This window comes from Rhipicephalus sanguineus, chromosome 6 (assembly GCF_013339695.2).
Source record: "Rhipicephalus sanguineus isolate Rsan-2018 chromosome 6, BIME_Rsan_1.4, whole genome shotgun sequence".
Lineage (NCBI taxonomy): Eukaryota > Metazoa > Arthropoda > Arachnida > Ixodida > Ixodidae > Rhipicephalus > Rhipicephalus sanguineus.
Genome location: NC_051181.1, coordinates 173,126,325 through 173,198,413, shown reverse-complemented (window position 1 = coordinate 173,198,413; position 72,089 = coordinate 173,126,325). Strand labels below are relative to the sequence as shown.

General features: G+C 46.2%; 1 long non-coding RNA gene across 1 annotated transcript; it reads right to left on the bottom strand.

Annotated features, from left to right (window-relative positions):
• Positions 1–59,429: 59,429 nt before the first annotated feature.
• On the bottom strand, positions 59,430–63,909 carry LOC125759063 (uncharacterized). Its single transcript, XR_007416671.1, has 2 exons — positions 63,828–63,909; positions 59,430–59,483 (listed from the first exon to the last, which is right to left on the bottom strand). It is a non-coding gene; the product is annotated as an uncharacterized LOC125759063 (long non-coding RNA).
• Positions 63,910–72,089: the final 8,180 nt, after the last annotated feature.

The following is a 72,089-nucleotide window of genomic DNA, read 5'->3' as shown; positions in this document are numbered from 1 at the left end:
AGGGGGAAAACAAGAGCTCTATCGAGTTGTGTTTCATATATCAAGTTTTAATTCAGAGAACATTGTCAGGATGCATGCAGCTCTCTGGCGCAGCGTTGGCTCATTGATGCGCGTTACAATCGGAATACGCCCATCAACACTTACGCTCCTTCCAAACAGTTGGAAGCAAAATCAGTCATTACCTAAAGAGCAATCTAAGCACAAAGAGAAATGGTAACCTCAAGTCTTTTGATGATTTTCGCTTGTTCATTGAAGCAAGACGAAGATTAAATTCATGGTTTTCACTGTCTGGCAGAGTAACACAGGACTTTGCACGCCATGGCATATTTTTTATTATTTTTTCTGTGTCCTGATAAAGTTGCTTTCAAGTATATGTTATTGTCTTTTCGTCTTCCTTCACCATAGAAAAATATGTGACCATTTGATGTTCATTTTATAAGAAGAAACAATATCTATCAGCTCTTAATATGCATATGCCTGTTATTTCAGATTTTCAGCCTGGCTGACATATGCCAACCGGCCGGAGCTGCTTCAGCTTGCAAGAGAAAAAGTAAACAAGAGCTACAGGCTGTGCTCTAAGCATTTCACAAGGGACAGCTTCACCAGTGACACCTGCACAAGGCTGACACGTGAAGCTGTCCCTTCAGTGAAAGTGAAGGAGCCTCACCTGAAGGCTCTGGTGCACCCAGGTGAGAAAAATTCTTTCCCCAGTAGGCACTATTTAAGATTAATCATGCAATAACTCTTCTGGCTTTTTATTTCAGATTTTTACGATGAACAGGCGGCACATGGTAAGAATAACCTAGCAAACACAGGATAAAATGACGCAATTCCATTCACCAGAATGGTCTTGTAGCATAACCTGCAGAACAAAAAACTGGGATACTTTACTGTCAAATGGCCATGGTTTGATTGATATCAGACAGCAGTGAAGTTCAATTCAATAACCAAAATGTTGGCTTGATTGAAAAAATAATTTCCTGGGCACCCCATCCCCATGGCATTTTTAAAAATTTGGCAGTTTGCCTTCCTATGCCTAAGATTTCGTGTTTTAGTTACTAACACTTGCTCATTATTGAAATAAATGAGGGACAGACTGAAGAGATTCAAAACAGCATTTGCAGTTTGTTTATCTGGCAAATGTGTCTTTGTAACCGACTTATTTCTGAAAAACACACAGAAACTCTTTGATACCCAAATTTGGATATAAAATTTTCAGAGAAAACATTTCTGAACTAGCACTTTATTGTGTAAACAGCTGATGGTGCTGCTACGGAGAGCTTCACCTGTTGTTTATATTTATTTCACGCAGGCTCTGGTTCCACCACAGCACCAAAGCCCACCATGAGCACTGCAACAACGTTGCTTGGGCACGGGCATGGTAAGCGACATTTTGTGCTTACACGGAAAAGTGTTTCTGCTTATTCGCTGCAGCAAACACTTCACTTTTCTTCAGGATAACTAAGTGGCACTTCTGTTTTAGACTACTGCTTCATGCCACCTCAAAGTGGAGAGCCAGGGAACATTCTTTGTGAAGAACCTGCGCTCCAGGATGAAGGTAAGTGCACAAGAATGTGCTTTGCATCACCCTTTTCCCATTCTGTGCTTTTCTACAAAGGGTTTATCTCTGTAATTGTTAATGTAGTGGAGATTAAAAAACAGCACATTTATTATGCTCAGTGCCATGCCTTTAAAAGCTTGCAAATGTATTTACTCTACTAGCTGTTTTTTCACTGTAGGGTGACTAAGTTCGAGTACTTTAATTGCAGACAACCAGTATGCTGCAAGCAAGTTGCCGTCCCCTGCTGCTGAGACTGCCTCCCCTAGTGTGGAAGGTAGGTGTACCGAACAAGGATCTGTTTCACCTTTCTGCTTGGAATGAAAGGGTACAGAATATTTGGTTGGTGGTACCACTGTAACACTGCACGAATAGCTTGCAAAAAATAAAAAAACAGCAATACTATTTTGTATGCTACACCTGCACACTAGAGCACATTGTTCTCTGAAATTGGAACAGTATGTAGAAATGCCACAGGTGTTTTTCAATTACCAGTGCCATGAGAACAATTGCTGTGCGTAAACCTTAAATGCAGGAAATGTACTCTAGGGAAAAAATTTTTGTTACCTTGTGCTTATAGAGTAGTATTTAGCATGCTTCCCAGTAAGAATGTCTGATTGCACCGTTTACATGGTATGGATGAACTGATAGCATGCTGCGCAAACGCAAAATGAAGAAACAGGGAGATAGAGCAGCGAAAATGGCTTTTGGCATGTCGCAGTATGAATGTACTCTGTCATGTTTCCGTCCTTACTCCTCTACTGTTTGTGCAGCTCGTTACGAGTTCATAACAACCCAACCTCCATGCAAGAAAGCTTTGTTGCGTGGTTTAGATATCTTTTCTTTTTGTACATCAATGCATAGACTCAGTGCTTTCTGTGTTGAGCTCATTCCATGGTGATGAAAACACTGAGTAGTTTTTCTCAGGCACATGTTAAAATTGCTCCACAAGTCTGTTGCTCAGTATTCACACGTGCAATGCAAAGTGAGTTTATTATAATACCTGTTTGCAAGCCTTTTATAGCATATTTATTTATTTTTCAACAGCCGCTTCGCCAAGCACACCGACAAGAAGGCCCACACCACCGTCACAGGTTTCACCAAGTGATGGTAAGTGCAAGAGAGAGAGAGAGAGAATTATTGCAAAGTACACATCCTGCACCTGCTTAAAGGAGTATGGACCAGTAGCCTTGATGTTTTCCTGATAGATATGGACATCTAAGCCTGCGTAATGTTGTCACAACCTATAATGTTGGAAAAAACCATGCATATAGTTCAGGGCCTGCAACCAGTGTTTTAGTTCACACAATTACTTATACTTCAAATATAAGGTGGGTGCAGTTGGACCTACAAGGTCCGCACTGAAAATTGTGCTGTCCGATTTGTTGTGATGAGTGTAGCTCTGCGAGATAGGCCAGCAGAATATGATGCACAGGGTGTGCATTCATGTAAATGTGGCTTGGATAGCTATTTATGAGATGAATTATTCAAAATCCTCCACTTTCTAAATGTCATTGCCTCTGTTCAGCATTTCATGAAATGTTCATTTTTGCAATGCTTTCTGTGATATTTCTTTGGTCATGGATGATTCTTTGAGGATAAAATGATTCCCGTCTCAGTCGCAGAATATACATCGCTTCCAATGAAAAATGATATGGCAGCACATAGTGGTCCGTCAATTAGTGGCCCTGTGATTGTGCCCTGATAGCTTACTCATGATTTTTTTCTCTCTCTACAAGACTGATGAAAGCCTATACCTTTGCATTCTTCCATGTCATTTTTTTTACAGCTGAGCCTGGTCCGAGTGGCCTCCAGTTTTCTAAGGAGGGCAGCAGCGCGGAGCAGACTCAACAAACACCGAAAAGTGGGAAAAGAAAACGCAGCTCTGTGCACACCCCTCGCACGAAAAAGAAGTTGATAACACTTCACTCACGAAGTGAAAGGTACCGCAAGGCACTCGGTCGGATGAGAAAAAGGAACGAGGCGAGGCGAGTAACGCAGCAGGAGGCTTTAAACAAGCTTGAACCGGATTTGCCAAAGGACCTTTTTGAACTGCTTAAAGCACAAATCAGGCTTGGTACATTTCCAAAATCAAAAAAACATTGGTCCAAACGGATGAAACAATTCGCTCTCAATTTGTTCTTTAATTCTCCAAAGGCCTACCGCTTCCTCAGAGAAATGCTTCACTTGCCACATGTGCGAACACTCAGGCGCTGGCTGGCAGACATCCCAATGACACCTGGTATCATTCCAGGTGCCATGGATGCAATAGAATCAATCATTAAAGATTGGCCTCTGCAAGACAAAGCATGCTGTCTTTTATTTGATGAAATAGCCTTGAAAAGAAATTTGATGTATGATCAGTCAAAAGATATAGTAATTGGCTACACAGATGATGGAAACACAAGGTCTTCTCGTGTGGCAAATACAGCCCTTCTAATGGCTGTGTCTGGCATATCGAGAAGTTGGATGCAGCCAGTTGCCTATGCAGTGTCCCACAATGCAACGTCAGCTCTTGCAATGCACAAGCTGCTATTAGATGTAATTCAGCAGCTTGAAAAAAAAGGTCTTTTGGTAAAAGTGGTCATCTGTGATCAAGGGTCAAACAATGTCAGTCTGTCAAGAATGCTGATCCATTCTCTCCATGAACCATATTTTACTGTCAACAACCGCAAAGTATACTTCATGTTTGACACCCCACACCTGATAAAATGCACGCGGAATAATTTGAGAAAACACAAGCTCACAATTGGCTCCGAGGTTGTTGACTGGGCGTACATTGAAACCCTTTACAAAAAAACTCGTAACATAGATCAGGCCTCTAACACACCAACTGAACATCTAAAAACAAGATTGGCAAAGAAGCTCAAAGAGCAACATATCTACAGGACACCCTTTGCTGACATGAGAGTGAAGTATGCCACGCAAGTATTCAGTGAATCTGTTTCTGTGGCACTCCTCAATCTCATTGCCATTCAAGAGCTTCCTGTTGATGCTAAATTTACAGCTCAGTTCACAGAAAGAATGGATAAGCTTTTTGACAGCCTGAACAGTTCGACCCTGCAAAATCAGGACGACAAGTTGCGGTATGCAATGACTGATGGGTCAGAACACCATGCTTTCCTTGAGTCGTGCATCAGTTGGATTGCCCAATGGCACTTTGGTAGTCCTCGGGACAAGCAGCCGCACACTATTAAAGGTTGGCAGATTACAATCAAAGCCTTGTTGTTGCTGTGGACTGATTTAAAAGAGGGCTTTGATTTCACACATCTTTTCACACGTCGATTGCAGCAAGATCCCCTCGAAAACTTTTTTGGAATCATTCGTCAAAAACATGGCTGCAATGAGACACCAAATGTATACCAATTCGTGGCGGCTCTAAAACATATTTGGATTGGCAAGCTCTTCAAGCTTTCTCAAGGAAACTGTGAGGTGACAACAAATGCTTTCCTCACCAACTTGGAGAGTGCATCTGCATTGTTGTCACCTAGCAGCATACCAACCACAAGCCACAGCACGCAGCAGGCCTCTGATTCATCTGATCTGCAGGCATCTTCACAAGATGCCACCGACATGGTATATGAAAATGTTGTGTACCATGTTGCTGGTACTCTTGTGAAGAGCTTTCTTGAACTGAGGACTAGCGAGTGCACATGCGAGAGAACACTCCTTGAAGCGGATGGTGGCTCTCTCCATGGACGACACCAATTCTTTGCACTACTCAAGGAAAGTGGTGTACCCGAGCAACTCTTCGGTTCCATTGCAGCAACCTCTGAATCATGTCTGAATTATATAAAGGAATTAGATTCGGCCTTCAGACATGAAATCAACTATTGTGCACATTTTTCCAATGTGTGCAAAAATCTGGTGGAAAGGATGCCAATCCGGCAAGCTATTTTCTGTTCAGTTGGCTGCACTGAAAAATTTCTTAAAATATTCTGCCGCACAAGGCTACATTGGCACATTACATTTGTAAACAGGAACATGCAAGAAACAAAGTCAAGGCACAGTGCTGCTGCCAGGAAAAAACGTAAAGTAGCAGGCTAAATTATCCTGTGCCTTTCTAGAACATGATTATGTAAATTCGATTTATAGTGCAGCCTTCTGCACACATTTTCTATTCAATTTTTTTAGATGTGTTGCACTATTTCTTTTTATCTATACATGTACGTATTTTTATGTATATATGTACATTTATGTATATATTTTTATGTGTACTTATAATTCTGTTATGGTTGTATGTAATGCATTGTCTACTTTTGCTCCTGCTGCGTTACTTTTGTATTATACAAGTTTAACCGACTAACTTTGTATTTTTTGGAAGCCTTGTGTGCCCTTATCAGCATGAGTATTATGACCAGAGGTTCTGGATTGCTTTAGTATTGGGAAATGCCAACACTTCCCAAAAGGCACTGGAAAACCCTGCTCGTTCTGCTTTCTTTCTGTTTGCTTGACATGGTTTGGAACGCAATCAAACATCCAGCCTCCCAAAAAATGCCAAAATTTAGATAATACTGACTGGTATTACACTGAAGCAGTCTTTATAAACAGTAACATTGTGATTAATTCACAATAAACGTTGCAAAAATAGGTTGAATAATAAAAAATGTAGGGGTTTTATGTCCAAAAACTATGATACGAATATGAGGCATGCAGTAGTGGAGCACCCCAGATATTTTGAGCACCTGGGTTTTTTTTAACGTGCACCTAAATGTAAGCAGATGGTCCTCAAGCATATTGCCTCCATTAACATGCAGCCAGGATTCAATCCCACTACGTTCGGGCCAGCAGTTGAGCACCGTAACCACTAGACCACTGCCATGAAGGTTGAAGCATGCATGGACTCAGGTGCTCACAAAGTCCAAAAGATTTTCAGCACCCAGGGGCTCTATGTCACTTTTCAATTACAAACCTCTGGTCATGACTGTTGTGTCACTGCAAAGAACTGATGGTGTCAGCTATTCACAGGCATAAAAGATACATTGATGAAGTGCTCAGCTCTGTGAGGATTCCAGAGGGGTGTGTGCAGAAGCTGCGACTTGGTTGACATGCATGTTAGTTTGAAATAGAAGCATGCATCCATACTCACTGAAACTATTCACAACGTACTGTTTGTGTAGAGCAACTGTGTTTCTTGTTTAACTAAACTCTGCAAACTCTGACATTCGACTTCCTGAACCATCGAATGACAAGGGATGCAGTTCTAGTTGGTGACACGTTATGATGAAACTATGCAGCGTTCCCCATCTGCAATTTAAGTACTGCTCAGAAAATCTTCTGACACTGTGATGGATCCAACATGATACCTGGTAGAAAAATAAGAGGAAAGATGCGTTCAACTTTGCACCTCACTCTATTTATTTCTTTGATAAGATGCTTATATTCGTGTATATTTCATGTTACAGTGAGTATTTCGCACAACTTCGAACTTAACTAATGACCTGTGATCATTCCTATTGTGCGCCAGTCACAACCACAATGTTTCCACAAATTTCAAAGGTCACCTCTGCAACTGAGTCTAGACCACTCTTTGTTGCGTTTTTCTCCCTTTATAACTAGAAAATGAAAGCATCGCGTGTCCTGTTCACATCACGCGAGCTTGCCTGCAGCACATTTACCTGGAGGAAAACATGATCAGGGATAGCTGAGCCAAATAGTAGATTTGTCTCACTGCTTTTACAAAATAATATGCTGTAGCACTGCAGCATATTATACCATTGATCTACTTATGCTCCATGGGTTCGTCTACATGAGCCAAAGCCTATGACTGTTAGCTGCACTTTCTGTGTACATACATGCAAAAGTATGTATGTATGTGTTCAAAAGGCAATGCCACAACGCAGGGCAAAGAAAAAGAATAAGTACACGAAAAGGCGTTTTTCCTGTCCCGCTTGTCTTCTTCGGCTTGCGTTGCGTCATTATCTTTTGCACGGTATGAACCAACATTCCAACAACTTGTTTTGTTACGATATATTTCAATGCGCGGAAATGTCTCGCTTCATGCTGTTAATCTGTACAATTCGTACGTGTACACTTATTTATGCTGATGTAGCATTTCTTTGTATGCTTACCCTGCTTATGTGATTGTATTATGCATTTTCCTATCCTATTTATATTGTACGCGTGCTCGATGTACGCATTCCTGTATTCCGGTTTTACCACAGCAGTATTTCGAAGCTTTTTCGTTTTCTTTTGTTATTATTACCGATAGTATAGCCCAAATATTGCCTAAACGTGCAGCAATTTACGTTTCCTTCAATAAAATGTCATGTGAAGAAAGTTATATGCGCTTTTTGCTTCTCGAGCGAGTGCCGAAAGCGGCTGCTATGCAGCCGCGACGGCGCCGCTCGCCACCATTCGCCATGCTACCACAGAGGCTACAACGAAGCAGAAAAACAACTACACACATTACGTACGTACATCGGCAATAAAGACAGAAGACAGTGCAGCAGCAATTAGTGCGCAAACGCTCGAACCGACGTCGCGGCCGCGAAGCCGGCGGCACCACGAGCGAGGAAGCGACCGCGAACGGGGGCGGCCATATTGGATTTTTTTCCTTTCGGATTGGCTCGCCTCCAGCAGAAATCCAAAATCCAGTCAATCCCCGCCCAGCCCAGGAACCGCCACCGTCGCCGGAAGCGGAAAAACGTCCCCATTGGCCCTATGGGTATGTCACTCCACTGCGTATACGGCGGCGCCGCCAATCGAAACGCGCTTCAGGAGAGTCCCGTGACTCCAGTCGAATTGCGAACTCTCTTTCTCTGCCTGTACCTTCCAAAAGGGGTCAAATGGACACCCGAAGAGAGTCACGCGGCCGTGACCCTCTTTTGACTCTTTTTTTTTCTTAGAGTGTATACACGCCGTCCGCGTTCGAGGGAGAGGAGGGAGGGAGAGAGGGAGAGGAGAGGCTTGCTGCCGGCATTTGACGAGCCGAGCATGCGCAGTTGGGGTGTGGACGGCGCCGCCGACGCCGCAGGTGCGACTAAGAAATGCTCCGCATTTAAAAAACACGCTACCAGTTTCGTTTCCTGTGTTGAAGGCGTCGTCTACAGTATCCCTTTGTCTTCCGGAAAATGTTACGAGGGACAGACGGGGCGCTGTTTGAATGACCAGTTAGGAGAGCATCGAACAGCGGTTTCAACGCTTGCCGCGGGGGCCATTTGGCCGATCATTGTAAGCGGTGTGGGTGCGCTCCAGCATTCGGTGCAACTCGGGTGTTGGGAAGGGTTCATGAGCAGATACGACGTGAGATCTGTGAGGTCATATATATACACAAGGAGGCAGATAGGTGTGTAAGTGTGCCCTCAATTGCCCTAACGGAAAAGGAGATTGGCTTCCTGGAAGGGCGCATGCGCGACGCGTAGCTTGGCACGTGCAGCTTGCTGTGAAGGCAGAATGGTGATGTTTCTACCAGTTTAGATGTTTTTTACACTTTATTTGTCACGTGTCCAGAGTAAAATTTTCAGTTGAAGTCTAGCGGTTGTCCTGTCTGCTTCTTTCTCTGTCCTTGTTTTGTTCCGCTATATTATGTATTTAAGTCAAGACCAACTAGCCCAAATTTCAGCTTTAACTTGCACCCCATCGCGGAGGGTAGCGCAGTGTGCCCCGTTCTCCGCTCCGGCAACGAGATATATCTCCAACACTCGTCGGAATTCCTGGCGAGCGTGACCACCGGGCACGTTGGTTGTGTAGCAGCTTGCCTGAATGCGGAAAAGACGGTCACGGGAGAATGGCCGAAGCGTGTCGTGGGCGCAGCAGGAAGTATGTCGGGCACGCCTTCTCGCCGAGACCAACGCCTCCATCTTTCCAGTTTGCCCGCATTTCGCGTTGTCGCGCCCGGACCAAGCTATGCAGCTTCTCTTTCTGTATGAAATCGAGAGACAGCCTTCACTCCACATTGCTCGCGCTAGCTATATAGCCTGGCCAACAATTCGTCATTTTTTGTCGAGCCCACCGACAATCTTAATAAGAACTTGTTGTTGGGCGAGTTGTTGAGTACTTAACATCGTGGTTAAGCGCTAAAAAAGACAGACACATGTGAGAGCGCCTGAGCGCCTGGCCTGTCTCTCACATGTATCTGTCTTTTTAGCGCGACACCACGATGTTAAGTACCCGCCGACATTCCTTTAGCGAAAAATAAATGCAGCAATCAAGTCAGCTAGTAGTAGTAGTAAAACTTGTTGTTGGGCTAGTTGGTGCTTGTTACAAGAAAATTTGACGGCGCAAACCACCGAGAAGAAAAAGCGAAAGGAGACGCTCTTTCCTTTCGCCTTTTCTTCTCGGTGGTTTGCGCCGTCGTATTTTCTTGTAGTAAGTAACTTAAGTAGTAGTAATCGTGGCAGTGTTGCAGAGGGCACGTTGAAAAAGAGACGACACACGGCAATAAATTACAACAGGCGTATTTTTTCCGTTTTTTAACCTTGCTTGTACCCCACAACATCAAATGACACGTGTGCATTTCATTGAAAACCAGCGAAAGAGCTAAGTGGTTTTCTATCTGAACTAATTACCTAGGAAAAACATTATGTCGTCTCAAATACACAAGGGGACCACATATTCCTTGCGTTTGGTGCGTAGTACTTATCTGTTTCTTTGTTAAACTCTGAAGAAGCGCAAAGAACTCTTTTGCTTGTCTGTGAGAAGTAGCGCCGCAGTGGCTGCCGCCCAGTTTTACGCTGTACAGTGAAAGAAAAGATGGAAATTACGGTTTTCTTGGCTACAGCACGAACGAAACATATAAGCATTACGCATCAAATTCAAAGAATAAGCGGTCCAATATGAGATGATGAATGGATGGATGCTATGAGCGTCCCCTTTATAACAGGGTGGTGACAAGTGTGCCACCAGGCTCGACAAATAAAAAAAAACGTAAAGCGCTTCCCCTTGAATTATCGTAAAATACCTCCCTCCTTATTTCATGTTTGCCCCTTCGGTAGTTACTAAGAGTCGGTTTTTTCTCCATAGCTGCCGTCCAGTAAATCCTCTCCGCCTCTCTGACTTTTCCCTTAATGCTCTCTGTTGACATACTGCTTACAGTACCAGCCGTATATTTACTAGTGAGCCTCCTAGTTCTTTCTTTCCACTGTGTTTCCACGCTATTCCTATACGAATAACGGAACACCTTCTCTGCCCATCCACTCTCCTTCATATTCCTTAGCCTCTCTTCGAACCTTATTTTGCTCTGAGCTTCCCTCGCCTCATAACCTGCCCATCCCTATCACTCTTTACAGCCTCATTTGTCGTCTTCCCGTCAGCACCCCCACAGTCCTTTGATTTACATCCAATCCCGATTGCACCTCTGCCCTCATGCATACCACTTAGTTCCCAAAAGTAAGCCCCGGAACCATTACACCTTTCCACAGACCTCGAAGCACCTCGCGACTATTGTATCCCCACAACGCTCTGTGCTTCATTATTGCAGCATTACTCTTTCCTTTTGCTGCCGAGGCTTTTTCCTGTACCTCCATGTATCTATCACCCTCATTTACCCATATTCCGAGGTATTTGTATTCGCATATATCCGCCAGCCGCTGTATATTGTTACGGGGAGAATATATTGACAGTATATATACAGTATATGCAGTATGTATATATATATATATATATATATATATATATATATATATATATATATATATATATATATATATATATATATATATATATATATATATATATATATATATATATACAGTATGCAATATATATACAGTATTTACAGTACAGGCAGGCAAGATGGCGCCCAGCTTGCAGGGTCTGTCGACGTCGTCTTCCTTCTTGTATTCTTCGTCGTCCTTTTCGGCCCGTTACATTATCATCTCGACTAGCGTTGCGGAGTTGCCACTCTGGAATTGGAATGAATCCTGAATGATTCCACATTTTCGCGACCCTGGAATGCAATGGGAATGGAATGAACCACCTTTTGTACGGAATGGAATGCGAATGGAATTACGTCTTTTTCCGAAAATAGAGCACGTTTTCGTCTACGCGCTGTTTTTCAAACTTCAATCATTAGTAAGACAGAGTCTAGAATTGAACAACAAAGGCGTATTTTAAAAATGGCTTCGCTGATTACAAGCACTGTACACTTATAAGCAACGCGCCTACTTCAAACCGAGGCATAAGCTAGTGTACAAACAAATACATTATCCCAGCAGATAATGATGGGAGAAAGAAGTTATCCCTGCGAGTTGGCTCCCAATGATACCCCCACACGAAAGTGGCAAATACTCTATGCACAGCCTGATCTTTATCTCACGAGAAGTTTAGTACCTGACACACGTAAATAGCCTTTGCGACAAGGAAGCCATTGCATACCTGCGCACAGGCGAACACAAAGTTCTCCTCACCGCATCCATGGTTGCGAGGGGCACTTGACAAGCGTGAGTGCTGACGAGCAGTGCGGCCCAGTGTTCCGTATTCGATGCAAAGGCACAAGGTGCCCGAGCAGTGCACTGTTCCAACGAATACCAGCAGATCTAGAGGGTTTCGTTCCCCATTAACCAAATCTTTGTTTTCTCCATATTAGCGACCGCTCCAGATGCGTGGCAAAACTGCTTAGTCTTCTTGAACACTACTTTTGTCAGCTTAAAAATACGCTATGTCGTCATTTTAGCATTAACACATTTAAGCTTAAAGAATATTAAAACATCACCATTCGTTCAAACATGCTGACCATGCAAATACTATAGGTAATGGGTAGATTTAGGTGCACTAGGGTAGCTGTTAGGGCTCGTTGGTTTGGCATGACACAGGTTGAAAGCGCAAAAGGCGAAGACAGAGAAGCAGCGCTCGTGTGTGTCAAGCCTCTTCTCTGTCTTCGTCTTTTGCGCTTTCAACCTGTGTCCTGTGTCGTAGATTTAGGTGTACGTTAAAGAACCCCAGGTGGTCGAAATTTCCGGATCCTTCCACTACAGCGTCTCTCATAATCATATCGTGGTTTTGGGACGTCACACCCCAGATATAATTATTAATATAGGTAGCGGGAGAGGTGCCCCTATGGGAGTAGGGTGGTTGTACTGCACGAGATATGTCACCTAGCTACTATCCCTCGACCTTTGTAACGTGTTTTGCGTACTTTTGCAGTTCTTACTGCATCTGATGAATCAGCTTTGTGGGGCGTTCATTCTGAGCTCGATAAAACTGTCAACATGCATTTCCTACGTTGAGGAATTACTGGAGTGGAACTGAACTTCCTGGCCATACCCGGAGTGGGAATGGGCTAAGGTGTTTCATTCCGAGGAATTGAAAGGAATGGAATTGCGGCAAGTTCTAATTCCCCGGTATGGAATTGGAATGAAATGGAAGCGCCCATTCCGCAACACTGATCTCGACTGTCTGCAAATAAGACGATATCGTCCGCACAAAATACGCCTCGAAGCTTCTGCTCAATCATCACGCCGCCCTGTTTGAGTGACAAGTTAAAACCAATGTTGCTACCTTCTAGCACTTTTTCGATATTCACAATGTACAGCATCAATAACAGCGGGGACAAAGGACATCCTTGTCTCAGCCCCTTGCTAATATCAACATTCTCTCTGCTACATATTCTTTCCCATTCTATGCAAACTGTATTTGCTCGGTACTTCTCTCTCAAAAGCTGTATGCAGTCGTCGCCTATGCCCATTCTTTTCAATATATCTCACAAAATTTCCTCATTAACGTTGTCGTGCGCCCAAGTGATGTCTAGAAAAGCCAGGTACAAGGTCATATTTTCTATTTTAGATATTTCTATACACTGAATGAGAACAAACAGGTTATCGTCTAACCGCCTGTCGACTTGAAATTCATTCTGAAGTTCTCCCAAAATATCGTTATGTTCTGCCCATGTTTCTATTTTCAATTTTACCGTTTGCATCGCCAACCTGTATAGTACCGATGTAATGGTTAGTGGTCTATACGAACGAACCTTATCCTTTTCTCCCTTGCTTTTATAGATTAAGTTCATTTTACTTTTTCGCCAACTGTCCAGTATTTGCCTGTCCTGTAAGCATTTTTCTACGGCTTTCAGCAGTGCTTCTTTAGTGTTGTGTCCTAGTTCGTTAATGGAGCTGACGGGAACCCCATCTAAACCCGCGGCAATGCGCTTTGGAATTTTTCCGTCGGCCTTTTTTCAGTTGAAATTCTCAAGTACTAGCTCTTGCTCGGTTGCTCTCTCCGCTACACTTTTACTCACCGGGGAAATCCCCTGGACGCTCTTTTTAAACAAGTCGGCTGTTACCTTTCGAATGTAACCTGGCGCTTCGTACCCTTCCAATTGATTTCCTCCTTCATATACAATATCTTGTTGCATTGTGACAGACTTCCCACCTAGCGCCTTTATGTGGCTCCAAAATATCCTAGGCGCGGCTTCCTTTTTTTTTCGTGAATCTCTGTCACCCAGCGTTCACTTTCACCTTTAATTTTTGCCTCGACCAATTTCTGTACAATGTATTTTCATTAGGGGTGTGCGAATATTCGAAAGTTTCGAATATTCGTCGAATATTGCATTCGAAATATTCGTATTCGATTCGAAAATCGTGCATTCGAAAAGTTTCGAATATTCGATAACTTCGAATAATCGAAAAATTCGAATATGCGATTCGATTAGCATACATAAAATAACTCGTCTTCCACATTTCTGCTTCGTTCGTATAGCTAAAAACGTTGCCGAGAGGAGCGATAAACACCGTAAGTGCACGGAGGCACGATATCTGCCTGCGACGAGCGCCCCAATACGTATGATTTATTGCTGGTGCATCTCCGACGTGCAGCGCTGTTGGCGATCATGTAACCGTACATTTTCAATATTATGCGGCCGTAACGTGCCGCACTACCACTTGTTCACTATGCGGGACCACTTCTGAAGAAAACAGTGACCCATGTGACTGGTGGCGGACTGCAGGCACCTTCAGATACCCCAGTCTGGCACAGCTTTGCCCCATCTACCTCCCATACCAGCCACTTCTGTTCCAAGCGAGCGTGCCTTTTCAGTGGCAGGAGGGGGGGGGGGGTGTATCTGTTAGAAGGGAGCGCCTGCTGTCTGATCATGTGGAGCAACTCATATTTCTTCATGATAACATGTAGTCATTACTTTCATTGTGCCGTGATATTTGATTGTGTTGTGATGTGCATTGTGCTAGCCTGGACAATGTGTTCTGGAGATAGCAGTATATGAGAACGGAAATCTGGGCGAGTTTGTAAGAATTCATCGTAGAGCATGTAGCGCGAAAATTACGGGGACACAAGGGAGCAACATAGCGCTCGTCTCGTGTTTATGTTGCTTCCTTGTGTCCCCGTAATTTTCGCGCTACATGCTCTACGATGAATAGCAGTATATGTTGTGCTGCCAGTCAGGCTGTTAATGTTTTTTTTTTCAAATAGCTACATGTTAAATAAAATATTGTTACTGTGGAGGCATTTTTCCTTTGATATTCGATATTCGATTCGATATTGGAAGGTGGATATTCGTATTCGATTCGTATTCGAAAAATTTGATATTCGCACACCCCTAATTTTCATAAAACCCTGAAACTTCGCAAAGTTGCGACATACGTGCTTAAAAGCGCACCTCCTCTCTTTTCTCCCTCCTCCGCCCTCTCCGACACTCAGGCCGCGCCGGTATTGGCCAGATGCCGTCACGTGGGACCGCGCGCAGCGTTGGTTTGTTTACAGTCGCTCTCGACTGCCATCTTTGCTCGTGAAGCGTGAACTCGCTGGTGAACAGCGCATGTGTGTTATGGGTACGCACTTGTCATTCCGTGCGCGTTGTGCTGTGAAATACTGCTCGCACAAGACCGACGTCGCTGTTGGCTGCCATGAGCGGCTGCTGCGCCTTCTGATGTCAGAACAAGTCTATCCAAGGCAAAAAGCTCCTCATGATACCGTCCGGTAAGCGCAACGAGTTGCGACGAAAGACTTGGTTGCACACAATCGGAAGGGAAAGCTTCAGGCCGACATTTCGACTTGACTGTGTGAGATAAGTTACGAGTCTCTCGTACTGTAAGTATGCGTCGAGGTTCGCGTAGTTCGATGCCCGCTCTAACGCCGTAGTAGAGCGGGCATCGCACTGCAGGACGTCGCCATCTCTCACGCACCTTTTATTACTGCTTCTGCGGGGTCTTTACTTTGTTCTTGTTTCTTTGTCAACAATACGTGGTTACGTTTTCTGCTTGACATGATGCGCCGACTGGTTCGAGCTCGCGGTATTGGTTTGTGCGCAGCTAACATCATGCACGCGAACTGACCATCAACAATGTCATTGCGAAACTTCAGAGATTCGGCGCAGCTCTTTTGAATAAACAAAGCTTGAGTGCGGAAACTCACATTAAGATTTATACTTTCCGTTTGTTTTTGTTGGTGTTTGTTTAATTAAGAGGAAATAGCTTTCTCTGCCTCGTTGACCGATCAGCCGGTAGACTTGCGTTGCGAAGGTAGCTATGCAAAGAATGCGTTCCCAACCGAGTCGTAGGCAGCGTTCATCGTTTACGAACCTCACGTATACGTGCCATTTCGCACCTAGGTTTACGTGCTATTTCGTGTGAACGTTTATATCCGTGAGTAGATGTCTCGTGAAGGAAACGTTTACAGTGACACGCTAGTTTTTACATTCGCTTTCTCGTTCATTCAGGGATATAGTTCGTATGTCAGGTACATCTACAAGGCGCACTTGTGCAATACGGTTGGTGCGTTTAATCCCTTAACGAAACAACCAACGCCGTCCAGATATATCAAAGATAATTGATGTGCGCCTTTTGGCGCAATATTATTGCTAAAGCTTTAGAAGCCTCATCAAACGCTAAAACTGACCGTCGGCGACGTCGGCGGTGTCAACACTAGTGATCCGAAATATCATCCCGCGAAGACGTCACACAATGACGTCATCACGACGCCACAGATCGCCAAAACGTGACGTCATGGTGACGTCACATAACGTGACTTCACACGATGACATCAGATTGCATTGTCGCTTTGCATTGCCTCCGTCATCATTGGTCCAATCAGGGAGGCAATGCAAAACCACGTGAGGTGCACAAAGCTTTCGGAGGGATGCAGGTTAGGAAAGATACGTGAACTGATGAAAAACAAGAAGATGGCTTTCGCCTTTGAGTCGTCTTAGGCGAATGGGGACCCTGTGAGTTTTGCCTAAGCGCCTGGTGTCCAGGACTAGTTGATCTCGCACGCAGTGTCTTCAGGGACTGCAGTGCGTCTCGTGAGTTGAACTTTACCAATGAAAAAACTAACTTAATAATGAAAAAACTACTAAATTTACCAATAAAAGGCAAGCACATGCTCTCTGCACGTATTGTATACCCTATGCGGCACTACACAGAGCTTTCATGGGCCACCGTTACGCTCGTTCAGATAATTTTAGAATAAGTTATCAAACAGCAAAAGGGGCAGTTAACAAATGTACATAAGCCACCGGAGAAAAATTTTGTGCTCTAGAAGAAGATACACAAATTCTCCCTTGGTGCTCTTTTATGCAATTTTCGTTTCATTGCTGTGATTTTCCTGAATTCTACTTGCGAAAAGGAGTGGGCGGTGCTATATAAAAGCGCTAACATCTCCTAAACAAAGATTAATTAAAATAAAAATGTATTAAGAGATAGACGACTGGTGCGAATTCTTACAGCGCGCTGCCTGGCAAGCAAGAGCTATCACCGCGAAAGGCGGTCTGCTAGGCAGGAGCAAGATAGCTGGCGCCGCTTTCGAAAAGAGTTCGAAGGAAAGGAGACCGAGGATAAACGAGAGCGGTGGAGGTGGTGTCGCTACTTTACGAAGTGTCAGAGGTTTTAGATTTTCATAAAATCAATGGAACGGGAAAAGTACCGCGACCATCCGGCCCTCCGCCATATTTGGTCCAGTGCGGCTGAAGCTGCGGCGGCGTGGTGTAATCTTAGGCGGATTAACGCAAGCTTTACGCATTGCGTGCGCCTTTGCAGCCCCGAATGAAGCATACCGTTGTTCTCTAACTGATTACAAAAGAAATAGCGGCAGTTTTCACCTGCCTACACGCGCACGCGCGCGTACTAAGCGATAAAGAAATGCGAAATGCGCGGCATTCACGCGCTCGGCTGCCGGCATTTATTAAATGCGAAGCATTTCTTAGCCAACATCTGCGACTTTAAACGTATCTATCTATCTGTCTATCTATCTATCTAGCTATCTATCTATCTATCTATCTATCTATCTATCTATCTATCTATCTATCCGCCTACGACTTCGTGCTCTCCTACCCGTTTTGTTAATGGGACGCATACCAATATTAGTAGTACTGTCTGGGGTTTAACGTCCCAAAACCACGATATGATTATGAGAGACGCCGTGATGGAGGGCACCGGGAATTTCGACCACCTGGAGTTCTTTAACGTGCACCCAAATCTAAGTACACGCGCCTCAAACATTTCCACCTCCACTGAAAATGCAGCCGCCGCGGCCGGGATTCGATCCCGTGACCTTCCGGTCAGCAGTCGAGCGCCATAACCACTAGATCACCGTCGCGGGGAATGTATACCAATATTGATATGGCATAACATGTATGTATGACGAATGTAAATGACAGTTCATAACATGAAAATCATAACATGCATGTCATGAAGCGCATGGCTTACATGCGACTGTCTTGGTGCTTTTGCCTTCGCTTCGTTAACTTTATATATACCGCAAATGGTATGTCTTGACAAGAGTGTATGACGAACATAAGTGAAGGGACTTTACGCGCAAATCATGTCACGCATGTCATGTACAACATGATTTACACGACATGGTCTCGGGGCGCTCGCTGCCGTTTAACTGAATAGATATATACCAAAATTGCTCTGACGAGACATTGCTGTATCATGAACATAAATGACAGGTGGAAACATGAAAATCATGACTTGCATGTGATGTACGGCATGACTCACCTGCCACGTTTATGGTTTACTCGCGGCCGGTTCGCTAGCTTTATATACACCAAAATTTGTATTTTGTAGCGTGAATGTATTACGAACGTGAATGACAGGTGGTAACATGAACATTATGACATGCATGTCATGTACGACATGACTTACATGCCACGCTCATGGTGCGCTCGCGGCCGGTTCGCTAGCTTGATATACACGCGTCAAATACGTTCGCCATACAGTCACGCGACACAATACAAATTTTGGTGATATCAAGCTAGCGAACCCGCCGCGAGTACATCATGAGCGTGGCAAATAAGTCATGCCGTACATGACATGTAAGTCATGATTTTCATGTTACCATCTGTCATTAACGTTCGTCATAGAGAAATGTCTCGCCATACAAGGCGGTGATGCGGGCTAGTTGGTTTGAATCACTAGTAAACATATTTGTAGCGCAAAAAAACCAGACGTAGACACAAGTAAGGAACACATACACAGGACGGGCGCTAGACATCAACTGATTTATTACTACAGACAACATAAAAAGCCAAAAAACCGTCGGACATGAGCGCATGCGCACCATCACACTCCGAGGTGCTTCCTTATACCTGCGTCACCACGTTTTACCACCTTACATGCGCAAGATTTCCTTTCAGATAGTCAAGCTCTTTACGAGACAAGGCTATCGACGCAACACTGACACATTTTCTTTCATTCTCACTTATAGCAACCGCTTCTATAATTTCTCGCGTTGCCTGGTCCTTGCCTTTCTTAAGCACACGTGTAGTGGTGAGTTCTGGAGCACAGCCACACCGGCGGCAATGGTCCGCCAAATGTGCCCCCGCTGCCTGCGCATCAACTGCCGCACGGTGCTCTCGCAATCTGTCATTAAGACAGCGCCCGGTTTGTCCTATGCAGCATCTGCCACAAGTAAGGGGTATCTTGTACACCACACCCGTCTCGCAAGGTACAAACGGTGTCGCGTGCTTTTTGGAGCACGCACTTTTTTCTTTGCGACCATCATAGGTCGGCAAAAAATGTCGAGCTCACTCAGACTCACTCATGAAATATATTTTGCCCTTAGAGCTCACTCGGACTCAGACTCACAAAAATTTTCCTCAGCCGGACTCACTCGGACTCAGACTCACTGAAGTTTTTCTCAGCCTGACTCACTCGGACTCAAACTCACCAAATTATTACTCACTCGAACTCACTCAAACTCAGACTCACGGCTCTATCTGAGTCTGAGTGAGTCTGAGTGAGTCGACTCATGAGTCCGTCAGCGTATAATTGGCTTTGTTTACCATGGTATGAATGCTCTTTCGCACCAATATCTCGCATAATTGGTGCTCTACATGGCGCCTTTTGGTCACGTACCTTCAAATATGGGTTATCAGTGGTCGCAATCCAGTAAGGATATTTTTATTGAAAGGGATGACTCACATGAAATATTTTTATCAAGAACTTCCTGTGAAAAGTATCCGGGAGCAGGTCTTGGCACCCCCGCTCCCCTCCTTTGTAATTCACGCCTCTGATCCATAAATATTGATCTGGCGTATGAACTCTAGTTCTTGGAAGTATGTGTGAGTCGACGCGAGTATAAACGTGAGCCGACATAAGGCTGATAGTAAAGCTTAAGTGGTGTAGATTGAACGATAGGTCGGCAAAAAGGTGTGGAGCTCACTCAGACTCACTCAAGAAATATATTTTGCGCTTAGAGCTCACTCGGACTCAGACTCACCAAAGTTTTCCTCAACCGGACTCACTCGGCCTCCGACTCACTAAAATTTTTCTCAAACGGACTCACTCGGACTCAAGCTCACCAAAATATTACTGACCCGGACTCACTCAAACTCAGACTCATGGCTCGATCTGAGTCTGAGTGAGCCTGAGTGAGCCGACTCATGAGTGAGTTTGCCGACCTATGGCGACCATTCACCACAGGGCACATACGGGCCAGCTTCTCTGGAGCAGAGAAAACCACCGACACACCGCATTTTGCTGCCACCTTCTTTAGCCGATGGGAGAAGCGGTGAATGTATGGCAAGGCTACAGGCCACGCACTTGGCTTGCCAGAGGGCCTGGATCGAGCCCGCCCTTCAGTCTTCGCCTCATTTAGGAGGACTTCTGCCACAGAACTGATGACTTCCTTGGAAAAACCCGCCCTCTCGAGGCGTTCTACTTGGCGCTGCAAACTTTGACCAACAAGGTGGTCACATGACTTTGCGAGGGCCGCCCTAAGGCAGCTGACAGCAATTCCCCTTTTTATTAGTTTCGAATGTGCCGAATCATACCTGAGCATTTCCTTTTTTGAACGTGGTTTGTAGCTCCAGCACACGTGCTTCTCAAGCATCTCAAAACACACATCGAGGAATTGTATACTCCCCCCTTCCGGCATTTCATGCGTAAACTTGAGGCCTTTTGCACATGCACTAAACAGATTTAGAATACTTTGGACAGATTTTTCTCGTGCAATAGGTTCTACCCCCCTTATCACCACCAGGTAATCGTCAACATATCTAAAAATTACTGCTCTGGGAGCCTGGTCAATGTGCGCAGCAATGCGTCTGTCACAATCGGCTAAAAACAAAGTACTTAAACTCGGAGCTATGCCAGGGGAGTGAAACTTCCTATACCCTCCATGGAACGCGATATTCGCTCGCAGCGCCGGACGAACGCCTGGTGTTTGGGGGCGGTACGAAAACATGGCGGCGCATTGCAGACACGCACTGGGGGACGCCATCTTGATGAGGACTGAGGATCCGAGTGGCGAGGGGGGGGATTTAGCGCCAAATTCAATTGGGATGCACCAGCAAGCCAAATTGAGCGAGTGGAAGGTATTCAGATGGCGAGCACGCGACCTTCTTCCTGTGGCGCAACCCGACACATGATGAAAACGGCCATCATTGCGTTCTGATTGATGGTCTGCTCATCCACCTATTTGTGCACTACTTATTCTAAGTAAGACGTTGTTTTTGTTTACGTGTACACATAAATTAGACAAGAATAAAGAGCAGAGTTTGTTTGAATGTTTTATTGCCTAAACGTACGGTTTATGCAGTAAAAATACAACTTGAATGTTTTACGTTTTTGGTCGCATACAAAAGTGGACCGCACATGCCAGCATGCTAATAACCTAGTATCAATCCATTGCACATTGCCGCACATACGTCTATACAAAGACAAAAGAAAAACAGTAATAACTATACACAAGTTCACAGCACGTATCCCGATATAAAATCATCCCATGAGTGGGACAAGATAATACGGCACACCGCACACTTAGGATGCAAGAGGAAATTGATACAAAAACCATAAGGTACCGGAGTTAGACATTGCTACATTTTCTATTCAGCATCAGGTTTCTTTATAAAAGCTTAAGCAAAAATTTACAAAATACTGAAGCCACTATAGAGTGTTCTGATAAAATAACACGAAGGGTTTATGCTTTCTTCAGCGTAACATACCTATATCGCTTAATGAAAAAAACAAAAACAAAATACAAGCAGATAAATAGTACACACACATGTCCGCTTCAGAGGCAGAAAATGGTGACCTCAGCTATAGAAGTAGCGGTGACTCAAAAATATGGAAGTAGCGCCTACTTTTGCGCATATGTGTGTCTTTTTGTCGTCCGTGTTTTCTGAGCGCTCAGTTTTTTCAAGACCTCAAATATGCAAACAGAATCCTAAAAGTTACAAAAACTTCCGCATTTTTCGTGCTGCAGCAGATTTTCTGGTGCGTTGTTTAGCCAAGGAGATGTTCACGAAGCGAATATGCCACAACAGGCGAATCCTTGCAAAGACGTGCACAAAGGCTTTCTTGCATTCTTCAGAGCAGAATTTTTGCCTTCCCATACAACTGTACAAAATGCCTGCCAAAACTCCACTCACATTAGGCAGGTGCGCCACAACACCGATATATTCCAAAAAGCAAGCTTCCATGGCCTTAATATCCTGAAAGCAATCGTCAGAAGGCATTGTTATATTGCCAAATAAATCTGAGGAGATGTTGCTTGCCTTAAACATAGCAAAATACTGGTGTGATGCACAAAGCTGGCGGTCGGCATTCTTCAAAAGGGTGTTGCACACACAGTGTGGAGGCCTGTGCAACAAAATTGCCGTACGAGATATCCCCCAACATAGTAGAGAACGTTATCCTCTACTATATCATGGCTAGCGGGCTGTTCCTCATCAGGAAGCATATCTACTGTTGGTGCTGCATCACAAGTAGTAGGAAGCGAATGAGGTGGCTCTGACATTTGTGCCAACACAGTGCTGCGATCCTGTTCACAGTTTCCTTCTGAAAAAAGGGCAACCGGTTTGCCAACAGAAATGTGTTTCAGACCTGATGTGAGCTGAAGCACATTTGGGTTGTCATTGCAGCCATGCTTTAACCTAAGCAGCCCGAAAAGGTTCTCCAGGGGGTCCTGCTGTAGCCAGCGAGTCAAGAGAACACGAAAATCAAAATCTTGGAAGAGGTCGTCCCACAGGAGAAGGATAGCCTTTAAGGTGACCTTCCATGCCTCAACTGTGTGTGGTTGCCGAGGCCCGTCAAATTTTCAGCTTTCAACCCACGACAGGCACTCCCGCAAAAAGGCTAAGTGTTCGGACCCTTCCGAAATTGCATAGCGTAACTTGTCACTGGCTTTTTTTACAGAAGAGCTATTTAGATAGTCGAATAACTTATCTATCTTCTCGAGAAAATCAGCTGTTGGTTTGGCGGATGCCGGCAACACGCCAAGAGCAATGAATACATCAATGGCCACTGAGACCGATTCGCTCATCACCTGGCTGGCATATTTAACTTTCATGTTATTGAAAGGCTTCCGGTAAATGTGGTTGTCGGTTAGTTTCTTCGCCAATTTGAGTTTGAGAGGATGCGAGCTTTCGTATAGTTGCGTAATGAAAGACCAATCCACAATTTCTTGCCCGATATGGAGCTTGTGAGGTGCGCGGAGATTATTCCTTGTGCATTTAAGTAAGAGTGGTGTGTCATATAGGAAATAAATCTTGCGGCCTTCAAGCACAAAAAACGGCTCTTCAGGCGTCACACCTAGCTTATTTGCCAAAGTGATGTTGCTTCCCCCCTGGTCGCAGATGAGCGCCTTCACAAACAACCGGGCTCCCTGCAGCTGCTTGATTAATGTTATGATCAGATGATGAAGAGTATCTGCGGGCGTTTTGGTCCTTGATACTGTGTAAGCAACAGGCTGAATCCACGTTTTTGAAATGCCTGCCACAAGTATCAGGAGCGCTGAATTTGCCACGGCTGGTGTTCTTTGCCTACCGTCATCGGAGAATCCCATCACAATGTCATCCTTTGCATCATACTGCAGATGTTCCTTCAAGGACATTTCGTCAAATATTAATGTGCACGCACGATCTGTTAAATGCCAATTTCGGGTAGCTTCTTCGAGGGCTTCAATAGCGGTTGGAATAACTCCGGGAGTCATCGGAATATTTGATAACCACTGCTTTAGCGACCTTACAGTTGGCATGTCAAGCAGTCTTGACAGATGTCTGTACGCTTTCGGACCATGAAAGTATAAGTTTAAAGCGAACTGGCGGTGCTCGGGCGACCACCTCCGTCCTCTACGCTTCACACCATTAATTTTAACTTGAGTCTCAAGCAATCTAAATAATGTCTTGCGGACGTAGGGCCTGATAGCATTCAACGCCTCGGACTGGGAAAGCATTTTAACCTTTCTCTTGCCAATTCTTGACAGTGCCTTCCGAAGCCTTGAATTTATCTTCTCCAGGTTCTTCATTTTTCTGGCTGTCCGGGGCGAGCACCTAGAAGGCTTGTGTTGTCGACCCGCTGGATTGGAACCTGAAAGATTTAGAAAAAAAGCTCATTTATACTGTGTTTTTGTGAAAGCTGACCATGATCTTTAAACCTAGTAAAAGTTCTAGCGGCTTTTAGAATTGAAGTGATTACTTCCATGAGTAATCAGTTGTTCATATTTAGTTCTCGATCCTTCACTTATTCAAACTTGGGGCATTGGGAACAGGCCTCTGATAAGCACACTGCTGGGCATTGAGCCTACTAATGGCATGTATAAGCATCGTGGGAAACATGAAGCGCCAACTAATTTTTACTAATCATTAGCATACTCCTTGTTAACAAACATTATTGGTTATACGTTTGAAATGGTATGTTTAGGAAAAAACAACGAATTCATAGTCTTTTCTTTAAAAAACACTAATCCCTCTTATAATAATAATAATAATATCTGGGGTTTAACGTCCCAAAACCACGATATGATTATGAGGTACGCCGTAGTGGAGGGCTCCGGAAATTTCGACCACCTGGGGTTCTTTAACGTGCACCTAAATCTAAGCACACGGGCCTCAAACATTTTCGCCTCCATCGAAAATGCAGCCGCTGCGGCCGGGATTCGATCCCGCGACCTGCGGGTCAGCAGTCGAGCGCCATAACGACTAGACCACCGCGGCAGGGCACTAATCCCTCTTAGGAGGCAACAAACAAGCAAGAAAGGGATCGGACAAGCACTCGTCTCGTCCTGCCTTTCGGTATACATCGCTCTGGTTCTCGTCCCCTAGCAATGAACTAGCTCGCCCAGCTGACACCCTAGTGCACTTTAGGATCTGTTAAATGGTACGTGACATTAAAACGATAGCTGCAGGGCATTAATTTATCTGGAATAGTTTTAAAGAGCTTAGAGAGCAAAACAATTTGCGTACATGAGGGCTCAGTCTGTTGAACTTCTTCATCGGCGCTGTGAGCGGGCATTGCAGTGGTATTCGCGGGCCGAGGAGAGCCTGTGAAGGGAGATTAACGTAGCACAGGTTTTAGCGTGGCATACATACAGCTGGTATTAGGCGTCACATTAAATAATTACAATTACGGCATCAATAATTTATGTGGAATAGTTTTCAAGAGCTTAGAAAGTAAAACAATCTGCGTACATGGGGGCTCAGCCTGTTGAACTTCTTCATCGGCGCTTTGAGCGGGCATTGTAGTGGCATTCGCGGGCCGAGGAGAGCCTGTGAAGAGAGATTAACGTAGCACAGATTTCAGCGCGACATACATGCAGCTGGTATTAGGTGTCACATTAAATATTTACAATTACGGCATGAATTTATGTGGAATAGCTTAAAGAGCTTAGAAAGTAAAACAATTTGCGTACATGGGGGCTCAGCCTGTCGAACTCCTTCATCGGCGCTGTGAGCGGGCATTGTAGTGGTATTCGCGGGCCGAGGAGAGCCTGTGAAGAGAAATTGACGTAGCACAGATTTCAGCGTGACATACATACAGCTGGTATTAGGCGTCACATTAAATATTTACAATTACAATCACTCAGGGCGTTTTCTCACTATTAATTGGTCTCCTCACGTATTATGTCTCAGTACGAGCAATAAAAAAAGTATAAACACACAAAAAGAGAACGCTACGTGTCACTCACTAAATATATGGGTGTCCCAACTATCCTAAACCAATATTTTAAAAATCTTAATGCGATGTACCTAGAACAGGTTAACATCGTGGTGCCCGTGATGACCTAGCGCGTAACCGAATTCTTGCCAATTACACTTATTTGGCCCATTGAAAATAAAAGTAATTTTGCAATAATAAAGCTAATAAAAATAAAGTACCTTTTGGATTCTTAATTTTAAAAGCGACTTTGAACTAGGGTGTCGTAGAATATATATATATTTCTAAAAGGCCAGTTCTGTTGCTCCCACTGTCAGAGCTATCGCGCAATTATTTTAACAGCGACACCAAGTTGGCCGCTACTCACTCACCATGTGCGAAATAGCTGATAACGCGCCACATGGAGTACTCTCTCCAGTTATGAGGTCATTTTCGCCTTGCTGTAAAACGCTACGCCACGGGTAAAATAGCAGAGACAACTGAATCAGAATCGAGGAGGTTACATGTAGAGCGTTCTGAGTGAGACGTTTGCTCTAAATTCAACGATTGTGAAGCCGGCAAATTTTTTACTTAGCTAGTTATATCTACCAGCAAAATCATGCCGGCGAATTCATGGATGCTGTGTACACCATGCGTTGGTATTGTTGGTGTAATCTGCGCGAGAATCTTAAAAATACTGAGTCATGATAACTCGGACAGGTACACATATTGAGTATTAAGACATTTCTGTAAATAGATGTAGAGGCATGAAAGTTTGTGCTGTTGTATGATCACTTTACAGTATTCCCACCTGGACTTTCGACGTGTGTCTGCCCATCGCCAAAGATGGAAACTGTTGGCACAGCACATCTCAGCAGCCTTGTCTGTCCAGGGTCTGCGTAGTCTGTGCTGGTGAAATGGGCAGAGCACAGGCGGTAGCTGCTGTAGATCTGACGAGGTGGTGGTAAATGAGCCAGGTCCTGCCGTCTCGCATACTGAAGCCAAGCGCGAGATCTGGAAAATCAACGTGTGCGTGTGTAGTATTTGGGTTAGAATGGATTTATTTCTGTTTTCAGGCGTAGATGGATAGCTTTGAGTGAAAACTGGCATCTTTATTCGAAGTAAGCGTTATTTGATACATTTCTCATCTTCCTTTCTTAATTGAATTTTTGTAACCAAGACGACTTGTGATAGCAATCCTGAAAGCAAACTTTAAAATAAAATCTGTCTTTATTATTAAGAGACGCGGATACATGCTTCTACTTGCGCGATAGTAATGTTTGGTGGCAACGACCCCAGCTTTCCTCCTAATTCAAAATATATTTTTGCAGACAATAGCAGTCATCCCACACCAAAATCTCTAAACAACTATTCGTACATATATACCCTCGCGCACTGCGTATTCCTCAGGTATTTCTCGCGCCCTGCTGCAAATCTTTCATAAAAACCTTATTAAAACCGGTATATAAATTAGTAGAACACGTAAGTTTGCATTGTCCAATTATTTATGGGCTTTTAGCTGCAACTGCATTCTTGTAAATATATCGTAATTGTACTTAAGGCTGAAACTGAAACATGAAATTGAAGTATACATTATAAATTATTAGTTTATAAATTTATTGCTAAATTCCTCTGCAATATGCCGTGGATTTACGTGAGGCCAAAATGAAAACACACAATTGAAACGCAATAATGTAATAACACCCGTCTAAACTCGCAAGTGTAATAATTTATGTACTCAGTACTTAATTAACATAGTACTTACAACACATGCTATGAATGTATATGGACCCTCCCTTATAGCCAAAAGACTATGGGAATCGCCTTCCTCCAGCTATGGACATAAATTGTCTGATAATATTACTAATCGTATTATAATAATAACAACAATAATAATAACGCATGCAACGAGAACAGACTGAACGCAGGCAATCAAAAGGTAATAAAAAGAGTGCGGATAAGCTTACACCGATCTATTAGCTACTGTATATGCTGCTACAAATACATTTGTGACATGCCTTGCATTGCCTTGAGCCAAAGTGCAACATCGAAATGCAATGCACGATCGAAACGCATTAAATTAAAAACGCAAGTATAAACAATCGTGTGTAGCAAATGTATTCGCTGGAATAATTTCCAGATGCTCTGCCGTGCATGTCATGTATAATTGAAGCCGAAAAGCAGACAATCAGAATGTAATGAATAAATCATGTACGTGTATGCTCAATTAAATTACACAGCTACTGCAGCAACCGCATCCTGATATGCCGTGCAAGCGTAGAAAGACAAAACGAGCAGCCTGCAGATCGTACCTTTCGTCCGCCGGGATCCGAAAGAATTTTATGCCGGTGTGTCGTGAAGAATTCCGACACCACTCAGCACAGCACGATTTGTGATGACGGCGAGAATCCATGGATGCGTCTGTTTGGCTGAATCTTGCATGGGTTTCGCTAAAACAAACTTTACAGTGGTAAAAGCGGCCTTTGGGACACCGTAGGCCGTAGCATACATGGGCGCGCGAAAAGAAACGCCCCTTTTTCGCCGTGAGAGATAGGACGACTGCGCAGTTCCCGTTTTCCACTTCGGGTGGCGCTCTTATTTTCGCAATCTCGAACTGCAACCTTTAGGTTCACTTGTGTAGTAAAAACTCCGGAGTTAATGAGTAACCTAGTAATAACTATAAAATAGAACAAGAACGTTCATTTAGGTAGTACAGCCCCCAAACGTTAGGATCGCTGCGGTCACGGGACAGAAAAACCGCGAAGTTTCACCCCCCTGGCTATGCTCGATCCAATACAAACACCCTCCCTCTGTATAAAAACCCGGGTTTTTCTAAGGAAATCATCAGTTCTGTGGCAGAAGTCCTCCTAAATGAGGCGAAGACTGAAGGGCGGGCTCGATCCAGGCCCTCTGGCAAGCCAAATGCGTGGCCTGTAGCCTTGCCATACATTCACCGCTTCTCCCATCGGCTAAAGAAGGTGGCAGCAAAATGCGGTGTGTCGGTGGTTTTCTCTGCTCCAGAGAAGCTGGCCCGTATGTGCCCTGTGGTGAATGGTCGCAAAGAAAAAAGTGCGTGCTCCAAAAAGCACGCGACACCGTTTGTACCTTGCGAGACGGGTGTCGTGTACAAGATACCCCTTACTTGTGGCAGATGCTGCATAGGACAAACCGGGCGCTGTCTTAATGACAGATTGCGAGAGCACCGTGCGGCAGTTGATGCGCAGGCAGCGGGGGGACATTTGGCGGACCATTGCCGCCGGTGTGGCTGTGCTCCAGAACTCACCACTACACGTGTGCTCAAGAAAGGCAAGGACCAGGCAACGCGAGAAATTATAGAAGCGGTTGCTATAAGTGAGAATGAAAGAAAATGTGTCAGTGTTGCGTCGATAGCCTTGTCTCGTAAAGAGCTTGACTATCTGAAAGGAAATCTTGCGCATGTAAGGTGGTAAAACGTGGTGACACAGGTATAAGGAAGCACCTCGGAGTGTGATGGTGCGCATGCGCTCATGTCCGACGGTTTTTTTGCTTTTTATGTTGTCTGTAGTAATAAATCAGTTGATGTCTAGCGCCCGTCCTGTGTATGTGTTCCTTACTTGTGTCTACGTCTGGTTTTTTTGCGCTACAAATATGTTTACTAGTGTCTCGCCATAGCAATTGTGGTACATATTTAATAAAACGGCCGCGAGCGCGCCGAGACAATGTCATGCAAATCATGTCGTACATGACATGCGTGTCATGATTTGCACGTTAGGACCAATCACTTCTGTTCGTCATACAGTCTTGTCACGCCATACCGTTTTCGGTATATATAAAGTTAAAGGGACACTAAAGGCAAATATTAAGTCGACGTTGATTGTTGAAATAGCGGTCCAGAAACCTCGTAGTGCTACTTTTGTGCCAAGGAAGTGCTCATTTAAAAAAAAAATCACGTTTTAGTGGTCCGCATCGCGCTAGCGCACTTCAAATGACCCGCCTGAAAGCGGTCTTTCTCAGGTCACTGTTGCCGTGCCCAACGTTACCCGCCTTTACTACGCGGCGGCGTGCACTGGCGGAGTGCACCATTCGGGCATCCGGCAACATCACATGCATGCGGCATTTTGCCGAACTTTCTGTCAGAGCGACTTTCACGAGCGCGCAAAACACGCGCGGCAGTACGAGATACCGAAACTACCACTGAGACACGACCGCGTGAGCGAGGCAGGGCGCCAAGCGAAGCGCAGTTCGGCGAAAACGGAACCTTTGAACCATATGCGCGCCGTTCCCCATGGCAACGCCAAAGAGGTTCTTTCTTCTATGAATCAAACAGAAACGAACAAGCAGCATTTTATTAAGTCTCTTGATGCACGGAAGGTTCTTTTTTTATTGCAGCTAGTTTGATTACGAGTGATTAATTGTAGTCGGACCCTCTCACGTGATCAGGATCATTTCCAAAATGTCCCGCTCGTGGCGCTCATCGTGTGATACATTTAGCTTAATTTCTCGATAAGTAGGGTGTTGCTGTTGGTAATATTGCCGTTTTAGACGTTGTCGTTCATTGAGCTTTCACTCTGACATAAATTGTTATTTGCCTTTAGTGTTCCTTTAACAAAGCATCCGCAAAAGTACCAGCACAGTGGCGTGTATATCATGCGGTTCATGACATGCTTTTTATGATTTTCATGCTATGACCTGTCACTTATATTCGGCATACAGTCATGTTTTGACATATCAGTTTTGGTATACATCCCATTAACGAAACGGGCATAGATAGATACGTTTAAAGTGTCAGAAGTTCGCTAAGAAATGCGTCGTATTTATTGCGAAAGTATCGAAAGGTGGGCTAGTTGGTAATTCATACTTCTTCGGCTTACTGGGAGCCCGGGAACACACAACAGACGAAGGAAGAACCACAGAACACGAGCGCTCACTAACAACTAGTTTATTCACACAATAGAAAGAAGCATTTATACACAAAGGTGCGCATGTCAAAAAAAGAAAAAAAGAATACAGCACGGGCAGCGCGCGAAGCACTTTATCAGGGCACTTGTCTAAGAACTATCAATGTAGTTAAATTCACAGTCATGTAGTGATAATGAAGGATGGCTTATACACTGGTCTGCATTCCTGGAAATGTGATACGCTTCAGAGATTTCGCGCGTAGTTTGAAGGGGATGCCGGAATAGAATAATTGTTTTTTCAAACAGCGGGTGACATTCGCACGAATCACAATGCGATGCAAAGTGGGAATATGGGATACTTTTCAAAGAGCGTCTATGCTCCCTGAGGCGTACATTCACACATCGGCCAGTTTGGCCGATGTACATGCGACCACAAGACAGGGGCATCTTGTATACCACTCCTGTGACACACTTGACATACTGCTTAACATGTTTTTGGAGGCATCTCCTGCCTTTAGACACTCCCTGTGCCCTCCCATGTACCATGGCACATATACTGCCCAGTTTATTGGGCGAAGAGAAAACAACGCGCGCACCAAATCGGTTTCCAACTTTTAGGGGCGAAGCTCCTTAAAGCGGCACCCGTTCGTCCCCGTCGTAGTGCGTAACCAGTCTTAACGCTAGTACCAGATCTTGACCTCCATGGTGGTGCCGGTGGGAGATTTCTCCTGTGCGTTGTTGAACAATAAAAAATTCGCAGCGTGCGCGTTAACTAAAAGCCGAATTCTTCTGTCTCTAATTCTCCATTAGCAGCCACTGGCATGTTCCAGTAGGAAACGTTAGTAGAAGTCTAAGTGTTAGCCAGGGGCGTAGCCAAGGGGGGGGTTGGGGGGGTTCAAACCCCCCCGAAAATTTTCAATTTTGCTTGCGTATATAGGCACGCACACATACAAACGCACGCACGAACATACATAAAGTATGGTTGAACCCTCCCCGAAAAAAATTTCTGGCTACGCCCCTGGTGTTAGCTAAAAGCCGACTTCTTCTGTCTCTCATTCCCATTAGCAGCCATTGTTTACCTCCAAGGTAGTGCCTGGTGAGATTTCTCCTGTGCCTGATTAAACAATAAAAATTTTGTTCAAAACGCCGTTGATTGATGAAATAAACGAACGAAAGACGCCAGATGTTTTCTAAAAGCAAAACGAAAAGACGCCACATGTTTCTAAAGCAAAACGAAAAGACGCCAGCTGCTTAACGAAAGACGCCAGATGTTTTCTAAAGCAATGGTTTTCTAAACAATGAAAATTCACAGCGTACATATAAAATTAAAGTGAGCTGCAAGTCGTCATAACTCTCATCGAACCTTTAGTATAAACGCGCCCGATTTCACGTCGGTGATGATGTACTGGGCAGAATTCACGGAAGATTCACGGTTTACCGATGAACCTCCGCAGCTTCGCCCACTCATCATCATTCACTCCGTGGATATGCTGTGATTTTAACGCGATAGCGTTAGAGAGCTCGTGTCGCAGAAATTCCGCCGTCGGCGTCGGCACCGTTGGTTGTGAGCGAAAAATCGTCCGTGAGCGAAAAATCGAGAAAGAAGCAAATAAAATAAAGAATAAAATTTTCGGTCCAATTGAGGATCGAACCCGGGCCGTTCGCGTGGCAAGCAGGTGTCCTACCACAAAGCCATGATGTTACATGCAGCTGCATCGGAAAAAAACACTACATAAATGCAATGTAGTGGAAGCAGTCTCCTTAACGCATTTTGTTTACAGGTGTCACGACGAAAACGAGCCCATTCGGCGATTTGTAGGCGCATTTTGGAGGCCATCAAACTACGTCGAAAAAGGCCGGGATAGTGCAGCCATCGCCGCTAAAGACACACAAGAACTTTCAAACAGCTCTAAAAATGGACAACCATCTAGCGGAAAACATATCAAGCCAACGCCGGCTTTCCAGAGGAGGCGTCGATCAAGCAAACAGCAAACGCTAGATAATGTGCTGCCATCTGTGATGCATTGTGAGACTCTTCATGGCCTCCGAGATGGCGAGCGCGCGGCGTGTATCTTGGAGACCATGCGACTCCTGCTTTAGATCAAAAAGTCACAGTTTCGCCGCAACGGCGAAGCAATGGCTGCGATAGCAATAAACTGTAATGTAACGCGAAGAACGGAAAGCAGCTCGAAATTGCCAGCGCATCTCTCGAGCCCAAAGGACGCACGAAAAGAACGCACACAGGACGAGCGCGAACTAATGCGTCACAGCTCGACACTTGAAGCGCACTGCTCAAACATAAAGCAGGACGCACGAAACAAACGAACAGGTACACACAAGACGAGCGCGAACTAATTGTCACAGTTGTTACTTATTTCTGTTTGAACAGCGCGCTCCTTTCGCAAACGCGGCCGCTGCAGCGAGCGAAGCGAAGCACCCCACCGGCCGCCCCTCCTTTCCTTGAGATAAGCGCACGAAAGCGACGACGCCCTGTAGAGCGAACAGCAACGGCGTTCGCAGGGGCGGGGCGACGATCTTTTAAAGGGGCCCTGCAACACTTTTCGAGCATGCTCAAAAAGCGCTGCCGATCGGTAGTCGAGGCTCCCGAGAACACGCGAGCCAAATATTATAGCGATGCGCACGGCCTGGAATTTACAATAAATTCTCAAAGTCAGCTGAAAATCGCTCCCTCTTCTCTCGACAAATGATGTATTAGTGCGCAAAATATGACGCGATTGTCGGCAGTTCCACCATTGGCTGATGTTATAATCACGATAACACCATCATTATTACTTTCGTTGTTAATCTTGAGCATGGGCGTCCGGAGGGGGGTGCAAGGGGGGGCGGCTGCCCCCCCCCCTGGAATTTCCGATAATATCTTTCTATGCAGTAGCAATAAGCTGCACACGTTCGTTAGCACACAAAAGGTCCGCATATCCGTATGAAACGGCCTTCAGGATTGCCAGCCAACTTTGCACGTTATTACATATTATTGACTAACCTTGCCGGTAAAGTCACGGTAGTGAACCCCCCCTCCCCCCATGGATGCACCCCCCTGGAAAAATTTCTGCGGACGCCCTTGATCTTGAGTTCAATATGTAGATATTATGTATGTTTATATTATGTTATGCCGTTAAAACGCCGAACAAACATTAATATTAGCACTTCCGGTCTCACCGACAGCTCGTCTGCTCGTAGTTGCGTGGTTCCGTTTTCTTCGCCATGCGCAGTGCTGAAAACGTGAATATTTCTGTGCTTTTGACCATCGCCGGTTGCCGTTGAGAGTGGCAGCCGTTCGAGTGTTGCCTCGTCAGCTGGGAACTGCATCGTCGGCACGTTCTCACGACCGACCGAGGCAGGGGCGCAACATGTCTCCGATAACAATGCTGGCGTCCGGTAATGGCGGCGCTTCGGGGTCGTCTGCCAGTGCCGTCTTACGAGGCGGTGTATCGGAGTATCGGCCGAAACCGATCTCAGCTGTCATTCGTTCCAAACGAGCGCGCAGGTTTGCTTCCATGGTTGGCAGAGCGATGAAAACACTACGGCGTTCGAGGTGCACACCCAACATTACCAAACCGACGCGCAGTTTTCAAGCACGCGCGATACACAGTGCGATCGGCTCCGCTCGACGAGAACGAGGCAAGCCGACCGGAAGTGGCGGCACAGACCACGTGGTTGCGCCCAGACGTCAGAGAGAAGAAAATGAAGAAAAAAAATTGAAGGACCCTTAAGCCTCGCCTTTAAGAGTTGAACGCGATAGCGAAATCCGGCCCCTAGTGCGCACTTCAACCAATAAGTGCATACTTATTAATCTGTATTGTTATACACACACGCACACAGATACACATGTGCGCGCGCGCGCAAATGGTAGAGGTTTTCGATCTAAAACAAGAATCGCATGCCCTCCAAGATGCACGCCGCGCGTTTGCCATCTCGGAGGCCATAAAGAGTCGAGACATATTTTTTACAATGCCTCACAGATGGAAGCACATTATCTAGCGTTTGCTGTTTGCTTGATCAACGCCTCCTCTAGAAAGCCAGCGTTGGCTTGATATGTTTTCCGCTAGATGGACATAGTTGTCCATTTTTAGAGCTGTTTGAAAGTTCGTGTGTGTTTTTAGCGGCGATGGCTGCACTATCCCGGCCTTTTTCGACGTAGTTTGATGGTCTCGCCAATGCGCCTACAAATCGCCGAGTGGGCTCGTTTTTGTCGTGACACCTGCCGAACAAAATGCGTTAGACTCCTTCACTACATGACATTGATGTAGTGTTTTTTTCCGGAGCAGCTGCAAGTAACATCGTGGCTTTGTGGTAAGACACCTGCTTGCCACGCGAACGGCCCGGGTTCGATCCTCAATGGGACCGAAGATTTCATTCTTTATTTTATTTGCTTCTTTCTCGATTTTTCGCTCACGGATGATTTTTTGCTCACAACCAACGGTGCCGACACCGGAATTTTTGCGACACGAGCTCTCTAACGCTATCGCGTTAAAATTCCGCCGGCGCTCTTGGGCGGAGCCTCGCTCCTCTGCGCTCCCTCCCTCGACTCGCTGCCTAGCTTTCCGCGCGCTCGCGGCGTAACGTTCTAACGTCGAACGCGGCGGGCTGCAAAGCGAGAGGTCGCCCGTTCGATTCCGCGCGTCGGAAAGAATTTCTTAATTATTTTTTGTGGCCTTTCTATATATATACATACTTATACATATACGGTGAATGACGGCGACGGGGACGGACATTTTCCAGCCGAGACTGTCCATATAATTGCTATCGCAATAAAACTTGTACCATTCGCGCGCGCGCGCGCGCGCTTGTCTGTGTGCGCGTGTGTGTAACAATACACATTAATAAGTATGCACTTAGTGGATGAAGTACGCACTAGGGACCGGATTTCGCTATTGCGTTCAACTCTTAAAGGCGAAGCTTAAGGGTCCCCCAATTTTTTTTTTTAGTCCGTGGGCCATTTTATGAACGTAAGGGATTACTGCCGCTCTTTTGTTTTTTTTCCGTGTGTCCAGAAGATATAAATGTACCTTTTTCACTACTTTTCACCATCAGCAAAAGCCTTTCACATACCGATGCAATTAAACACGAAGGGTATCCATCTGCTAATATGGCATCAGTGGACGCCCTCGCCGCATACCTTACTGATGAAGTCATCGGTGACCGCACTACGGCGCGCACTACTGTGGAGCTGCGAGTGGAGCTGCGGGTGCGGTTGTTACCTCCTCCTCGCGCTCTCCTCGTTATCGCCGTCTTTCATCCTCCGCTGCGCTCCGCGTTCGCTCTCTTTCGTCCTCGTTCGCTCTGCCGTTTACGACGACGCCGACGGCGCTCAACGCAGGAACGGGCGCCAAGAGCTGCGCTCTAAAACTTGTTTATTACGGGCGAACTTGTGCCCGGAAAACAAGATCCAAAATCTACGAGTCCGCTAGAGCGTTCCACACACAAAGTGTCCCTTCGACCAACGCACGTCTTCTTCTCCCAAGCATCACAGGTCAGCCCGCTTTCTCGTGCTCCTGCGTGAGAGGCATGCGTTGCACTGTCAAAAGAAGCGCAAGCAGACACGAGGCATTGCAGACGCTAACACAGCGGCTCGCTGCGCTCCGCCTTCGCTCTCTTTCGTCCTCATTCGCTCAATCGGTTACGCCGACAACGGCGACGCAGCTCAACGCAGAAACGGGCGCCGAAGAGCTACGCTCTAAAGAAATAGCGCCGACTCGAAGATCAGCACTGCGCTTTGGTTCGGAAATGACCCGCGCGCGCAGAAGCGCTATTCAACTTCAGTTCTTATTTCTCCATGCAATTTAGTTGCTACCCTGCAATAAAGCTACACTTGCAGAACAATATTACGATCTACGTATTTTTAAACAGATGGCCGACGCCGCACACGCGCGAGAGATCATGAATGATCACCATTTGCTTGTCGGTCTTGCAGATCGACAAAAGCGACTACTTCAATTTTCAATTCAATTCAATTTCATTTCCCATCTTACAAACACAGATGGAGGGGTTGTAGGTCTTGACGAGCCTACAAACCTAATGTACAGCAGTGAGGCAGTTGTAGAAATTCTACAATTCAAAACGTAAGGATTACTCATTCTAAAAAGAGACAGGGCGTGCAAACACAGACACAAGAAAGAGATCAGGACACCACAAACGCCGACTAACAACTGAAGAGACGCACAACGGCTGAAAAGAAAGAAGGCACCGGCAGGGACGGTTATCAACGCTCGACGCTGTCCGCGAAGTAGTGTTCTAGAAGCGTCGCGATTGTAGTAGATCGGTTTGTTAAGATTGCGCCCCGCACGCGAATGTTCCAGCTTTGTCTAGAGATTACGCCGCCACCAGCGATATTGCTGGAAAGTCCGATAGCGCCTGTATAAAAGCCGACGCGCGTGACCGCTTGTCAATTGATCGACGGTCGACGTTCTGTCCGCCGCTATCAGTGTATTGCTGTAGTTTGACTTTTAGTTTCTCGGCTAGAAACTTTACTGAGAACTTTACTGAGACCCCGAGGAAATGGAAAATGCGCTTATGGGCTTCCTTGGCAACCAATACAAGTGCACTTGCGAGGAACCCACTGCGCTATAAATCATTGTTTTTTTACTGAGACCTCGAGGAAATGGATCATGCTCTTATGGGCTTCCTTGGCAACCAATACAAGTGCACTTGCGAGGAACCCACTACGCTCTAAATCGTAATTTTACTGAGACCCCGAGGAAATGGATCATGCGCTTATGGGCTTCCTTGGCAACCAATAAAAGTGCACTTGCGAGGAACCCACTACGCTATAAATCATTGTAATTTTTGAGAAGTAGGGAAGCAGGCACTATTCCATTTTTCGTCATTCTACGGAGAGCCGTGGTACCTGCTAAACGCATGAAAGACATCATGCGCACTTCGTTGATGCTGTGCCTGATGACGATGAAGAATTATGGCGGAGCCCTTTGTAATGGGTTGGAAGCATTCAACAACCCACTCGTTGCGCTATTCGGATTGTGCCACGATTGGTTACAGAATTCGCGTTGTGCGACGCTTGGTGCTTATTTTACTCTTCTACCACGCTATATTGGATATGTTAGTGTGGTTCCTTCCCGACATGAAGCCTGTATAGGACCTTTTTGCAAAGCAGTTTCAAGCACCGGCATGGCTCAGAGGTTGAATACTGGGCTCCCACGCAGAGGGCCCAGGTTCGAACCTCGTTCTATACTGGAATTTTTTACAGCGAAAGCTGTTATGAGATCATTTCAGCGGCCGTTTTTGCTGCCGTAATTGTCCGCCGCCGCCGCCGCCGGTGTCCGTAACCAGTATCGCTCGAAATAAGAAAAAAAAACGAAATAAGAAAAAAATGCCAGTATGGAACGAGGTTGCAACCTGGGCCCTCTGCGTGGGAGCCCAGTATTCAACCTCTGAGCCATGCCGGTGCTTGAAACTGCTTTGCAAAAAGGTCCTATACAGGCTTCATGTCGGGAAGGAACCACACTAACATATCCAATATAGCGTGGTAGAAGAGTAAAATAAGCACCAAGCGTCGCACAACGCGAATCCTGTAACCAATCGTGGCATAATCCGAATAGCGCAACGAGTGGGTTGTTGAATGCTTCCAACCCATTACAAAGGACTCCGCCATAATTCGTCATCGTCATCAGGCACAGCATCAACAAAGTGCGCATAATGTCTTCCTTGCGTTTAGCAGGTACCACGGCTCTCCGTAGAATGACGAAAAATGGCATAGTGCCTGCTTCCCTACTTCTCAAAAATTACAATGATTTACAGCGTACTGGGTTCCTCGCAAGTGCACTAGTATTGGTTGCCAAGGAAGCCCATAAGCGCATGATCCATTTCGTCGGGGTCTCAGTAAAGTTCTTCGCCCCACCCCCCCGCCTCTCGCTCCCTCGTCAACGTATGTTATACAGCATTGCGGGAGAGGGAAAATGGCGACCGGGCGTCACCCAATGCAAATTACATAAGTGGTGGGCCGTTTAGAGCTTCCAACCCATTACAAAGGGCTGAGCCAAAATTCTTCATCGTCATCAGTCGTCGCGTCAACAAAGTGCACGTAATGCTTTACAGACCTGTAGCTGGCGCCTCGCTTCTCCGCAGAATGAAGAATAATGGCTTACTAGGTGCTTCCCAACTTCACAAAAAATTGGGGGACCCTTAAGCTTCGCCTTTAAAAGCTGAACGCAATAGCGAAATCCGGCCCCTAGTGCGCACTTCAACCACTAAGTGCATACTTATTAATGTGTATTGTTACACACACACGCACACAGACAGACACAAGCAAGCGCACGCGAATGGTACAGGTTTTTTATCTAAAGCAAGAGTCGCATGGCCTCCAGAATATACGCAACGCGCTTGTCGGAGGCCATAAAGAGTCTAAAAATGCTTAGAATAACAGAGAGCTGAGCTAGTTGGTAAGTATTCATTCTAAAAAGACAGGGCGTGCAAAGACGGACACAAGACAGAAGTCAGGACACCACAAACGCCTCAAAATGCCTCCAATGCCTCACAGATGGCAGCACATTATCTAGCGTTTGCTATTTGCTTGATCAACGCCTCCTCTGGAAAGCTGGCGTTGGCTTGATATGTTTTCCGCTAGATGGACATAGTTGTCCATTTTTAGAGCTGTTTGAAAGTTCGTGTGCGTTTTTAGCGGCGATGGCTGCACTATCCCGGCCTTTTTCGACGTAGTTTGATGGCCTCCCAAATGCGCTTACAAATTCGCCGAATGGGCTCGTTTTCGTCGTGACACCTGTCGAACAAAATGCGTTAAGGAGACTCCTTCCACTACATGGCATTTATGTGGTGTTTTTTTTTCCGAAGCAGCTGCGAGTAACATCGTGGCTTTGTGGTAGGACACATGCTTGCCACGCGAGCGGCCCGGGTTCGATCCTCAATGGGACCGAAAGTTTTTTTATTTTATTTGCTTCTTTCTCGATTTTTCGCTCACGGACGATTTTTCGCTCACAACCAACGGTGCCGACACCGCCGCCGACGGCGGAATTTCTGCGACACGAGCTCTCTAACGCTATCGCGTTAAAATTGTGATTTATGGCGTAGTGGGTCACTTGCTAGTGTACTTGTATTAGTAGCCCCAAGAGAGCTTACAATGTGCTCTAGAAACGCCGCTCTTCCAGCTTTCACCGTGGCTGTGCTGCGGTTTCAGCGCAGGCCTGGCGTTTTATTTCTTATTTCGTTTTTTTTTGTTATTTCGAGCGATAGTGGTTACGGACACCGGCGGCGGCGGCGGACAACTACGCCACCAAAAACGGCCGCTGAAATGATCTCATAACAGCTTTCGCTGTAAAAGAAATGGGGCGGAGACGGTCATGTGTGCCGGCCAGTACGTTAGCGAAGGGTATCAAACCCCGTATACACCGTGCGTTCCCCGCCCCCTCCCCTCCCCCCCCCCCCCCCCCCCCGCCAAAAAATGTCGCTACCAGCGTTGTTGCCGCTGTACACCTGTTCGGATATACGGTATTTGCAAACTGCCTTTTACGGACAAGGTAAAAGTCAACACCGCTATTTGCGGCGTCGTGCGAAGGCTTCTTATTGACGTTATTGTGATTATATTGCAACCCGCTAGCTGGTCGGCAAGCCGAGCAGCGACTCCCATCAATTGCAAAAATGACAAGCGAGAACCGCAGTCAGCGAAATGTATTAAAGGGGCCCTGCAACACTTTTTGAGCAATGTCAGAAAGCGCTGCCAGTCGGTAGTCGAGGCTCCCGAGAACACGCGAGCCAAATATTATAGTGAAGCGCACAGCCTGGAATTTGCAATAAATTCTCAAAGTCAGCTGAAAATCGCTCCCTCTTCTCTCGACAAATGATGTATTAGTCCGCAATATATGACGCGATTGTCGGCAGTTCCACCATTGGCTGATGTTATAATCACGATAACACCCTCATTATTACCTTCGTTGTTAATTTTGAGTTCAATAAGTAGATAATGTGTATGTTTATATTGTGTTATGCCGTTAAAACACCGAACAAACATTATTATTAGCGTGGTTGCGTTTTCTTCACCATGCGCAGTGCCGAAATCGTGAATATTTCTTTGCTTCTGACCATCGCCGGCTGCCGTTGAGAGTGGCAGCCGTTCGAGTGTTGCCTCGTCAGCTGGAAACTGCATGGTTAGCACGTTCTCACGACCGACCGAGGCAGGGGTGCAGCATTTGTCCAATAACAATGCTGGCGCCGGCTAGTTTAGGATACCTGTGTTCGCTGTATGGTGAGAGTCCCGTTCGCTATCTGTTCAGTATGTCATCGAGCCGTACCTCGGCGTATCCTCCCCGTAGTCTCACGTTCCCGAGAAACCGCGACACAGCAACCAAGCAGACTCGCGTTTTCACTGTAGCTGCAGACAGCCGGGGGATGGGTCCGCGCCGGCCCGATGCCCCACGATTCTTTCTTCTAGTCTTTAGTTTGTTGTCAGCCCGCACTCGCTGTGCGCCCGCATTCGAAGAGCAAACAGCATCGAAGTGCCCACCCACCGGCTTAAATGCTGTCAATCCAGTACCGTCACTGGGAGAAGGGTGCACGCAGCTTTGCCGTGTTGAATACGATTCAAGCGCGAGCAGTGCGACGAGGCGGTGTATCGGAGTGTGGGTCGAAACCCATCTCAGCTGTCATTCGTTCCAAACGCGCACGCAGGTTTGCGTCCATGGTTGGCAGAGCGATGAAAACACTACGGCAGTTCGAGGTGCACACCCAACATTACCAAACCGACTCGCAGTTTTCAAGCACGCGCGATACACGATGCGATGGGCTCCGCTCGACGGTGACAACAAAGTGCTAAAACTATCGGAGTTTTATCGCTGAATGCGCGCAGTGTAGTAAATAAGTTCAGCCTACTTGAATGCGCAGTTACAGCCCGTCAACCGCACGTTATAGTTAGCACGGAAACTTGGCTTCATGAAGGTATCCAGGATTCAGAAGTATTACCCTCTTATTATCGGCTGATCCGCAAAGACAGAGAATCACGTGGCGGAGGAGTGCTTGTTGCAATTAAATCGAACATTAAATTCATGTTCTAGATAGCATACCAGGTCATGAAAGCGTCTGGTGTAAACTTACCTTTCACGGGAAAAGTATATTCCTGGGTGGATTATACCGGCCTCCGAATGCTCCGGCAGAATACCTCGATACCATGCACGATTACATTGCACAGCACACCAACTCACGTTCAAATATTATCATCACAGGTGATTTCAATTTACCAGGAATTAACTGGACTAACCATTCGCACGACAATTCCGACACAAAAAGTGCTGAATCATTGTTGTATATGTTATTTACTTTCTCTTTAGATCAACTAATTTCTGAGCCGACCAGAATAGTTGGTCCATCATGTTCTGTGCTTGATCTGATATTAGTTAGCAGTCTATTTCATAATAATACTGTGAATATTGAAAATGGTAATTCGGACCACAAAATGATCGTATTCTCCTGCCCCATTTCAGGTAACCGTGAACGCGTAAAGCCGTCAATAAATGTTATCAAAGATTACTATAGATCAAATGAAAATGCCATCTCACAATATTTAGGCACCTGCTTTCCACAGTTTTCATTGATACAATGTAAATACGTTATGGTTACGTTTTAAACAAATTGTATATTTTTGTGAAGAAAACTACATTCCCTCCCGGAAAAAACGAGTTAATAGAGAAAACCCTAGGGTATCGCGTGAAATCATTCACCTAAAACAGAAAATTCAAAAGAAACGCAAGAATAAAAACACATGTGGTCTACAAGAGCTTGCACGCATACTGCAAGATAAGATTCAAGCGGCCAAGGAACGTTTTTTCACGGTCACTCTGCCTTCTTACATGACGGAAAAACCACAAAAATTTTGGCGTTATCTATCGAAGGAGCGATATTATGTCTCGCAGATTAAAACTATTGTACAGCCTGACCTCATAGCAAATAAGTTTAATACGTTTTTTCAATCAGTATTTACCAGAACTGCCTTTAACGGCCCCTCGCCCCATTATCAATACGACAATCCAATGCCCATCACTCAAGAAGAAATTTATCGACTCTTGCAAAAACTGGATGTAAAAAAACCTTATGGTCCTGACCTTATAACGAATGCATTTTTGAAGATAAACGCAGCTTGGATGTCAAGATATTTATACGTAATTTACAAGCGATCATTGGAAACTTCGGTAAATGACTGGCGACTGGCGAAAATAGTACCTGTGCTAAATCTGGCTCTAAACTAGAAGTTAATAATTACAGACCAGTCTCATTAACATGTGCGTGCAGTAAATTTTTGAACATATTATTTATAAAGCCATAATAATACATTTAGAGCATAGTAACCTGCTATACAACCGACAGCATGGTTTTCGTTCAGGATTGTCAAGAATTACTCAGCTATCTGAGATAAGCCATGATATAGCTGACGCAATAAATGTTAGAAGCCAAATTGATGCTATTTTTTTTAGATTTCTCAAAAGCATTTGATGTGGTCCCCCATCTTGACCTAGTTACTAAATTAAATGCCATTGGAATACACGAAAAAGCAGTTTCATGGATAGAGAGCTACTTGGAAAACAGAATGCAGTGCACAGCTCTGAATAATTGTGTGTCTGGTTACCTTGATGTTTACTCTGGTGTACCGCAGGGTTCAGTGCTTGCGCCCCTACTATTTCTGATCTACATCAATGATATTCAATCATGCGTTTATCCACCTGTACAGATGCGATTATTCGCTGATGATTGCGTAGTGTACACAAAAATAAATCGCAGGGACGATCAAATAGAATTAAACAATTCCTTAGCTTCAATACAAAACTGGTGCAACAGATGGGGGATGAAACTAAATGCCACTAAAACAGCTAGTATTTCCTTCACGGATAAAAAAACCCTCTTCAGTTTCAGTACACAATCAATAACGTCCCGCTGAAGAAGTGTGATGACGTCAAATATCTCGGGGTCACTTTTTACGACGAAATTAAACTGGGAATGTCATATAAATAACGTATATCAAAAGGCTCTAAGCAAGCTGCACTTTTTGAGAAGGAAACTAAAAAACACACCTCCCAGCGTTAAATTAAATGCATATAAAACTCTTATTAGGCCAGCTTTAGAGTATGCGGACATAGTATGGGCCCCACACCAGAAATATTTAACCGATAAATTGGAACGCATACAGAACCTAGCATTGCGGTTTATATATTCACAGTATTCGCGACAAACGTCCATTACGAACTTGCGTGTCAGGGCTAACATCCAACCACTTGTACAACGCAGAATGGTTTCTAGACTGAAATTTTTATACCTCCTTTATAAGGGCTCTTATCGAATACCCCAAGCGACATACATTCGTGCGCCACTCAGGCATTCAACTCGGACGAATCATAATAAAACAATACGTCAACAACCCTGTCATAATAACACTTATAAATATTCTTTATTTCCACACACCATTTCACATTGGAATACACTGCCTGCTGATGTTGTAAACTGCTCATCTGTCAATGAATTCATTAGCAGCATTCAGAATTTAGAATTCAAGTGGTAAAAATGATTGGTGTCATTAGTATTTCATATAGTGTCCCTTTAGCCTGCACAGTTATTATACTGCTGTTTTACTGTTTATGTGAACCCCTTATGTACTGCATAATGTTCGATTCCTTGTTCATTTTGTATGTGCTCATACTCTTTGATCTGTATATATGGTCTCATTTTTTCCAACTTTTGTAAATTGTATTTACGTTCAACCCACTCCTGCATGGGCCCGTGAAGGGCCTGCAGTATTGTGAAATAAAAAAAAACACGCAAGCCGCCCGGAATTGGCGCCACAGACCACGTGGTTGCGCCCAGACGCCAGAGAGAAAAAAAATCTCTCCCTCTCTGCACGCCCCGCGCAGCTTTCTGCGCGCTCGCGGCGTTGAGCAGAGGGAGAAAGCTGCGGAACGTGACTTCTATAATTTGGTAACACGACTTAGACTTGACGGATTCGAAAAATTTTTGCGGCATATGAGTCGTGAAGAGTCATACATCAATAATGAGGCTGTTCCAATATAACTCAGAAAGGTGTTGCAGGGCCCCTTTAAGAGTTGTCCTGTGAAGCTAAAACAAGCCCCAATAAGTTGTTTTGGAAGGAAATTAATGTACTTTGAGCAAGAAGGGCAGAAATTTTGAGATACTAACCAAAATTTCATTCAAGTGAAACAAAATAAGTCACAGTTAAGAAACTTTCAAGCGGACATTTTTGTGTATAGGCCTTTGCTGCTACATTATATGGATCTATAATAAAATTTTGAGAATGTATCGAAGTATCTTAAGATACAATTGCTAAGTATCGTATCGGATACAATTATTGCGGCAGTATCATGTATCTGTATCTCCAATACTTCTTGCCTGAGTATCTTGTATCGTATCGCGATACAATTGCAAAGTATCTTTGCCCAGCCCTGAACAGGTGTAACATGAAAATCATGACACGCATGTCATGTACAGCATGACTTACGTGCCACGCTCATGGTGCGCTGGCGGCCGTTTCGCTAGCTTGATATACACCAAAATTGGTATCTCGCGACGTGACTGTGTGCCGAACACAAATAACAGGTGTAACATTGAAAATTATGACACGCATGTCATGTACAGCATGACTTACGTGCCACGCTCATGGTGCTCTGGCGGCCGTTTCGCTAGCTTGATATACACCAAAATTGGTATCTTGCGACGTGACAGACATAAATAACACGAGTTAACACGAAAGTCATGACACACATGTCATGTACAGCATGACCTACGTACCACGCTCATGGTGCGCTGGCGGCCGTTTCGCTAGCTTGATCTACCCCGAAGTTGGCATTGCGCGACGTTACTGTGTGACGAACATAAATAATAGGAGTTAACATGAAAACCATGACACGCATTTTCCTTAGTGACATACAACACGATGTATGCAGCTCTTTGCTGGCTGTTTCGCATTACATCGATTCCCACAATGCGTGGGATCTGCCGGCTTTTTACATTAGCAAGTAAGTTGGCGATACTTCATGCGTACTTGACATAACTATTAGGGGTGCCGCCTATATCGTGTTTCAATACTTCTGCACGATGAATGTTTGATACAGAACGGATTTTCTATTTTATTTGCATATATTTGTCTTCCTCTGCTTAGGCCTCCATAATTTGTTTTTTTTTTACTAATACTAATCGCCAGGCAATCGGAGCTATAGGTGGCAATAGCGTGAATAACAGCGGTGTGCTGCGACGATTTGTGTAACTATCTGCCACGCGCTCTTAATTCTTTATTTTGGTGTGATCGGGTTTAAAACGCAAAAAAAATTATCAGGATGCTCAGCTCAAGCCGCACCGCGATGTTTCGGAATCTTCGCGGTTGTTTCAGATTGCCCTGTTAAGATTACGCGCGAATCCCCGCCGCGGCGGCCACATTTCGATGGAGGCGAAATGCTCGAGGCCCGTGTACTTAGATTTAGGAGAACTTGTTTTTGGTCGAGTTGGTGCCTTAGTTTGCTGAACATATCGTAACTGGCGCGAAGCTAGGAACATGAAAAAGGGCCGGAGGAAAGAGACAGAAGAGTGCCACGTTAAAGAACCCCGAGTGGTCGAAAACCGCAGGTGGTCGAAAAGCCCCAGGTGGTCGTTAACAACCCCAAGTGGCCCTCCACTACGGCGTCCATCATAACCATATCGTGTTTTTTAGGGGCGAAGCTCCTTATAGCGGCACCCGTTCGTCCCTCGTAGCGTAGTATGTAACCAGTCTTACGCTTTGACCTGCAAGGTGGTGCCGGTGGGAGATTTTTCCTGTGCGTTGTTGAACAATAAAAAATTCGCAGCGTTAGCTAAAAGCCGACTTCTTCTGTCTCTCATTCCCATTAGCAGCCATTCTTTACCTCCAAGGAAGTGCCTGGTGAGATTTCTCCTGTGCGTGATTAAACAATAAAAATTTTGTTCAAAACGCCGTTGATTGATGAAATAAACCAACAAAAGACGCCAGATGTTTTGTAAAAGCAAAACGAAAGAACGCCAGATGTTTCTAAAGCGAAACGAAAAGACGCCAGCTGCTTAACGAAAGACGCCAGATGTTTTCTAAGAAATGGTTTTCTAAACAATGAAAATTCACAGCGTACATGTAAAATTAAAGTGAGCTGCAAGTCGTCATAACTCTCATCGAACCTTTAGTATAAACGCGCCCGATCTCACGTCGGTGATGATGTACTGGGCAGAATTCACGGAAGATTCACGGTTTACCGATGAACCTCCGCAGCTTCGCCCACTCATCATCATTCACTCCGTGGATATGCTGTGATTTTTTATGCAAAACCACAACAATTATTATTAAAATTACGCGCAGGACGCGAGCACTGTAGTTCATTCCGGAGTTTACACGAGCACGAGCGGTAACGCTGGAAGGTTCGATCGCTGATGTGACCACGCGTTCCGCCGATCATCAGAATACCGAAGGCCAACGACATTTATTGCGGCTATCAGTGTACAGCTTTCTTTTGCTTGTACATTGAGTTACTTAGTTTTCTGGGCACAAGTTTGCCCAATGAGCAGTTTCGTTACTACCAGAGTGACTGCCGCCTTTTTCATCGTCACCACTACGTGAAAATACAATAGGCATTTCTGGGGTGCACATGTTCTCTCGTTGAAGAAAAATTGTTAAAAGATTGCACGTGAGTGAGTATATGATAACGAGCGTTTTACGCCAGCAGATAAGTAGAACATGAAAAGTCATTGCAGTTTTATGAGCTCTACACGTATACACAGTGCGTCACGAAAAAACTCGGCAGATCCCACGTATACCGTGGGAGTCGATGTTATGCGAAGCATGCGGCAGGAAGGTGACTGTGGCGTATTTTTTTTTTGTTTTACTGAGCGACACGTTACAAAATGACGCTAAAGATTTGTATAAATTTTACACACACACATATATGTTGAAGAGCCGCATATGTGTTATATAACCAGTTGTTTACGGTTGGGTAACGCTGCCAATGGCAACGTGGGTATTACCAACACCAGAAGCGGTAAGCTGATATGTAGTGCTTATACGTGTCCCGAGAACGCACGCACGTTTCACGAACCCGTGTGCATGTGTGGAAGACGTTCTTGACAGTTCTTGAACAAGGGCATCATCACCGTGATCAGTGAGCACCAGCAGCTGGTCATGACTTGTTATAGGATCCGGTCGTGATGGTGGTGATGAGGGGTCCATGTGTAGTGAGATTTGGGGTATAGTGTAGCTGTTGGAATTCGTGGATGCCTCGGTCATTTCGTCGACAAATTGTGTGTCGATAGAGCCGGTGACATGTCGCAACCTGAAGCCGCCCTTCGAGTTGGTGAGGTACAGGCCATCGAGGCTGGTAGGCCTGGATAGTGCTACGTAGACCAACATAAGTGCATGGTGCTTGTCGTATTCGTAGACTACTTGGGCGTATGTGGCCTACGTAGCGTAGTCTACAAAGCGGCTGTCAATCAATCTGGCATCATCCTCGGTCAGCATGAGGCCATCGCCCAGCGTCGTAAGAAATGAAAAGGACAGTGCGTCGTTCTGACGGACTAAGTGCACTTTACGGTGCGGTGATGTGGATATCATATGCAACTTTCGGTAATGTATTCCTCCGGGGTCGAGCAATGCTTCAATATAGCTTGCTGAATCATAGGAAGAAAAACGTAATGTTTATTAGACTGCTATAAAAGCGTACCCAACGCTAGAACCACAGACGTTAATCTGATATGGCGCCTGTATCGTAGAAGTACATATCATAGGAGTATCATGTAGTGTTTATTGCTTTCTTGTAAAATTAGATAGCAAGTAGAGCACTGCACGGGCCGTGATTTTCGGCCCGGGCCCGGCCCGGGCCCGGACCTTGTTCAAGTTTACCCGCCCGAGCCCGGCCCGGTGATTCAATACGCGACCCGAGCCCGGCCCGAACCCGAGAAAAAATTTCGCCTACCCGGCCCGGCCCGGCCCGATGGCAGATCAGGCCCGGCAGAGGCCCGAGAGCCAATAATATAGGTGGTGTTGCCAGAACGTAGAATCTACAGCAAGGTGTTTTAAGTAGCAAATATATACTCTTTATTGGCGAATATTTCGCTAACAATTCTACTTTAACCTACGGTAATTTCGTGTAAAAAGGGGCTCACGGTGGAAAGAGTTGAGTGGAAATACTGGGTACAATGAACGTTTGTTCGGTAATGGTATACTATAACTTTTTTTTTTCTTGCTAATGCAATACGGATCATCAAGAGCGTTTTGTAGCAGATATTGTAGCACGGAAAGTGATTTGCAGCATGAGTTCAGTTTCGATAAGAATTGCAATAAGAAGAGAGGAGACAGAGAACACAACACCTTATTGCGCTCTTTACTGAAACATAAAACATGCTCTAACGACAAAGCCAATCGAGCACCCTTTCGGATATGTAACACATATCTTCAGCATGGTAGTACTTTGCCACAGCAAGATGGAGGAAGAAAGCCAAGTTTATTACCTTGCTGTATGTACACTAATCTAGATAAAAAGAACAAACCATGTGCACCACGTGTACTTTTAGAAATACGTATAGGCAGCCGAAAGGACGAAAAAATATTTGTGGTAGCATTCTTTTCGTATATCATATATATTACATATATCACCAGGGCTATATAGAGTCCACAAGTCTTTTGTGGCATATTTTAAATGCGAAGCATTTCTTAGCGAACCTCTGGCAGTTTGAGCGTTTCTATCTACGTATCTATCTATCTATCTATCTATCTATCTATCTATCTATCTATCTATCTATCTATCTATCTATCTAGCCGCCTACGTCTGGGTGCTCTCATGATCGCCTCCTTAACTTGGTGTAGACCAAATTTTGCATGGGAGGGTAAGAGGATTTGACGAATATGATTGCCGGGTCATGATATGAATAACGTTCAAATCCTGTCGCGTACGTCGTCAAACACTTTCCACTAGACACGTGTGGCACATACCCGTTTACCATGGGCCGCGGTGTACGGGTATGTGCCGCAGGTGAGTGACAGTTTATATCTGCCCAGGAACGGCGAGAACAGACATTGGTTACTTAAATGCTAAAACGCTAAGGAAAACCAACATCGGCAGCGTTGACTCAACGAATGGAAATAATGAAAATTAGGATCCCAGCAGGAATTGAACCTAATCACTTTGCGTGGCAATCAGGTATTCTACCACTGAGCCACGCCAGGTCTATAAACTGGTTTGGAAAAACAGCCTACGCAGGCGTAATAGCGGTGCAACGTGAATTGTGGTTGTGGTGCTGGCTATCTAATTTTACAAGAAAGCAATAAACACTACATGATACTCCTACGATATCTACTACTCCTACGATAAAGGCGTCATATCAGATTAACGTCTGTAGTTCCAGTGTTGACTCCGCTTTTACAGCAGTCTAATAAAGATTACGTTTGTATTCCTATGATTCAGCAAGCAATATTGAAGCATTGCTCGACCCCGGAGGAATACATTAACGAAAGTTACATATGATATCCACATCACCGCACCGTAAAGTGCACTTCGTCCACCAGAACGGCGCAGTGTCCTCTTCATTTCTTACGAGGCTGGGCGATGGCCTCATGCTGAACGAGGATGATGCCAGATTAATTGACAGCCGCTGTGTAGACTAGGCTACGTAGGCCACATACGCCCAGGTAGTCTACGAATACGACAAACACCATCCACTGATTTTGGTCTACGTAGCACTATCCAGGCCTACCAGCCTCGACGGCCTATACCTCACCAACGCGATGGGTGGCTTCAGGTTCCGACATGTCGCCGGCTCTGTCGACAGACAATTTGTCGACGGAATGACCGAGGCATCCACGAATTCCAACAGCTCGACCATACCACATACATCACTACACATGGAGCCCTCGTCACCACGATCACGACCGGATCCTATAACAAGTCATGACCAGCTGCTGGTGCTCACTTATCCCGGTGATGACGCGCTTGTTCAAGAACTGGCAAGAACTTCCTGCACATATGTACACGGGTTCGTGAAACGTGCGTGCGTTCTCGGGACACGTATAAGCACTACATATCAGCTTACCGCTTGTTGGTAATACCCACGTTGCATACCCAACAGTAAATAACTGGTTATATAACATATATGCGGCTCTCCAACATATATATCTGTGCGTATAAAATTTATACAAATTTTTAGCGTCATTTTGTAACGTGCCGCTCAGTAAAAAAAGTTACGCCACAGTCCCCTATCCGCCGCATGCTTCGCATAATATCGACTCCCACGGTACGTGGGATCTGCCGAATTTTTTTATAGTTTATTTCTTCACGTGTTATTGTTCAAAAAATCAAACTATCTAGAGATTCCGGCTTTAAGCACGCCATCCACCGTTGTATCAGATATCCTGTCGCGCTAAAGTTTCTTGCACTGCATGCGCTAGCCGCAGGGGTGCACATCCGCCTTGCGAAAAGTGAAGGCGTCGGCAGTCGTTCTTAACTTCCACCACTGGAGCAAATTTAGAATGACTTTGTGGACATCTGCAGAATGAATGTAGCTGTGCAGCTTATCCCTTCATTTCTATCGTTCCCGAACGTCATCACACTCTTCAGTATCACTTATAAAACTCCTCTTTGAGCGCCTCTGCTTGCAGTTTTCAGCAGTGTATGTTATGCACGGCTTGCACTGCGCTCTTCTTTTCTTCCGTATCATAATACTCTATGCCTTCCTAACGATGTTGTACTGGTAGAAGGTGATCACTGCACTACGCGGGTAGGACTGGCAAGAGGTGGACGAAGCTATTTCGATCTATTTTTGGTGTTCGTTACAGTCTGGTAATAAAGGCGCGAGTAAGCTTCTCGACGCTTACTCATTGGATGCCTATGGTTCGAGGGGAAGGGACATCACCCGGCACGGAATTCGTAATTGTCTTTTTTCAAGCCTGATATTTCGTCAAGCGAATATATTTCGCCTCACGCTTTATGCTGTTTGAACCTATGCCATTCCTGCACATTCCAACGGTGTTGTGGCAGTGTCATATAGTTCTCACACTATACCTGTATAGCGCAGGGGACCCAAACACGCAGCCCGTGGGCCTCTCCCTAAAGGCCCGCGGCCCGCACTTGACTGTCTTCGTCCGAATTTTTCATTTTCTTTATAAGTATGTACTTAAGCTACACAGCCATGAGAAGTCTAAAGCTATTTTTTTGTGAGGCAACCCCTGCGGCCATCATGTGTTGATACTAGGGGTGTGCGAATATTCGAAAGTTTCGAATAATCGTCGAATATTACATTCGAAATATTCGTATTCGATTCGAAAATCGTGTATTCGAATAGTTTCGAATATTCGATAACTTCGAATAATCGAAAAATTCGAATATGGGATTCGATTATCATGCAAAAAATAACTCGTCTTCCACATTTCTGCTGCGTTCGTATAGCTAAAAACGTTGCCGAGAGGAGCGATAAACATCGTAAGTACACGGAGGCACGATATCTGCCTGCGACGAGCGCCCCAATACGTATGATTTATTGCTGGTGCATCTCCGACGTGCAGCGCTGTTGGCGATCATGTAACCGTACATTTTCAATATTATGCGGCCGTAACGTACCGCACTACCACTCGTTCACTATGCGGGACCACTTCTGAAGAAAGTGACCCATGTGACTGGTGGCGGACTGTAGGCACCTTCAGATACGCCAGTCTGGCAAAGCTTTGCCCCATGTACCTCCCTATACCAGCCACTTCTGTTCCAAGTGAGTGTGCCTTTTCAGTGGCAGGGGTGGGGGGGCGGGGGGTCGTCTCTGTTAGAAGGGAGCGCCTGCTGCCTGATCATGTGGAGCAGCTAATATTTCTTCATGATAACATCTAGTCTTTACTTTCATTGTGCCGTGATATTTGCTTGTGTTGTGATGTGCATTGTGCTAGCCTGGACGTTGTGTTCTGGAGATAGCAGTGTATGTTGTGTTGCCATTCAGGCTGTTAATGTTTTTTTTTTTTCAAATAGCTACACGTTAAATAAAATATTGTTACTGTGGAGGCATTTTTCCTTTGATATTCAATATTCGATTCGATATTCGAAGGTGGATATTCGTATTCGATTCGTATTCGAAAAATTTGATATTCGCACACCCCTAGTTGATACCTAACCGTGAAACAAAACTCTATATTTCAAAATCGGCGTCCTGATTTTAGTCATGTTGAAGATAGGTATTGATATGTTGTTGGAATTCTGCCGCCAAATACCCTTCAAACGACCTATATGTGACATATGGGAAAGCTCTTCTTTTAAATGGCAACGTTAGCTGACATTTGGTACGACCTAGCTCCTCTAACGCACCCCCCCCCCTCCCCCGCGCTCTTAAGCTGCGTTACTGTCCTGGCCCTTGCCGGAGTAAATTTTCGTGAATGCGGCCCATTAGCTGAGGTGGGTTTGAGACACCTGATATAGCGAAAAAAGGCGAAAGTTCAAATATTAACAAATTAGGCACACCAAGCAGGCTGTGCACGTCCATATCGCGTCACATGACCACTCGGGGCCGTGACGAAGCCGCGGAAAAAGAATGTCTCTGTATAGGAATTCAATGTAACGAGATTGTGTGCAGTCCTTTCGTTTTAGTGGAGGGCTGGAAACTTCAAAAACGTTTCCTCGCTATGGAGCTCTATAATCGCTTTTGCGATAAGTTACAGGTGTATATTTATTATATCACATTTATTACTGTGATTACAGAATAACATTTGGGATATAAAATCATAACGAATGCAAATAAAGCACAGAATAACGACATGTTAATTATATAAGCGCCTGGTATATCTTCTTTTAGCTCGCCCGTTTAAGATAAATCAAGTAGCTCCATATGCAAGGAGCAAAAGAAGTTCAGTACTTGTCTCTAATAAAATTTCTCTAAACAGCTTGCCCCACATAAAAAAGCGTTTTTTTCGAGAGAAAATGTGAAACATATATGTACGTATGCACAACGTATGTGGAACAAACATGAAGGGGCACTAGAAAGAAAAACAATTTCTCTATTATCAGTAAATTACTCTTTAGCAATTCCTAAATCACCACGTTCGCCGGGACAAGAGTCTTGGTAAGTGAGAAAACGCGCAAAAAGGTAAATGCAGGTGGCGACGCCCGCTTTAAGTTCGCGTAGCAGACATCGTCACATCTTATATTCTGACGGCGTCTAATGGGGTCTACGTAGTTCCTAATCACTAAAAATGAAGTACGTTGACCTCTGAGGGGGCCATAGACTTAACATACCAAGTTTCAGCAAATTTTATAGCGCCAATGTCCCCAAATACGACAAATACAGTTTGAAATCCGTGGCGTCAGGCTCGGATATTTCGGCTCGAAATTTAAAAAAATAGAATTTTGACCTTCATTTTCTCGTCTGATAATAAACTTACCATGGTGAAATGTATGAGATTCGAGTTCTTAGACGTCACTTTATCAGTCTAAACCGATTCAGTGCTTCACTATAGTGTTCATTTAAGAACCCAGCAAAGTCCAAGCCCGGCCCGACCCGAGCCCGCGACCTCAAACCCGGGCCCGGCCCTAAGCCCGGAGCTTCAGGCCCGAGCCCGGCCCGGGCCCGCTGTGAGAACTACTTTACCCGGCCCGGCCCGGCCCACGGGCCGGGCCGGGCCCGGGTTTTCGGGTAGGCCCGAGCCCGTGCAGTGCTCTAATAGCAAGCACCGCAACCACAATTGACGTTGCACCGATATTACGGCTGCGTAGGCTGTTTTTCCGAACCAGTTTACAGTCCTGGCGTGGCTCAGTGGTAGAATACCTGATTGCCAAGCAGAATGCTTGGGTTCGATTCTTGCTGGGGTCCTAATTTTCATATTTTCCATTCGTCGAGTCAACGCTACCGAAGTTGGTTTTCCTTAACGCTCTGGCATTTAAGTTACCAATGTCTGTTCTCGCCGCTCCTGGGTAGATATAAACTGTCAATCACCTGTGGCGCATACCCGTACACCGTGGCCCGTGGCAAACGGGTATGTGCCACACGTGCCTAGTGGAAAGGGTTTGACGACGTACGCGACAGGATTTTCACGTTATTCATGTCATGACCAGACAATCATATTCGTCAAATGCTCTTACCCTTTAAGGAGGCGACCGTGAGAGCACCCAGACTAAGGCGGCTAGATAGATAGATAGATAGATAGATAGATAGATAGATAGATAGATAGATAGATAGATAGATAGATAGATAGATAGATAGATAGATAGATAGATAGATAGATAGATAGATAGATAGAAACGCTCAGAGTGTCAAAGGTTCGCTAAGAAATGCTTCGCATTTAAAATGTCGCTAGCAGTGCTGTCGCTGCTGTGATTACGCAATACCGGTGATTCGGTATTGCGTAAACGAGCTTTTACAGACGAAATAAAGCTCCAGACCGGTATTTGCACCATCGAGCGAAGGCTTCTTGTTGAAGTTCCTGTGATTATATGGCGACCGGCTAGCTGGTCGGCAAGCTTAGCAGCGACTCTCATCACTTACAAAAATGACAAGCAAGAGCCGCTGTCAGTGGACAGCTGTCCTGTTAAGCAGCCGAAACAAACCCCAATAAGTTCTGTCGGAAGTAAACTAATGCACTTTGAGCAAGAAGGACAAAACTTTTGAGATACTAACAGATATTTAATTAAAGTGAAGCAAAATTGGTCACATTAAAGAAATTTTCAAGCAAACCTTTTTATGCATACGCGTTCGCTACTACATTATCGGGGTCTATAATAACAAATTTGCGAATGTATCGAAGTAGCTTAAGATACAGTTGGCAAGTATTGTATGGGATACAATTATTGCGGTAGTATCTTGTATCTGTATCTCCAATACTTCTTGCCGGAGTCTCTTGTATCGTATCGCTATTTCGAAGTATCTTTGCCCAGCCCTGCCAGACTACGACTGAATTTCTTCAGCTGTTAAGCTGCATTCAGTTCAGTGAATACACAACACTTTAATGATAAAGCCTGCCACGCAAAGTGCATGTGTTACTGAACTGCAGTATGGCCACATAAGCAAGATGGAGAAGGTCCATTATTACGCATAACCAACTCGGGTAAAAAATTGTAGCACGAGATCCCGAACCGTAATGTGGAAGTGCTCATAGCCCACAATTAGCCCGATGCCATAAGAAGAGCACTGCAATAATGACTGCCTTTTTTGCTTGGTGAGGTAACAAAAAAAAAACAGGACGCGTGACCACAAAATACAGACCCCGCACAGCTCTTGTGTGGGCATATGCATTTCCTTGTCCTGCTTTTTTTCGCAATGTACCTTTTTTATGTCAAGAACTGCATGTTAAAAGCACTTTTGGCATACCTTGCACAGCAGTGTCAGCTGGCGACACATATTTTGCATCAATGCAGGCCCTTTGGCCCATGGGCACCTGAACTAGAACCTCTTGAAATACTTCCAAGTTCCATCCAATCTAGAAGGAACACCTGTCGCAAAACAACAGCACTATAAGTCCAAACAATGGCTACAAAACTTGATTTCCTCTGTCTAGAAATGGTCTTAATCAAACAAATATTTCATCTTGCCACTGTAACAAAAGTTACTTGGGAGAGTTAGTGGAAACTCGAAGTTGGTGCACACCTTCAGACATCGCACTATTGATAACTGCTGCCAGAGCCCCGTGGTACAGCAGCCTGTGTGGTGGTACTTAATAAATTATCAGTGGTACCCACTTTCCTTTAAAAGTGGGAGCAGAGCTGCCTCTGCTATGAAAAGCATGTCATCCTCACACTGAATGCACGAAGAAGCAACTATAGCCATCTGATTTGCTTTTATTGTTTTACATTTTAAAGCAACAATATTAACTTTTTGCTTTTCGAGTAGAACACAATACATTTTGCATTGCTATTTGTAACCACATATCCACACAGGCTTCCCCTGTTGCGGTTACCATATCCTCCTTCCAACCACACTTGTGCTATGATTAGTTCTGCTAGTTAAGCTGCCACTTTTCTGCTTTATTCTATCTTTTTGTTGAACAAAAGGTAACTAGACACATATGGAAAACTACAAATGCATGTTAGACAAATACGTCAATTGTAGCTAATAGATGCACACTTATTCAAGGTAGCCAAGCACCACGTGGAGTGTGCTTTGACAATGGAATTATGTGTAGGAAAGTTGGAAGGCAATATATTCTCAAGTGGTTTCACTTGAGAATATCGGTGCGTTTCGAAACATATCATCATCTTAGAGCTGTTGCAGTGGTGAAACAGGCATGTCACCTTTCAGTACACATACTGATGTATTAAAAAAGCTGATCTGCCACTACAAAAAAAAAAACACTTTAGAGTCAGTGTGAGATGTAGACTTACCATATGGTTTCAATATGAACTAAAATAGTCAACATACCATATGTGGCAGGTCAGGCTATATTTGTATCAACATTACACTCGAAATTAAATGACCAGGCTATTTTCATTCAATTCTAACAGCTTGCTCTTCTCCATGTGAATATCGTGGTGTAAAGCCATTTTTAGAATTTGTACTTGCAGCATGCTTACACATCGGACATGCCTCAAGCAAGCAAACATAAAAACAAAAAAAAAATTGAAGAGTAACTATGAATGCATATCATGCCTGAGTATGTGCACAACTGAGCCATAGTTACAGTGAGGGCATATAGTACGTTTCTTTGCCTGTAATGCGCAAAGTTTATTCTTGACAACTATGCATTGTGTTGTATGAAAGCTCCTTAAATTGCAACCATAGGCAGCAGTGGTTAGGCTTCCTTTTTTTTTCCTTGAAGCCAGGGGTTGGGTACAATGATGTTGCACTGACATCCACTATGCTAAACAATTTGCAACGAAACATTAACCGAAGTTGCTTTTTCACCTGAAAAGCCTCTTTATCAGGCTCGCCATCACAGTAGCACGAGAAAAATAGCTGCGCAGCATCAGAACACTAAAACTCCAGCCAGAGAGAAACACAACAAAATTAAACCCGCAGGTGCTATGGATTGCACCGGCTATGCTCACGACTATGACGCCGCAAGTTTATCACCAAGACAATCATGGCATGCTTTAGGTCTTCAATTAAATTTTACGAGTTGGCCAGCTTTTGTGCCTCTGTGGTGTAAGCTTGGAGCATTTTTTTGTCTAAAATGCTGTTTGGTAGAGGAAAAGCAGGAAACACCACTCTCAGCACAATTTGGCGCAGCTGTTAGCTGCTTAACGGCTGCACTAGTGCAACAATGTTGCATAACAACGTAAAAGCCCTAAAATGCATACAAATGTATTGGTTGTGAAATACAGGCAAGCAATAGATTACCCACGTCGAGTTGTTACCTTTGCACTGCTTGAACTGCAGATACCTTACTCTTCCGCTTGCTGTTAACGTGTGGTGTTGTTTCAGCAGTGAGCATTTTCTTGATGGCATAATGTGCTCTTCAAATATTGAGGAGAGGCAGGACTGCTGTTTCTGCAATAATGAAAGGAAGTTTACCATTCAGCACCCAAAATATTTTTACGCTCATAAACCAACCAAACTGCTTCTAAAGACAGTTTCGCTGATTGGTTTATCAGTTTAGAGGTAAATAACAGCTCTAAAGAGATACATCACAGTTCTAAACACCAAAACAGTGTCAGCCTTTGAACGGTGCTTAGCAATTCTGATACTGAACTGCAACAGAACCCTTAGCAAGCAAACTCATTTCCTAAAGCAGATGATGTTTTCCACTGCAAAGCCTGGTGCACTCAGAAATGATTAAAAGTGAAATGTCTCTAACTAAAAAAAAAAGTTGGTTCATTTCATTTCGGATTTTTAAGTATCAACTCTGATCCTTTCGAAGATGGAGTGAGAACGAAGATGGTAGGTCGTACCTTTTAAACTTCAAATAGAACTGAAGAGAAAGAAAGCAACTTCTTTATAAAGCTTCACTTCTTTTCTTTTTTTTCCTCGTGTGACTAGGATGTCAGAGAGGGCTGACAGTACACATTAATGGCCTCACTATCTTGCGTATGTGAAGAGCAGGCATATAAATGCTGGGCAGGTTTCACTTTGAGCGATTAGAACTGTTCTAGAAATTTTGAATTACCAAGATTTAAAGAGTAGTTGATTTTGCTGGTAGGTCTCGGTCACGAGTTTCAGTTCCTCAGAAACCAATTTTGTGGCTTGCCTACTCTGAATGTTTGGCTAAATGCGTCGCGTTGTCAAGTGTAGGTTCTGACATCATTGCTGTGATGATGCTCCTGCTTTTTTTTTCTATTTTCCCCACTGTATGCTGCTTGACAGTCTGAACAACTGGTTTGGTAGATAACCCCTTTACTTCTATGTTGCAGCATGGATTTTGGGGATCAGTAGAAGGATTATATTTATATGGGATCAGTAGAAGTATGATATTTATATCTTTCTTTAAAATCCGGCTGATGACTGCACTGGTACCTATACATAGGGAAGAGATAAATTAATACAAGATACTTGTTTTTGAGCATTGTTCTTGGACGTGCTTGCTTTCTGCCAGGTTGTCTTATGAAGGAAGAGATGTGGGCAGGCTGTTTTTTTTTTTTTTGAGTTCACTGAAAATCACACTTCATTTGCTTCTGTCAGATTCCAACTTACAATGCTTTTCATTTACTCTGAATAAGGTATTCACAACTCATGCTTTTGGCTTACCGGATGGCTCAAACTGAAATGCACGTGGAGGTGTGAATGTGTTCGTTTGTGGCAGATAGCGAACTTTCGTCTCCTGTTTCGGTTACTCATTGTCATGGCCAACTCGCGGAGAGCAGCTGAAGGAACAAGCAGCACGCTTGATACCGTGGAAAAACACTGGCCTTTATTTCCTACGCACTCATCTTTTATAGCAACCTGGTGATGACGTAACATGATGCATATCACATATCACACAACACAATCAGCGCGTGTAGCGGTGGCTATTATGTTACACTCCTCCCCACCAACAAACAAAAAACAACGATAGTTTAGCGGCCTTCGTGGTTAGAAACGCACAACTGCTTTTCTTGTCCTCGTGCTTCTTCGCAGCATTGGCGTAGTATCATGGGTAGTAGGCACAACCAGATCGCGTGTTGCTGCTCCACTTTCGCTGCATGATTCAGGACTCAGCTCAGCAGCTGGATTCGGTTGCTCCGACTCACACTTTCTGGGTAGCGGAACTAGTTGCTCAGCCGGTTGCACACCCGCCCGTTCCGACACACTCCGTGGTTGACGTAGCTGGTTGCACAGGCGTCGGTGAAGAAGTCTGTCGCTCAGGCGGCAGTCCAGGGGGCGCACTAAATGGGGCGAAGTTCGGCCGCAGGTGTTCTTGATGGCGCCGCCAACACCTACCGTCTGACAAAACGACATCAGCGATTTTATCGGTGGCTTTGTCAGTCACTCTTGCTGGCATCCAGGTTGGCCCCGAACGGAAATTCCGTGCGTAGATGTAGTCTCCGGGTCTTACGGGCGGCGTGGTTCGAGCTCCACCATCATGGACAATCTTCTGCTTGAGCTGCTTCAGCAAGACATTAGCTCTCATGTCTGGATGCAACAACGTTAGAGCAGTCTTTAATTTACGGCCCATGATCAGCTCCGCTGGCGAGCCCCCGGTAGTTTCGTGGGGAGTAATCCTGTAATTGAAAAGAATACGGGCAAGTTGGCATGTAAAACTCCCTCCAACCGATTTCTTTAGCTTTGACTTGATTCACTGAACTGCGCGTTCTGCAGCCCCGTTTGACGCTGGATGGTATGGAGGTGTCAGTACTTGTTTGATGCCATTTCGATGCAGGAAGTTTTTGAATTCCTCGCTCACGAACGCTGGTCCGTTGTCGGACACCACTACGTCTGGCAATCCGCGAGTAGCAAACATAACCCTCAGGCATGCCTCAGGTATGCTGCCGATGGTGTAGATATAGGCACGGCCTCTATCCACTTTGAAAATGCATCGATAACGATCAGCAAGTAGCGGCTCTTCAAAGGTCCAGCGAAGTCAATATGAAGGCGAGACGATGGTCTGTCCGGAAACGGCCATGGCGTCATCGCTACCGGCGGCGCAACCCTCTGGTGTTCTTGGCAGACCTGACACTGGCGAACTGCAGCGGTAATGTCCTCGTCCAACGAAGACCACCAGACGTGACTCCTGGCGATAACCTTCATCTTGGTCATTCCCGGGTGCCCCTCATGAAGGAGTCGCAACACTTCTTGCTGTAATGCACTTGGGATGACCACTCGCGATTCGAGAAGTATACAGTCTTCTTGCACGCTCATCTGAAGTTTTCGATCTGCGTAGAACCTGAACTCGGGATCACGTAGCTCAGCTCCAGACCATAAGGCATCTCGTAGCTTCGCTAAGGTTGGGTCCTTGGAAGTAGCTTCCGCGACTACAGTTGACCGTAGCACCCGAGGATAAGCAGCCTCCGAGCATGAAAACTTCCGCTGGCCTTTCCACAGGTTGAGCGTACACTGGTAGTGGTAGGCGACTCAAACCATCCGCGTTGGCAATGCTTGCTCCCGGCCGGTACATGAGCTTGTAGTTATACGCACCAAGCATCACAGCCCAACGCATGATACGCGGTGAACACATCTCAGGTACGCGCTTGTCCGGAGAAAGCAAGCCCAGTAATGGTTTATGATCCGTGATAGCCTCGAACTCGCGTCTCCAGAGGTATTGTCGGAACTTGGTTACGCCAAACATGAGCGCAAGAGCCTCCTTGTCGATATGACTAATTTCGCTCGGCTGGTGCGAGACTTCGTGATGCAAATGCGATTGGTCGTTCAGCCCCCGAGTCTTCTCTATGGGCCAGAACGGCGCCAACGCCGTACGGTGACGCATCACATACGAGAACCACGGGTTTCTTGGGGTCATAATGCGCCAGCACTGCTGCTGAAACAAGTAGCTCCTTGCTCCTTTGGAAAGCACGTTCGTGGTCCTCACGCCACTCCCACGACACATTGGCCACAAGCAGCTCGTTCAAGGGATGCAACACACTAGACAGCCCCGGCAGAAACCTGCGGTAGAAGTTGACTAGGCCTAGGTAACTCTGTAATGCCTTTTGACATCTTCGGGTCTAGGCGCCTTCAGCATGGCCTCTACCTTTTCAGGGTTGGGTTGAAACCCCGCAGCCGTGACAACGTGAGCCAGGTATTCAACTTGTCGTTCCAGGAAGGTACACTTATCAAGCTTCAATTTTAGCCCAGCTTGTTTCAGTCGGCTTAGGACTAGACCCAGGTTTGTTATATGGTCCTGGTCGTCACGTCCAGTCACAAGAACATCGTCGAAGTACACCACAACGTGTCTGAGCCCTTGTAGCAGATTTTCCATCTCCCGCTGGAAAATTGAAGGAGCAGATGTGACGCCAAAAGGCCAACGCGTGTATTGGTACAGTCCTTTTGGTGTGTTGATAGTCACCAGCTTGCGAGATGCCTCGTCCAGTTCAACTTGCAGATACGCATCCTTCAAGTCCAATTTGCTGAACTTCTCGCCACCGCTAAGACGGCTAAACAGGTCTTCAACGCGTGGTATCGGGTATTTGTCAGGCACTGTCACGGGATTAACAGTGACTTTGAAGTCGCCACATATCCGAATCTGGCCACTCCGCTTCAAGATAGGCACGATAGGCGCAGCCCATTCCGAAGTCTTGACTGGACGCAGCACTCCAACTCGTTCCATGTGCATCAGTTCCTCGTTGACGCGGTCGATCATTGCGAACGGAACAGGACGAGCCTTGAAGAACCGCGGCTTCGCGTTGTCTTCGATGGTTATTTTCGCGGACACTCCCTTGAATGTTCCCAAGGCGTCGTCGAAAACACTCGCATACTCAGCGACCAGTCCCTCAACCGACGTGATAGCCTTAACGTCCATCACATTGCGCAGCTCGATTCCGAGGCCTTTTATCCAGCCACGCCCCATAAGGGACGGGCAGCGCCCTGGGACGACGTACAACACGTCCCGGCACTCATGGTTTCCCAGTCGTACAGTCGCAGGCAGGCTGCCTTGCACGGGGGACAGCTCACCGGTGTAACCTTTCAGCATGACGCTTGACGGTTCCAGACGACACGACGGAAATATGCGGCGAAAGGTCTCTTCCGACACGACAGACACACTTGCTCCCGTGTCAATTTCCATAATGAGTGAAGTTCCATTCACGGACACCTCAACCCTGTACGGGCTACCGTCATGATCCGGTGCGCGCACTTGCCACATTTCGTAGACTTGCGGTGCCGGTGTCTCAGAGCGGCTTTCTTCGCCGGCTACGGTATGGATTGACTGATGCTTCCGGGAAAAAAACGCTGAACCACCTGCGCTCGTCACTGTAACTGCCTTGCCCTTGCACACTCGCGCCAGGTGCCCCTTGCTTCGACACTTGTGACAGACGCTACTTGCATGTCGACACTGCGTCGCCAGATGCTCGCCTCCGCAGCGGAAACATGAAACTGGTTTATGCTTCTGATTTCCTGTATCACGTGACACGGCATTCGTCGGCGCAACAGTCATTGGCGTGGCTGTTGACAGCGCGCGAGAATCTTTGTTCGCCGCTTCCATCGCGATAACTGTTTTCTTTGCGGTATCAAGGGTCAAATCTGGTGACTCCAACAGTCATCGCTGCATTGCCTCGTCGTTGACGCCTGCCACAATGCGGTCACGAAGCATTCTGTCTCGAAACGAGCCGAAAGCACAATCGTCAGCAAGTTTGTTCAGGCTAGCGAAGAAATCCCCAGCCGTTTCACCAGAATGACGTATTCTTGAATTAAACTTGAACGTTGCCACCACTTCCGATGGTCTCTGCGAAAAGTGCTTCTTCAGTACGTCAAGGATCGTTGACAGGCTTGTTTCTGACGGCTTCGACGGTGACAGCAGGTTCCGCAGTAATGAATACGTGGCCGGTCCCAAACAGGTGAGAAGTACTGCTCGCTTTTTTTCATCTTCGACGTCGTTGGCTATGAAAAACTGTTCTACACGCTCTTGATACTCATCCCAGCTGGTTGTTCCCACGTCGAACGGCTCAAGCTTGCCGACTCCAGGCATTCTCACTGATATACGGTAGAGAACACAGCCTCACAGGGGACGTTCCAGGCAGCACCAGCAGATCACATTTTCATCTTCGTCGCCACTGTCATGGCCAACTCGCGGAGAGCAGCTGAAGGAACAAGCAGCACGCTTGATACCGTGGAAGAACACTGGCCTTTATTTCCTACGCACTCATCTTTTATAGCAACCTGGTGATGACGTAACATGATGCATATCACATATCACACATCACATATCAGCGCGTGTAGCGGTGGCTATTATGTTACACTCATACATCGAAGGAATGGGAGTGATTCATTGACAAGTGAACTGAATATGCACTAAGTTTAGGTGGATGTCTGACTTCTGATGTCACTATAATTCACATACAGTCGGCCACAAAATAATATGAACCACGGGAGCACGTGCCAAAATTGCCATCTGCGCTGTTTAGTGGTGAGCCATCTGCTGTCGAGAGTGCTGCTCTGGAGAATGCGTGGCCACAGCTATGCTCTCAACAGCGGATGGCTCGACCCTAGACAGTGTAGACGGCAATTTCATCACACACTTGTGTGGCCCGTATTATATTGTGGTCAATTGTACCTGAGAGACTTTTCGTTTAGGGTGAAATGAGCTGACGGCTCTGTTTTTCATGGTGATGCTCCAATGAGGGCCTCAGCCTCAGCGAACGTGACCAACGTAATCGTAAAAATGAGGGCACCTCATCAGATTTTACATGAAACGAAAAGTCTTCCTCAAGTACATTAACGAGAACCAACAGACAATCAAGGCAAGGAAGCTATAGGGGATGTTATTTGTAGTAATTAAAAAAATTAAAGTGAACAAAAAGAGAACGTGCTGCCAGCATCGACCGATATACACAGATATACTCAATAAAATGGGCAGGAGGAATACCGCTGCCGTAGCTCAATCGGTAGGGCATCAGATGCATTATTCGAAGGTTGCATATTGGGTCCCTGCTGCTGGCAAGTTGTCTTTTCATCCACTTTAGTTTCTTCACATTTATGTCATAGTTGCTACAAATAACGTCCCCAATACTTATCGTGGCTTGACTGTCTGTTAGTTGTCATTAAGGTTGTCTAACAAAGAAAAACAGAGCCCTTTAGTCCCTTCTTTTGTTCATTCCTCAAGTACATGACATAGTGACATCACAAGTCAAGCTTACTCAGCCACCTAAACTTCGTAAAACTTGATATTCAGTTCACTTGTGAATGCGGAAATATGGAGTAGAGACTCTGTATTAACTCATTCTCAGGAAGTTTTACTTATAAAGACGTTTATTAGCGGGCACTCGGCGACGATAAACGACTGCGACAGTCAAGGCGGGGTGCCGACTCTGAGCGCGAGAAGCGTGCTGTCCCAGAAGAGCGGAAGAGGACGACCCACTAGTAAGCGCTCGAGAGGGCGACCCATTAGAGGCTTCCAACGCTTCGCTACAATTACCCCGGGTACGAAAAGGGAGCCGCCTGGCGACCTAACTGCTTGTCACTATGAGCGGGTCATGGTAGGGTTTCAGGCGCTCCACGTTGACAATGTCGCGCCCTCGACGGCGCATGTCCGAAGATGGTTCAAGGGGTTCGATCACGTAGTTGACCGGGGACGTGCGTTCGACGACACGGTAGGGGCCGTCGTATTTCGGCAGTAGTTTTGAAGAGAGGCCAGGTGCAGTGGTAGGGACCGAGAGCCATACGAGTGCTCCAGGGAGGAACGTGGGCGCAGAAGTGGTGGTGTCACCGCGAATGCTCTTCTGCCGCTCTTGGTCATTCGTAGTAAATGTCTTGGCAAGCTCCCGACACTCCTCAGCGAGTCTTGCTGTGGCAGAAATAGGCGCACACTCAGACGGGTCCGGCTTGTAGGGAAGGATTGTGTCGATCGTGTGCGACGGGTGCCTGCCGTACAATAAGAAAAAGGGCGAGAAACCAGTAGTGCTCTGCGGGGCGGTATTATAGGCGTAGGTGACAAAAGGCAGAATGGCATCCCAATTTGTGTGATCGGCGGCGACGTACATCGAGAGCATGTCGCCTAGCGTGCGGTTAAAGCGTTCGGTGAGGCCATTCGTCTGCGGGTGGTAAGCAGTAGTTTTCCGGTGAACAACGTTGCACTCTTTGAGAATGGCTTCGACGACTTCGGACAAGAAGACACGACCTCGATCGCTGAGCAGCTCCTGGGGTGGACCGTGGCGCAGCATGAATCGGTGCAGCAGGAAGGAGGCAACATCGCGCGCTGTAGCCGCTGGGAGGGCGGCAGTTTCGGCGTATCGCGTAAGGTGGTCAACAGCGACGATGGCCCAGCGGTTACCAGCCGACGTTAGAGGAAGTGGTCCATACAAATCGATGCCAACGCGCCCAAACGGCCGGTCAGGGCAAGGTAGAGGTTGCAGACCTGCCGGCGACAGGTGCGTTGAAGTTTTGCGGCGCTGACAATCGATGCAGGAGCGAACGAACTTCTGCACGTAGCGGTACATCCCTCGCCAAAAGTACCGTTGGCGAATGCGGTGGTAGGTTTTCGATACCCCAGAGTGTGCACACTGCGGGTCAGAGTGGAACGACTCGCATATGTCAGAACGCAGACTGCGGGGTATTACGAGTAGCCACTGGCGGCCGTCGCCGTAATTGCGTCGGTGGAGGAGGTCGTCGCGAACGGCGAAATGGTGCGCTTGACGACGCAATGCGCGAGTGGATGGTGTCGCCGATGGATCACTCAGCAAGGCTATCAGTGAGGCAATCCAGTGATCCTTGCGCTGTTCAGTGGCGATGGTTTGAATGTCGATAGACGAAACGGCATTGTGAGACACTGAGCTGGAAGTATTGTCGTCAGGCAAGGGGGAGCGCGAGAGTGCGTCGGCGTCAGCATGCTGGCGTCCGTTGCGGTACAGCACGCGGATATCGTAGTCCTGTAGGCGAAGTGCCCAGCGGGCGAGGCGGCCTAAGGGATCCTTCAATGACGACAACCAGCATAGTGCATGATGGTCGGTGATTACATCAAATGGGCGACCATACAAATAAGGTCGGAATTTCGTAAGGGCCCAGATGATCGCCAGGCATTCCTTTTCGGTGACGGTGTAATTGGTCTCGGCTTTAGTAAGCGTACGACTTGCATATGCCACGACATATTCAGGGAACCCTGGTTTGCGCTGCGCAAGGACAGCGCCAAGGCCAACACCGCTAGCGTCTGTGTGTACCTCTGTAGGGGCCGCAGGGTCGTAGTGGCGTAGTATGGGAGGCGACGTCAACAAACGACGGAGCTTTGCGAAAGCGTCGTCGCACTCCGACGACCACGAATGGAGGGGCCCGTTACTTCCGAGAAGCTTCGTCAGTGGCGATATGATAGTCGCGAAATTTCGAATGAAGCGCCGAAAGTAGGAACACAGTCCTACGAAACTGCGCAGTTCTTTGACGGACGTAGGTTTGGGGAACTCAGTCACGGCCCGAAGCTTGGCGGGATCAGGAAGAATTCCGTCCTTGGACACGACGTAGCCGAGGATTGTCAGCTGCCGTGCTGCAAACCGGCACTTCTTTAGATTCAGTTGCAGACCGGCGTCGCTCAAACGCGTCAAAACATGCCGTAGGCGTTGAAGATGCGTGGAGAAGTCCGGAGCAAACACGACGACGTCGTCGAGGTAGCACAAGCACGTGTGCCATTTCAGGTTGCGCAGAACGGTATCCATCATGCGCTCAAAGGTGGCGGGCGCATTACACAGCCCAAACGGCATGACGTTAAATTCGTACAGGCCGTCGGGCGTGACAAAGGCGGTCTTCGGTCGAGCGTCATCAGCCATAGGTACTTGCCAGTACCCTGAGCGCAAATCGAGAGATGAAAAAAATTCGGCGCCTTGCAAGCTGTCAATCGCGTCGTCTATTCGCGGCAGTGGATACACGTCCTTACGAGTGATCTTGTTGAGTCGTCTGTAGTCCACACAGAACCGCACAGAACCGTCCTTCTTCGCAACAAGAACGACAGGAGACGCCCAGGGGCTGTTAGAGGGTCGAATGACATCACGTCGAAGCATGTCGTCGACTTGCTCGGTGATTACACGGCGTTCGGCAGGAGATACGCGATATGGACGTTGCCGCAGTGGCAGGTGGTCGCCAGTGTCGATGCCATGCGTAACGGCCGACGTGCGGCCGAGAGAAGTTTGAGCGACATCGAAAGAAGGGCGAAATTCTTCCAACAGGTCCAAAAGCTGGGAACGCTGGACCTGCGTAAGGTTGTCAGCTATGGAGGAACCAAATACGTCAGCGTGTGATGAACCAGACGTCGAAACAGCACTGAGCGTGCTCGAACTTCGGCCGTGCGAATCATCGGGCTCGTCCATAACTTGTGCGTCTTCGAGGAGTTCTACGCTGCCCAGACATTCCCCTCGCACCAACGTAACACTGTACGGGGAGGGGTTGATTACATAAATAGAGGTGCTGCCCTGGGTGACTTGAACGGTCGCGAAAGGCACCAGCAAGCCTTTCCTCGTGCAAACACGGTCATATGGCGAGAGGAGTGCAACGGTGTCGGATAGGCTGGCGCAGTAGACTGACACCGCCGTTGACGAGTTTGCAGGCACTTTTATGTCGTCTTTGACGAGTATCTTGCTCGCAGTCGATGGACTGTCTGCCGGCGTCAAATTAGAGAATGGTGAGAGCTCTATTTCGGCGGGTGCGCAATGAATTACGGCGTCGTGGCGGGAGAGAAAATCCCATCCGAGGATGACGTCGTGAGAGCATGCAGGAATTATGATCAATTCGACGGCGTACATAACGTCCTTAATCATGACGCGGGCTGTGCATACCGCTGTAGGGTGAATGCTTTGGGCACTGGCTGTACGGAGGGAGAGCCCGGAAAGTGGCGTCGTCACTTTTCGCAGTATTCGGCTAAGCTTTGCGTCCATAACGGATACGGCGGCTCCAGTGTCGATAAGGGCAGATGCACGAACACCGTCCACAAACACGTCTATCACGTTCGATGGGCTTCGCTGAGGGCTTTCGCAGTTCGACAGCATCGCAGCCCTTGCCTCGTGGACTGCGACGACTAGTTTTCCTGGTCTCGTGGGACCAGACGTGGCCGCATCGGTGACAGCGAGCGGCGTCGTGGTGACGGGGAACGGCGGGTAGATGGAGCGGGGCGAGACGTCGGCGACAGTGGCGTAGGTGGGTCGTAATATGGGCGGTTCGCCGGGCTGGTGGCAGGCGACGCGACTCTAGGCGGCTGCACGCGATTGCAATACCGCGCCACGTGGCCGGCGTAACCGCATGCGAAGCATATGGGGCGGTTGTCAGGTGTGCGCCATCGGTTCGCTGGGGCAGGGCCCGCCCATGGTGCAGGACGGGATTGACGGGGCGGCAACTGATAGGACTGGACGGTGGGCTGCAGTCGTGGCCTGTGTGTGACGTCGGCGCAGGTTACCGGCACATCCGCTTCGAAAGAATGAGGTCGAGCGGAGGCTTCGGCGTAAATGTGTGGGGCAGCCGTAGGGATTGCTGGGGGCGTTCTTGCGACCACTTGGGCGTAACTCAAGGGTGCAGGAGCCGTATGGTGCTGGTGGTACTCGGGCATGACCTCTGCGATTTCTTGCTCAATTGCTCGACGGAGCGGAGGCAGAAGGGTGGTCGACGGCTGTTGGACGTACTGCGGGCGAGCAAAGTCCAGCAGAGAGAATTGGCGCGCGATTTCCTCGCGCACGAATGTCTTCATCTCTGCGAGCAACGCGGAGTGGTCGGATATGGTCGACAAGCCAGCGAGCTCGGCGTCGCGTGATGGAGAGCGACGGGTCATCGATCGCTGCCGGCGCAGCTCCTCATAGCTTTGGCAGAGCGTTATGACCTCAGCCACTGTGCTGGGGTTCTTGGCGAGCAGCATGGTGAAGGCGTCGTCGTCGATGCCTTTCATGATGTGCCGGATCTTGTCTGATTCGGACATGGTGGCGTCGGCTTTCTTACAGAAATCGAGGACGTCTTCAATGTAACTGGTGAATGATTCACCGGCCTGCTGAGCGCGTTCACGTAAGCGCTGTTCGGCCTGCAGCTTACGAACGGCAGGGCGGCCAAGCACATTGATAATGGCGGTCTTGAAGTCGGACCACGTTGTAAAATCTGATGCGTGGTTGTTGTACCACAAGCCCGCCACACCCGCGACGTAGAAAACGAGGTTAGTCAGCTTTCCTGCCTCGTCCCATTTATTGGGGACACTCACGCGCTCGTAAATCGCGAGCCAGTCCTCCACGTCGCTGCCATCTGCGCCAGTGAAGACCGGAGGGTCGCGGATACGAGGCACACCTGGGCAGGAGGTCGGTGTAGGCGGGGCCGTTTGCTGGGAGGCGTCTTGAGGCATCGTAGGCGGCAGGGTACGGGATCGAAGAGCCAGGGGCATCGAATGAGGGCCGAAGTTGTTGTGAAAGCCCAGCACCTCCACCAAATTATAAAGACGTTTATTAGCGGGCACTCGTTGACGATAAACGACTGCGACAGTCAAGGCGGGGTGCCGACTCTGAGCGCGAGAAGCGTGCTGTCCCAGAAGAGCGGAAGAGGACGACCCACTAGTAAGCGCTCGAGAGGGCGACCCATTAGAGGCTTCCAACGCTTCGCTACATACTGTAGGTAAAAAGCAAGGTGAGATGTATATAGTGTGAAATGATGTGTACAGCTGGCGACAAAGTTGCAAAAAGTTTGTTTTTGCACATGTTTAGTCGTAAGCTTAGCATTGAGGTGATCCTAGTAAAAATATGGTAAATAACGCATTTACTAGCAACCTTCATAAAATAATGTTTTTTTGTTTTAAGCAAGAAAAATATTTTTGAAGTGCTCTGCCAGTTTCTGTGCTTGCGCGTGTTTATACCTCGTAGCAATGCGTCCTAGCGGCATGTACAAGCTGCGCGGACACGAGGAACATTTTGGCAGCATAAGCAGCTTTGTACCTGCCTATTTAAATAATTTACTATTGAGTGTTAGCCTGAGTAAACAATAAATCCAGCCCCTACTTAGAGTGCGTTTAACCACATGCAGCTGTCCGCTGACTGCTCGCATAGTGTGCTTACGCAGCAGCACATTATCTATACGCTAGGATTGAGAAGCGCGAAGAACACTATGATTAACAAAAGGATCTATCAAAATAAAAGCTCGGCAGATCCGACGTATACCGTGGGAGTCGATGTTATGCGAAGCATGCGGCAGGAAGGTGACTGTGGCGTATTGTTTTTTTTTTATTGAGCGACACGTTACAAAATGACGCTAAAGATTTGTATAAATTTTATACACACACATATATGTTGAAGAGCCGCATATGTGTTATATAACCAGTTGTTTACGGTTGGGTAACGCTGCCAATGGCAACGTGGGTATTACCAACACCAGAAGCGGTAAGCTGATATGTAGTGCTTATACGTGTCCCGAGAACGCACGCACGTTTCACGAACCCGTGTGCATGTGTGGAAGACGTTCTTGACAGTTCTTGAACAAGGGCATCATCACCGTGATCAGTGAGCACCAGCAGCTGGTCATGACTTGTTATAGGATCCGGTCGTGATGGTGGTGACGAGGGGTCCATGTGTAGTGAGATTTGGGGTATAGTGTAGCTGTTGGAATTCGTGGATGCCTCGGTCATTTCGCCGACAAATTGTGTGTCGATAGAGCCGGTGACACGTGGGAACCTGAAGCCGCCCTTCGAGTTGGTGAGGTACAAGCCATCGAGACTGGTAGGCCTGGATAGTGCTACGTAGACCAACATAAGTGCATGGTGCTTGTCGTATTCGTAGACTACCTGGACGCATGTGGCCTACGTAGTCTAGTCTACAAAGCGGCTGTCAATCAATCTGGCATCATCCTCGGTCAGCATGAGGCCATCGCCCAGCCTCGTAAGAAATGAAGAGGACACTGTGTCGTTCTGGCGGACGAAGTGCACTTTACGGTGCGGTGATATGGATATCATATGTAACTTTCGGTAATGTATTCCTCCGGGGTCGAGCAATGCTTCAATATAGCTTGCTGAATCATAGGAAGAAAAACGTAATGTTTATTAGACTGCTATAAAAGCGTACCCAACACTAGAACCACAGACGTTAATCTGATATGGCGGCTGTATCGTAGAAGTACATATCGTAGGAGTATCATGTAGTGTTTATTGCTTTCTTGTAAAATTGGATAGCAAGCACCACAACCACAATTGACGTTGCACCGATATTACGGCTGCGTAGGCTGTTTTTCCGAACCAGTTTACAGACCTGGCGTGGCTCAGTGGTAGAATACCTGATTGCCAAGCAGAATGCTTGGGTTCAATTCTTGCTGGGGTCCTAATTTTCATTTTTTCCATTCGTCGAGTCAACGCTACCGAAGTTGGTTTTCCTTAACGCTCTAGCATTTAAGTTACCAATGTCTGTTCTCGCCGCTCCTGGGTAGATATAAACTGTCAATCACCTGTGTCGCATACCCGTACACCGTGGCCCGTGGCAAACGGGTATGTGCCACACG